Genomic DNA, 72,089 nt, shown 5'->3' on the forward strand with positions numbered 1-72,089 from the left:
ATTGGGGACAAATCTGGTACTCTGGCGTTGTTACATTGACAACATCATATTTATTTGGCAAAATACAGAGGATCATATAAATACCTTCCTAAAACAAATGCATATAAATGAGAGAAATTTTAATTTAACAGTTAACGCAAGCAGAACACAAATAAAGGTTTTGGATTTAACCATTAAGATTGCCAACCATAGATTGGTATGTAGCACTTACAAACCGGTCATGAAAAATAGTTATATTCTATACTCAAGCTGTCATCTCCCTAGATGGTTATTAAATATTCAAACCAGTCAATTCAGGAGAATTAAACTTAACTGTAATGAACAATTTGAAAATGAGGCCATGCAATTTTCAATTAAGCAATTTTCAATTAAGCAATATCCAGACAAGATATTGGAAACATCTTTAAATAAAGTTAGAGATATGAATAGGGATACATTCTTTACAATTAACAAAAGAAAAACAAACAAGATGATAACCTCCATATTATACTTCCATTTCATATACAATATAGAACAATTGAAAAAATTATCAAGAAACATTGGCACCATCTATTAAGAGACAAAGTTGTAGGACCTACATTAACAGCCATTCCTCAAATAACATATACCAAAGCACCTAACTTAGGCTTGATAATTGCACCAACCACAAAGAAAAAAGGCAATGGGGACTAAGTCTGGTTATTTTCGAAGGGTTTTCACCGCTGCGGGAGATGCAAAAATTGCAAAATAACAAATTTTTCCAAGAAAACTGTACAAGTGCACAAAATTCATTTCATTTCAAAATTAAGGATAGCTTAACTTGTGATACAACTGATGTAATATATATATTAGAGTGCCCATGACACAAACAATATATAGGAAGAACTAAAAGAACGTTAAAAAAGAGAGTAGCGGAACATATTACAAATATCAAAAATGGATTTGTAAATCACTCTGTTTCACAACATTTCAAAGAGTGTCACAATGAAGATCTCACCAAACTCACCTTTGTGGCCCTTGAAAAGATCAGGAGACCATGGAGAGGGGGCAATCATATTGCCAATATGTCCAGGGCTGAATCAAGAAGAATCTTTGAGTTTGATACAATAATTCCCGCTGGTCTAAATGCAAAGATGGAATTGTTTGGCTTTTTGTAGATATGGGACAGATGCCAATCGAGGATGGGACACCGAGGTCTGGCTGTTCTGTACCAGCACCTCGATCTCCCCTCCTTGGTAAGCCTCCATTCCCATTCACCTCCTACCTTTTGGGTATTGTACCTGTCAAGTAAATAGTAAAAACACATAAAAATTGAAATACAGATGTGATATATGAAAAAAGAAATCAGACACAAAAAAAAGAATTAAGACAGTAAATAGAAATAAGAAAAAATAAATAGTAAAGAGAAATAAGGAAAAACAAACAATAAGAAACTGTTGAAAACAGTAAAACAATAAAAATGTAAATATCATTACAGTATGCATGACATAGTATATCAACTATGTTGAAATAGAAAATAATAATATATATATTTGGGAAGATCCCATATGCCATTGATGCCAGTTATGCTGTCTCTTTAGATCTAGACAAAGTCCTAGACATTTCAATATACGAGCTGGGGCTTATTCAACCTATTTAGCAAAATATAGATATATAAAAATTTTATAACGCATCAATAACGACAGAAAGCGCAGGTGCGTTTTTTGTTGAATGAACTTGCCGCTTATGCACACTTTTTGTATAGTATGCTATTTTAATTTGAGACTTCCAGATAAAGATATAGAGCTATTAAGAGCAAGCAGTTATGCTGTTTCATGAGATAATAATATGTAACATTAGCGTTTGGTCTTGAAAGGAGGCAGTACACATGGGAGCATTTACAACCAACCGATGAATTATTGGAATTTGTACAACTAAGTTCTCTTATAGCAAACGAAGCGCTCCGCAACCTCTATTGAGCTGGTAACCAGTAGCAGGATGGACCGGCAACCCCGCAACACGTGGGACGCCGAAGGAGCGAAGCAATCAAGGCACAGCGGCTGAAGCGATATTCTGCATGCATAGCTCCCTGGTCATGGAAACAGACTGGAAAGGTAACCATTTATTTGAGCCATACTAACCATCAATCTGAAGATCGCAACAAGTAACACTCAGTAATAACATTGAAGGATTAACCATTAACTAATAGTGTTGAGCGCAAATTTTTATCTCAAATATCGCAACTTCGAGAATTTGCGAATATTTCGAATATAGTGCTATAAATTCGTTATAGCGAATATTCCTAATTTTTTCCCATCTGAACACATGATTCCTCCCTGCTTTTTGCTTGTGGGCAAATTAGTCATTGGCCCACAAGCAACTTAAGCAGGGAGGAATCATGACTTTAGATGGAAAAAATTATGAATATTCTAAAAAACTAATATATAGTGAGATTGTGAAAACTCAGATCCGATGGTATATTCTAACCCCCAGGCGTTCCCATGGTGATGGGGACGCTTGTCGGAGAGGAGTAAGCCGAAGTGGGACAACTGTACAGATTGAAAAAAAATATACGAATATTCTGAAAAAAAAATATATTCGATATAGTGCTATATATTAGTTTTTTAGAATATTCGTAATATTCTAAAACAAGAATATATAGGAATATAGCAAATATTTGAAAAAACCGAATGTAGAGCAATTTAGCTTAAATAGTGCTATAATATATTTTTTTTAATAGTCGTAATTTTTTTCAAATCTGAACTTCAGACAAAGATTATAGCACTATATTAGCTAAATTGCTCTACATTAGTTTTTTCGAATATATACGCTATATTGCTATATATTCTTGTTTTAGAATATTACAAATATTCTAAAAAACAAATATATAGCACTATATGGAATATATTAGTTTTTTAGAATATTCGACATTTTTTTCCATCTTAAGCCATGAATCCTCCCTGCCTTAGTTGCTTGACAAGCAACTTAAGCAGGGAGGAATCATAACTTCAGATGGAAAGAAATGACGAATATTCTAAAAAACTAATATATAGCACTATATTCTATAGTGCTATATATTAGTTTTTGATCCACGCCTATATTGATCATGTAATATTTGCATATTATGCAATCATTACCTTGCCAATTTTTCGAGTAAAAAAAAAAGTAGAATATAACGAATATTCAATGAATATTCTAAAAAAATGTTTGCGAAATATCGCAAATTTTAATATGACCCCTGCCACTCATCACTATTAACTAACTGTGTTAGTTTACCATTTCTGACACAGTATTGATACATGAAAGCCAGTCTAATTGAGAGAGATATAAGGACTATGTTTTAACATAAATTGGATATATATGAGCTATGTGATTGCAAGAAAGTATACAGCACATTGTTATCTATATACAGAGTACTGTTTATATTCAATCTATTCATAAAAAAAATATATACAGTACAGACCAAAAGTTTGGACACACCTTCTCATTCAAAGAGTTTTCTTTATTTTCATGACTATGAAAATTGTAGATTCACACTGAAGGCATCAAAACTATGAATTAACACATGTGGAATTATATACATAACAAACAAGTGTGAAACAACTGAAAATATGTCATATTCTAGGTTCTTCAAAGTAGCCACCTTTTGCTTTGATTACTGCTTTGAACACTCTTGGCATTCTCTTGATGAGCTTCAAGAGGTAGTCCCCTGAAATGGATTTCACTTCACAGGTGTGCCCTGCAGTGGCGTAGCTTGGGTAGCCAGCACCCGGGGCAAGCCAAGTATTGCGCCCCATCCCTATGACCACGCCCCTTTAAAAAAAAAATAATAATGTAGTAGATGTCACCTGCAGTCCTATGTAACACCACAGATAACACAGTGATAACTCTGATTACAGATAATGTAGTAGATGGGTGTGAGGCCCCAGAATTCAGAACACACAAAGTGTGACCTCAAGTCTGGGGCCAGGCTGAGGCAGTGCGGGACAAATTCTATATACCCCCTCCCCTCTACCCTATCGTGAAACAGATATTTGGATGGACATAACATACATTGCTATGAAATATACATTAGAATACAGCACCACATACCTGTTACATCCAGTGACATCTCCTGTGATATAGACTTTCCTCAACGTCTTCATTCGGAGATAGGACCGTCATGACACCTTCTTTCAGCCGCTTCTCGTCCCTGCAAAGTTTCACAGAAAATGTTTTAGATTCCTCACTTTACTATCATCCTCAGATAACAGACGTCCCTTTCCCCCGTAGTGCCCATAAGTATAATGCTCTCTGTATAATTATAATATATAATGGCCCCCTCTGTATTATTATTATTATTATAATGACCACCTCTGTAGTATTATAGTAATAATTATGGCCCCCTTCAGCTCCTCCAGCATACAGTCCCGTGTAAGATACATCACTCCCCCTGCCTTCAGTCCTTCTTGCAAACAGTCCCATGTAAAATACATCACTCCCCCTGCCTTCCGCTCCTCCAGCATACAGTCCCATGTAAGATACATCACAGTCCTGCCTTCAGCCCCTCCAACATACAGTCCCATGTAAAATACATCACTCTCCCTTCAGCTCCTCCAGCATATAGTCCCATGTAAGATACAACCCCCAGAGGATGCCATCTGCCCATCTCTGCTGTCCATATACCAGGCCTACCAGTATTACCCCTTCATATACCGCCTGGTCACCCCACACCTAACAGTCTGAGTCACTTGTCTCCCTGAGTGTTAGGTGGGGTGACCAGGCTGGCAGGTGGTATATCAAGGGGTAATGCTGGTAGACCTGGTATATGGACAGCAGAGATGGGCAGATGGCATCCTCTGGGCAGTACTGTCTCTCTGGTCATCCTTCACCAGCACCCTGACTGCCACGGTCCTGCTTGGCCTGGCTCTCATGGCACTTCACTGCCTGGTGCTCGGCTATCAGCACTGAGTGTCAGTCAGTGTCACAGGGGTACTGACACTCAGTGCTGATAGCCGAGCACCAGGCAGTGGAGTGCCATAAGAGCCAGGCCAAGCAGGACCGTGGCAGTCAGGGTGCTGGTGAAGTATGACCAGAGAGACAGTACTGCCCACAGGATGCCATCTGCCCATCTCTGCTGTCCATATACCAGGGTAGGCCTGGTATATAGACAGCAGAGATGGGCAGATGGCATCCCAGAGAGGCAGTACTCTCAGTGTCCCTGGTCATCCTTCACCAGCACCCTGACCGCAGTGCAGTGCCATGGTGCCATCTGCTTGGCAGCCTTGGCCTGGCTCTCATAGCACTGACTGGCACAGTGGCACTTCACTCATATTATCATATATTACCCCTAAAGCCTGCCTGCCCGCCCTCAGCCCATGCCAACACAGTACATTAGTCACTACTGACCTAATTACACACTCAGGGGGTGGGACTTTGGGACTCTGGGACAGTAACACTGACTGTCACTCACTCTGTCTCAGGGTCGCTTGAATCACTGTCTCTAGGCTGGACTACAGTCTACTACTGATTCAGCGACAGTGCAGCAGCCATCTTCTGCTTCTTCTTGCTCCGACTCCTGGCTCTGCACTGTCTTTCCTGCCTGGAAGGTGGGCGGAGCCTATCAGGAACTGCCGTGCATGCCCCGCCTCCCCTCCTTACTCTGCTCTGCAGCCGGGCGCTGTGTGAAAAAAAACAAAAACACAGCGTCGGCGATTTAACTTGTGCCAGCCCAGTGGACAGCGCACCCTTGCAGTGTGGCGCCCGGGGCAACGGCCCAATCCCCCACCCCCCCCCCCCCCCACGCTACGCCCCTGGTGCCCTGTCAGGTTTAATAAGTGGGATTTCTTTCCTTATAAATGGGGTTGGGACCATCAGTTGCGTTGAGGAGAAGTCAGGTGGATACACAGCTGATAGTCCTACTGAATAGACTGTTAGAATTTGTATTATGGCAAGAAAAAAACAGCTAAGTAAAGAAAAACGAGTGGCCATCATTACTTTAAGAAATTAAGGTCAGTCAGTCAGCCGAAAAATTGGGAAAACTTTGAAAGTAAGGGCTATTTGACCATGAAGGAGAGTCATGGGGTGCTGCGCCAGATGACCTGGCCTCCACAGTCACCGGACCTGAACCCAATCGAGATGGTTTGGGGTGAGCTGGACCGCAGAGTGAAGGCAAAAGGGCCAACAAGTGCTAAGCATCTCTGGGAACTCCTTCAAGACTGTTGGAAGACCATTTCAGGGGACTACCTCTTGAAGCTCATAAAGAGAATGCCAAGAGTGTGCAAAGCAGTAATCAAAGCAAAAGGTGGCTACTTTGAAGAACCTAGAATATGACATATTTTCAGTTGTTTCACACTTGTTTGTTATGTATATAATTCCACATGTGTTAATTCATAGTTTTGATGCCTTCATAGTCATGAAAATAAAGAAAACTCTTTGAATGAGAAGGTGTGTCCAAACTTTTGGTCTGTACTGTACGTCAAAATCATGTTAATTGCATGTTAAAAAATACACTGGATTAATGGATAATTTACTTAATGAAGCCAATGAAGCATGCCTGAGTCCTGGAAAAATGTATATTTTGTCTGCTTCATTTGCAGGGAGCCCCAGAAACATGCAACAAAATTATCAAGATGCTATGGCAATTGTAAGAAAATATGGAAAACCAGATCTTTTTATTGCAATGACATGCAATTCCAAATGGGAAGAGATTGTACATAATCTACAACATGGACAAACTGTTGATGGACAACCACATTTAGTTGCAAGAGTATTTTATCTAAAACTTAAAGCTCTAATTGATGACATCAGTAAAAAACATATTTTTAGAGTCCCAAAAGCAATAGCCTATGTGATAGAATTTCAACGTGGTGCAGAAAAAATTATTGGACGAATGTATTCTGTCAATTTAACATCAGATACAGAGGGTTACTGTCTGCGTCTACTATTGCTGCATGTGGCAGGTGCAGTATCCTTTGAAGATCTAAGGACGGTACATGGAAATGTCTATTTTTACTTTCCAAGAGGCTGCAAAAGCAAAAGGACTTATTAATGATGATGACGTGTGGGAAAACACTCTGGAAGATGCTGTCCACTTCACAATGCCTTAGGGAATTATTTGCATATATCTGTGTTTTTGCATCATTACAAAATATGAATGCCCTTTATCTAAAATATGAGCAATATCTCACTGAAGATTTAGTTCATAAACATAAACAACACAATGATGCTTTCACAATATGTCATAAGATCGCAATTACAGAAATAGCCAACATTCTGGTACTACATGGCAAAACCTGTGAAGATTTTGGATTGCCTTCTACAATGCCAAATACTGATCTACATTGGAATATATATGACAAGAAATTACAAAAATGCAGAATGAAGAAATGGAGAAAACGTTAAACAGAGAACAAAAAACTGCTTTAGAAAAAATATTGTTTTCAAGCAAAAATGACAACCTTTGCAACCATTGTATTTTTTAGATGGTCCAGGAGGTAGTGGTAAAACCTATCTTTACAAAACTCTTCTCAGCAAAGTTCGTGTAGAAGGTAACATTGCACTCCCTGTAGCCTCAACAGGTATAGCAGCCAATCTTCTTGAAGGTGGAAGAATATATCACTCTCAGTTCAAATTATCTGTTCCGATAGTGGAAAACTCAATATCAAATATGTGTCTTAATTCTGCTGATGCTGAAAATTTTAGATCATCTACAGTACTCATTTGGGATGAGTGTACAATGGCCCCGTCTATTGCTCTTACAGTGGTCGACAAACTGCTAAAAGAAATAATGGATAACCAAAAACCCTTTGGAGGAAAAGTGGTTCCTCATGGTGACCGGACAAAAATTGTAGCAGCATGTATAAAGTATAATAAACTGTGGCCAAACTTCCAAATACTTAACCTTACTAACAATATCTGTTCAGTTGACACTGAATGCAGCAATTAGTTGATCCATGTTGGCAATGTTCATACACCACACAATGACGGTTTGCCCGAAGACATAATTGAAATCCCTTCAAAAATTGTATGTACAGGAAATATTGTCAAAGAATTATTTGGAGAAAAAATCCCAGTTGATGATATCTCAAAGATAACAAAAAAATGTATTCTTTGCCCAAAGAACTCTGATGTTGATAGCATAAATGAAGAGGTGCTAAATATTTTAGAAGGAGATACTGTGACATTCCTCAGCTAAATCTCAATTGATGACTCAACTGAGGAAGATATACAGAACTATCCTATTGAGTTTCTTAATGAGCCAACTCCAACAGGAATTCCGAGGTATAAACTGAACCTTAGAAATGGAGCAATAATTATGCTCCTTAGGAATATAAACACCAAAAGAGGATTGTGCAATGGAATCCACCTATTTGTTAAAAACTTGAAAAGAAACCTCATTATTGCTCAAGTAATAACAGGTTCAGCTGAAGGGGACATGGTCTTTATTCCCTGTATTGATTTGGCTCCATCCTCTACTAATTTACCATTTACCTTAAGAAGGCAACAATTTCCAGTTACATTAGCTTTTGCCATGACAACTAATAAAGCTCAGGGGCAAACCTTAGAAAAAGTTGGCATTTACTTGCCAGAACCAGTATTCAGACATGGTCAGTTATATATTTAGCCTTATCAAGAGTTAGAACTTTTTAGGATGTCGTTGTAAAGGTTGTAGATGGTTTGTAACAAGGCAAACTGTTGCCAAATTCAGACAGAATATTTACAAGAAATGTTGTCTATAAAGAAATTTTATAGAAAATTTCAAGACGTAAAAAAATACATTTTTCCTGCATATCTGTTTAAGATATTGTATATTGCAGATTGTTACAAAGTTTTACACTAAGGCATTAATACATGTCATTATACTTACTGTATTGTGATATATACGTTTCCATTTTATTTTTATTATTTTTATTTTGACTTCTTGACAAAGTATTTTTGACAAAAACAAAAATAAAACAAGAAATACAATGTGGTCAAATTCCTTTGCTATTTAATATAGACTGTTCCTACTAATGTTTATGCATTACTGTTATTGTAAATGGCTTAATGTCTAGTATGTATATATTAGGATATTAAGTTGATGATTACATGGCTAATTCCCCTTTATTTATTCCAGTTGGATGTATGAAATGTATCAGATTTATTTTTAGCAGCATTTTTTTAATGATTTACATTCTTGTTTGAATATTTTATTTTATAGATATAACTTTTTCTAATTTAGTTAGCAGTAAACAACATGATTATTTATATTGCTACTAGTAAAGGATCAGAACTGAGAATAAGGGCTCATGCACACGACCATATGTATTTTGCGGTCCGCAAAAAATGGATCCTCAAAAAATACGGATGACGTCCGTGTGCATTGCATATTTTGTGGAACAGAACAGCTGGTCCCTAATAGAATAGTCCTATCCTTGTCCGTAATGCGGACAATAATAGGACATGTTCTATTTTTTGGCGGAACGAGCATACGGACATACGGAAACGGAATGCACAAGGATAAACTCCATTTTTTTTTTACAGAACCATTGTAATGAATGGTTCCACATACAGTCTGCAAAAAAACTGAACAGACGCAAAAAAGAAAATATGTTCGTGTGCATAAGCCCTAAGAGGGGCACAGTCGGAAATCAGTTGGGAAAAAGATCCAAAGCAATGTCAGAAATAGTAGTAGGTGCTTGAAACAAAATTTCAGCAGATGGTTGGGAAATCTACTGCAAGGGTCTCTACACACATGAATTTTATCTGGTGGTTCTTTTCCAGTAAAAAAAAATGCCAGAACAGGTACAGTTTTTTTTTGTGGCTTCTTCTGTTATTTGCACTGTTTTTTTGTGGGGTTTTATTAGGTGTTTTTTACAGTATGTTTTACCACTAGCGTTTTATGTTATTCCCCTATAGAGAAGGCGATGTGAAAATGCCTGAAAAGCGGCAAGGGCTACAACATGCTGCATTTCTTAAAAAGAAGCCAGAAAAATCTAAAAACGGCACCCAATGAACAAAAAACCCACAAAATACTTGTGAACTGTGTTTTATATTTCCCATAGACCTTCAGCTAACATCTGGAGCTGGTGTTTTACCTCAACAAAATGCAACAAAAATGAAGGTATAAAAAAAACTGCACCGAAAATATAAAAATGCAGGAAAATGCATGAGAATACCCTAAGTGAATTTACATACCTTGGGAAAACATATATCTATCCGAAGAGAGAACTAAAAAAGGAAACAATATAAGGGCAGAATGGATTGACCGTATTGCCTTTTCTAATTTCAGTTTTCTGTGTTTTATTTTATGAATTTTCCAGAGACCTGCACTCCAATTTGCTGGAAACTTTGATGGACACTATTTTGCCTAAAAAATTGCCACCTTTTGTAATATTTTTCCCACTCTTAGCACTTTTGAAACTTTTTTTCAAAAGGTCTCAATAATGGTGCAGTATCACTCCAGTTTTACAGATGCACCAAATTAATCAAATGTGCAAAGTTTGATAAATTTGGCACAAATTACGACAATGCAGACTCAAACAAAAATGACTTCAAAATCTGCTCTCATGAAAATCTCCCTCACTATATCTACTGTAGATAGATTATAGAAAGATACTAGTGAACCCAGAACCAATCACAGTGCATTGGTCCATTATGTCTAGCCATGTTGCTTTTCGTGCAGAGCTTAGTATTATTCCTTTAAAATCCACTTTTTACCTAGAATACCTTACTGTATAAGAAAACTATGTACCTCGATGGAGCGTCCTACATTGTCCCTCTAATCCAGCGTCCACCACATAGATCTTCATGTTTGGAAAACATTGCTAGTTCGCAACCCAAAGAGATTATGAGCAGATTACTCGATTGCCGCTAAATGCACACAGCCGGATTTATTACGATTATAGTTGTTTTGTCACTGTCTGCACACGTTATATAGGGAATCAATAAATTTATTAAATGAATACTGAATGTTTATGAGGAAAACTGATTGATATTACTCAGTACAAGCACCTGGCGTGTTACCCACGCATGTCATACATTTTAAACTCCCTATAGCAGAATCAACTTATATTGTACAACGATGTAGTAGCAGAAAAATAGCAAAGAAAATAGAATAAAAATAATATCATATTTAAAATCATAGAACAGGTAATTGATATCACTGCACGCCTAGTATTTAGTAGAAATTGACAGTATATTCACCTCATATCTATTGACTATCTATCTATAATATTCCTGGATGACGCAGCAGGGGCAGATTAACGAATCCCATAACTGGCATACTTAGACCTGCTGTCTAGACCTGCACCACATTTATTATAGGGGCTCAGGCTGGATGATAAATCTGGTGCAGGGAAAAAACACTTTTGTCTATCTCAATAATAATTATTGGTTGGCTTACATTGAGACAGAATTTTACGCCATATGAAAAGATTTGCTGAAAAGCTGTTCCATGTAAAATGCCCTCAAAAGATAAGGGGGCACTGCCTCCAATTGGAGAGGAAAAAGTTCAGTCTCCGGAAGCGTCAAAGCTTCTTTACTGTAAGAACTGTGAAGCTGTGGAATAGACTTCCTCAGGACAAGGTCACAGCAGGAACAGTGGACAGTATTAAAAAGAGTTTAGATGAATTCTTGAAAGTAAATGACATAAATGCTTATAAAACTGTGTAGAAATCTTAGTTTCATTTCCTTCTGGGATTTGCGTCCCCCACCTTTCCCTTGGTTGAACTTGATGGACTTATCTATTTTTTCAACCATATTAACTATGTAACTATGTAAGAACTGTGGCTCGGTTTTGGCATAAAACAGCACACCTTAGGTCATGCCCCCTTCCCTGTGAAAGCGCACCCCTTCTCCTTTTTGAGCGAGCCCCAATTTGCACCACTTTTCAGACTGATTCAGGCACAAACACTTTAGTAAATCTGTGTCAGTGTGTAAAGTCAGTCCATTTGCAAAATATATACAAAACATATACCCTATAATGGTGCTCTTATATTCTGGCATCTAAAAGATACAGTAACAATAATGTAAAGAATAGTCGCTGTCTGTCACAATGTGTTTCCCAATATGCAACAGAAGGTGGCAGTAAAAGCTTTGTGAAAAACCATATCCTCCCTGCCTCTGATCCAACTCGTTATGATATAGCCACAAAGGGCATTTTTCCTGTAACTTTTTTGCAAAAAAATAAAATAAAATATACAGAACGGGAAATAGAAAGTACAAAGCGCTGCCTGGTATAACAATGGCAGTATTTATAATTCTTTGTTCGTTTACTGACCTTTGTCATTTCAAATATTTGCAAAATGTACGTTTAAACTTGCACGGTACATGAATAATTTACCAGAAAGGACGGAGGTTCCTGATGCTATCAGATCAGACACAATTACATTAAACTGTTTAGATTTCATTTAGCTAAATGCTAATGCATGCGGAGCTTTACAAAGCAGAACAAATATTAATATCATTATTGTGATAAGCGTTCTTCGGGTTCCTTGACTTTTACACTGGAGCTTCATGGCATAAACCTGAGATCTTCTCCTTCTAAATGTGATGATTTTCTGATTAGCTAAATGCTCATCAGGGAAATAATTCAAACGGTCGCTGAAAGTACAGAGAATCACACATTCTCAACCTTCCTCTTTAAAAGGTTATCCTGAGTAATACCATCCTGTACCAAGACTTACTCCCTGGAGGAGATGAGGAGGTGGCGCGGCTCTTCAGTCAGGAGGTGTATAAGGGGGTTTTGTTATATATGCCTTTATATATATATATGCCCTTCTCTGGTGTAATTTCATTGGCAGAATGACTATTACCGAGGCCAGTCTTAGAGGGAATGGGTCATCAGAAAATGATCAATTGTTTAAAGCAGGTTTTTGGGTTAAACACATTTTTATTACAATTTTAAGTAATTTTAATTTCTAATTATAATTACAAATTTTAATTTTCCATGTCACTATCTATATTTAAAAACCAATACCTAAAATTGTGCAGTTTTTGCATTGGCCACTGGGTTTTATGTCACGACTTCCTGATCTGACCTAAACTTTTCAATAGCCATTTCATTATCACTACAGATATAACTTATATACGGTAGATATACACTACTCACAAAAAGTTAGGAATATTTGGCTTGTGGGTAAAATTTCTGAATGAACCTAAAATGTACTCTAACCTTTACAGATGAACTTAATGTGACCTTCTCTAAACTTTTGAATGTGCATGTTCAACTGTTCAGTCTTTCAGTACTTTTTGCACAACTTGCTGTTCTCTAACAAGGAGCTTAACTTCGAAATTCGCAACAGGCGTTTGATCCATGAATCGCCCAATAAATGTCCTGGTTCAATTAGAATTGGTATTTAAACAGTCCTCCTCATCATGCTGTTCACATTTTGACATCATGAAACCAAGATGACACCTAACAATTGATCAACAGTACCTTGCCATTGTGAGGCTCCAAGCAGGATGTTCTCAGATGGAAGTTGCCACCGAGCTTAGAGTGCCACAGACTGTCATCATCAGATTGCAACAGGGAGACTGGAAGAGTCACAGAAAGGCATAGAAGTGGACTTCCTTTGGCGACATCCCACACTGATTACCACTTCATTGTGAATAATGCCCTGCGGAACCAGATGATGAATGCCACACAACTCCAGGCACATTTAAGGGAGTGAGAGGCACCCAAGTGTCACGTCAGACCATTCAAAACAGTTTACATCATCGTGGTCTGTGTGCTAGATGACCTGCAAGGTGTAATCGTCTTGAATAGACCAGGGAGCATCTACGGTGAATGAGGGACCAAAGGGCCTCAGTGTTGTTCACTGCACAAAGTTGATTCACGCTGAGCAGAAATGATGGCCGCCAAAGATGTTGGAGACGTTAAGGAGATTGCCTCTGTCACCAGACAAGTCTTTGGTAGTGGTGGTGTTAGTGTGGGCAAGTGTGTCTAGTCAAAACAGAACTGCCCTACACTTTGTGAATGGTACAGTGACAAGCCCATACTACTTATGCATTTCTGACCCCTTACACTGAAGCAGATAGTGTTGGGCATTTTAAGGGTGCGATCACACAGTCAGGTTTCTTGATGCAGTTTTGGAAGCCAAACCCAGGAGTGAATTCAAAGAAGAGGTTACATAGTTACATAGTTAGTAATATGGTTGAAAAAAAGACATAAGTCCATCAAGTTCAAACAAAGGATAGGTAGGGATGTGAATTCCAGAAGGAAATGACATGGTGAAGTTGCATCTCTATTTTCTACATTTTCTCCTTTTATGAACCACTCCTGATTTTTGCTTCCTAAACTGCATGCAGAAACCTGACCATATGGCCATACATAATCAAAACAAGTCCAGCCGCCACTCGCTGTTTCCTGGCGTTGCAGCAGGAAGGAGTGTCACTCCACAAGGAACATCAAAAACTAAAGCCTAGCTCGGCCAATAACCTCACTTGTCCCAGATAATAAAACTTAACTTTTAATGTCTGTGTTTAATAATACTAATAAAGTAAATGTGAGCTAAGGAAGGTTAAAACTATCTAATGCCTTGTCAGTAGCGAGACTGGTATGTTATAATTGCAATGGCCAGCGGGGGTGCACTCCCCAAGTCACACACTTGGATTTTGTGTAAACAAACAGTGCTGCAAAGTCCTATATAGTTTGGTGATACTATGTATCCACCACTGTTCGCTCATAAACAGATATCGCTGACGCTGTGCTGCAAATTGACATGTTTTGCCAGCTAATCTGGCTTCATCAGGGGTTCTGGACAGCATGCTGTTATCTGGGACAAGTGAGGTTATTATCTGGGACAAGCGGCTTCATCAGGGGTTCCTGACAGCATGCTGTCCGGAACCCCTGATGAAGCCAGATTAGCTGGCGAAACATGTTGGGGGACAGAGTTTAGTGTTTTAGCCTTTGATGTACTTCTCAGTTTGAGTCAATAGTGCAGCACAGCGTCAGGGATATCTGTTTATGAGCTAACAGTGGTGGATACATGGTATCACCAAACTATATAGGATGTTGCAGCACTGTTCCAAGTGTGTGACTTGGGGAGTGCACCCCCGCTGGTCATTGCAATTATAACATACCAGTCTCGCTACTGACAAGGCATTAGATAGTTTTAACCTTCTTTAGCTCACATTTACTTTATTAGTATTCTTAAACACAGACATTAAAAGTTACGTTTTATTATCTGGGACAAGTGAGGTTTTTGGCCGAGCTAGGCTTTAGTTTTTGATGATTAATGGAAAACCTTCCCAGATAGGGTCGTATTTGTTTATTATAGCTCCACAAGGAACAGATAAGAAATCTCAGCAATCCGCCAATATGCTTCAAAAATATTATTCTTCTTTATTTCATATCTCAGGCAATGACAATTTTACGCGTTTCGGCATACAGCCTTTATCAATAGATACATAATGTGATTCAAACCAACTTTATATAAGATATGTCTGGTCAAACACAAGTGACATCACTGTGTTTGACCAGACATACTTTACATAAAGTTTGTTTGAATCACATTATGTATCTATTGATAAAGGCTGTATTCCAAAAATTGTCATTGACTGAGATATGAAATAAAAAAGAATAATATTTTTGAAGCATATTGGCGGATTGCTGGGATTTCTTATCTGTTCATATGGCCATACATGGCAGGACAGGGTGCACCATTTTTTTTTATTTTGTGGCCATGCTCCACACAATCCTCAAAATAAATAGATGCACTAGACAGACAATGCACAAACAGTATAGTAAAAGTACAACCACACAGCGCGATTATGATCCATTCGGGTTGCAGTTGGCTGCAGTCAAGAATAAAGCAGTAGCTGCTGGATATTTAAAGGGAACATGTCATGGATGTTATGCAGATCTCACCGAGGACAGCATAAAGTAGTGACAGACAAGCTGATTTCAGAGTGTGTGTCACTCATGGGCTAAAAGTAAGTGGTTGCCGAGAACCAGCATCATAATCATTGCAGCCCAGGCCTGGCAAAGAGTCAGATCTTCCTAAGAAGAGTCAGAGATTCATAAGATCCTGCTCTACCCACCCAAATGCTGATCATTGACAGTCTTCTCCTTACTTTTCTCCCTAGAAGAGAACTGAAATCAGCGCGACTGTCACTACTTTAATGCTGCTCTGAGTGAGGGCAGCATAAACATAGAGACATAGAAACATAGAATGTGTCGGCAGATAAGAACCATTTGGCCCATCTAGTCTGCCCAATATACTGAGTACTATGGATAGCCCCTGGCCCTATCTTATATGAAGGATAGCCTTATGCCTATCCCATGCATGCTTAAACCCCTTCACTGTATTTGCAGCTACCACTTCTGCAGGAAGGCTATTCCATGCATCCACTACTCTCTCAGTAAAGTAATACTTCCTTATATTACTTTTAAACCTTTGCCCCTCTAATTTAAAACTGTGTCCTCTTGTGGTAGTTTTTCTTCTTTTAAATATGCTCTCCTCCTTTACCGAGTTGATTCCCTTTATGTATTTAAAAGTTTCTATCATATCCCCTCTGTCTCTTCTTTCTTCCAAGCTATACATATTAAGGTCCTTTAACCTTTCCTGGTAAGTTTTATCCTGCAATCCATGTACTAGTTTAGTAGCTCTTCTCTGAACTCTCTCTAGAGTATCTATATCCTTCTGGAGATATGGCCTCCAGTACTGCGCACAATACTCCAAGTGAGGTCTCACCAGTGTTCTGTACAGTGGCATAAGCACTTCACTCTTTCTACTGCTTATACCTCTCCCTATACATCCAAGCATTCTGCTGGCATTTCGTGCTGCTCTATTACATTGTCTTCCCACCTTTAAGTCTTCTGAAATAATTACTCCTAAATCCCTTTCCTCAGATACTGAGGTCAGGACTGTGTCAAATATTCTATATTCTGCCCTTGGGTTTTTACGCCCCAGGTGCATTATCTTGCACTTATCCACATTAAATTTCAGTTTCCAGAGCTCTGACCATTCTTCTAGTTTTCCTAAATCCTTTTCCATTTGGCGTTTCCCTCCAGGGACATCAACCCTGTTACATATCTTTGTGTCATCAGCAAAAAGACAAACCTTACCATCGAGGCCTTTTGCAATATCACTTATGAAGATATTAAACAAAATCGGTCCCAGTACAGATCCCTGTGGAACCCCACTGGTAACATGACCTTGTTTTGAATGTTCTCCATTGACTACAACCCTCTGTTGTCTGTCACTCAGCCACTGGCTAATCCACTCAACAATATGGGAGTCTATGCTCAATGACTGCAGTTTATTGATAAGTCTTCTATGTGGGACAGTGTCAAAAGCCTTACTAAAATCTAGATATGCGATGTCTACTGCACCTCCACCGTCTATTATTTTATTCACCCAGTCAAAAAAATCTATACGATTTGTTTGACATGCTCTCCCTGTAGTAAACCCATGTTGTTTTTCATCTTGCAATCCATGGGATTTTAGATGTTCCACAATCCTATCCTTTAATAGGGTTTCCATTAATTTGCCTACTATTGATGTCAGACGCACTGGTCTATAGTTGCTCGATTCCTCCCTACTACCTTTCTGGTGAATGGGCACGACATTTGCCAATTTCTAATCTTCCGGGACGACTCCTGTTACTAATGATTGGTTAAATAAATCTGTTAACGTTTTTGCCAGCTCACCACTAAGCTCTTTTAATAATTTTGGGTGTATCTCATCAGGCCCCTGTGACTTATTTGTCTTCACCTTAGACAGCAAACTTAGAACATCTTCCTCTGTAAAGATACATGCATCAAACGATTTATTAGTCATTCTTTCTAGTGGAGGTCCTTCTCCTTTTTCTTTTGTAAAAACTGAACAGAAGTATTCATTAAGGCAGTCGGCTAGCCCTTTATTCTCTTCTACATACCTTCCGTCCTTTGTTTTTAATTTAGTTATTCCTTGTTTTAATTTCCTTTTTTCATTTATATATCTGAAGAATGTCTTATCCCCTTTTTTCATAGACTGAGCTAGTTTTTCTTCTGCCTGCGCTTTAGAAGTTCTTATAACTTGCTTGGCCTCTCTCTGCCTAATCTTGTAGATTTCCTTATCTTCATTGCTCTGGTTTTTTTTATAATTACAAAATGCTAGCTTTTTATTTTTAATGATTTGGGCCACTTCTGCTGAGTACCACAGTGGTCTCCTCCTTTTTTTGCTTTTACTGACAAGTCTAATGCAATTTTCTGTTGCCTTCAATAATGCACCTTTTAAGTAGTCCCATTTCTCCTGGACTCCATGTAATCCGTTCCAGTCTGATAAGGACTCATTTATGACTAATTTCATTTTTGAAAAGTCTGTTTTTCTAAAATCTAAAACTTTTGTTTTTGTGTGGTGGGACTCTTTCACGGTTCTTAAACCGTGATATTAAACCACACTGACTGGTGATCACTAGATCCCAAGGTTTCGCCTACAATGACATCATATACCAAATCCCCATTTGTGAATACCAAATCCAAAATGGCCTCCCTCCGGGTTGGCTCCTCAACCACTTGTTGTAGAGATAACCCCAGTAGGGAATTTAGAATATCTGTACTCCTGGTAGAACTTGCTATTTTGGTTTTCCAGTTTATATCTGGAAGATTGAAATCTCCCATAATGATAACTTCTCCTTTCATTGTCATTTTAGCTATTTCTTCAACTAGTAGATCATCTAGTTCTTTAACTTGACCAGGTGGTCTATATATCACACATACACGAGTTACTGCATGGTTAGCAAACTGCAATGTAACCCAAACTGACTCTATGTTGGCCTCACCAACTTGTATTAGGTTAGATTTAATGCTATCTTTCACATACAGGGCCACTCCTGCTCCTTTCTTGCCTTCTCTGTCTCTTCTGTATAAAGAGTACCCTGGTATGGTTATGTCCCAGTCATTTCTTTCATTAAACCATGTCTCCGTAACAGCCACTAAATCTACATTCTCAGATGCCATTATTGACCCAAGTTTATTGATTTTTTTACCTAAACTGCGAGCATTTGTAGACAGGACTCTGAGCTTATCATTTCTTAACCTCTGTGCTTCTGACCTGTTCTGGCATTGTTTCGGGGGGCAATTGGACTCTTTTATTTTCACTCTTTTGCCCCCCCCCCCCCCTTCCTAGTTTAAATACTCTTTCGCAAATTCTTGGAGTTGTTCACTAAGTACATTTGTTCCTTTGAGAGAAAGATGCAAACCATCTTTTTTGTACAGTTCCTTTCTATTCCAAGTAGAGCTATCATGAGAAACAAAGCCAAATCCTTGCTCTTGACACCATTTACCAAGCCATATGTTGAACTCCTTTATGCGCCTCTGCCTATCATTCTGAACATTATGCACAGGCAAAACTTCAGAAAATGAAATGGTGGATGCAAAATCCTGTACGTCATTACCAAGTGTGATAAAAGATTTTTTCACCTCATAAAGTTGATGACAATTTCCCTTTAAATAGGTGGCTGGTGGTGCTGGGTCCGGCTACCACCAAGCCTTCCTATTGGCCCGCATCGTCTGAGATGACACAACCCCTTTAAAAATTCAGACCGTCTATACAGTGCGGTCTTCTTTTGTTAAGCTCCTCTGACATGAGCATCGGAGGATTTCATGCTTTTTTGGAGATACGGTGATGTACTAGATCTCCAATGGGTAAAGCTAGGCCGACGTCACTAGCACTAATAGGTGGGCTTTAGCTCTGTCCTAGCCTGTAAAACAGTGACGTCACCGGCAACACTGCTAGGCGCAAGCCTCCGCCTTGCAGTGTTAAAAATACAAATAAATAGCCCTTGCCCTGCGGGATACAGTGCAGGACAAGGGAGAGCATTGGAGCATGAACTGCTCTGATGCTCATGTCACAGGGCCTGCCTGGGTGAAAATGGGGGTATGTCCAGGTTCATAGCTGGCCACGACTCGAATGGATCATGACTGAGCCGTGTTGCTGTACCCTAAAATAGTTGTGAATGGGAGCAACAATCGTACATGGACCCGAGAATAAGGATACTATTTAAGCCAGGGATGCTCAACCTGTGGCCCTCCAGCTGTTGTAAAACTACAACTCCTACCATGCCTTGCTGTAGGCTAATAGCTGTAGGCTGTCCGAGCATGCTGGGAGTTGTAGTTTTGAAACAGCTGGAGGGCCGCAGGTTGGGCATCCCTGATTTAAGCAATGCAAGAAATGGCATGGAGCAGATTGCTCAATAAATACGCGGTCTGTCACTTTGGCGCCATTAAAAAGCATAATTGGAAGTCAAAATCAGTAGACTTACACCTCATCTGATTTTAATGATGTGATTTATACAATAAAGGCCCCTTTTGTGGTGAGTGCTGCGGTTTTCTCTCATAGAAGGCACAAACAGTGCTTTACCCATAAAAGTGCTATACAGCGTGCAAATAAAACTCCCATCTTGTGCTCACACAATACAACTATACAGTTTAATTAAAGAGCATGCAGAATTTTTATATGCTGAGCCCCAATGTGAATGTAGACAGTCTCTGTACAGCACTGCATAATATGTTGGCGCTATATAAATGAATAAGATATGGTAAATAAATACCGTGCAGAGTGTAAAAGTCATTCCATGTCCAAATGGCACATGAATATTATTGCCATATAGACTGTAAATATCAGGGCTATACGAAGAACTTCAAGATGTACTGTATAGTAAATCAAGACATCGGTCTTATATAAACAGTGCCTCCCCTGTCCACAGGTTGTGTGTGGCATTGCAGCTTAGTCCTGTAGACAGGCACAGTATGGGGCTGTCTGTAGAAGAACGCTAAGCCTGTGAAGCCATCTGATCAACTATCTTATCAAGACAGCCAGGGCTGGACACTGACTAGATCATCTTGATGATGCTCAGGCCCAGGTGCATGCTTACTCACTTGGACACCCAGTGTCATACATATGTCTGCTTACATGCACCTGGATATCTACAAGAAGTAAATGTATTGCTGTAGATATACCCACACATAGTGACACTTAAGTGATGATGCCATACAGTGCCCACATAACAGCACCATTAAAATATTCCTATACAACACCCATATAAAGCACAGTTTTGTTTTTGCAAATGACACAAAAATTTTATTTCATCTCACCAGGAGTGGTGTGGGCTAAAACGTCTAGACAGATTTAAGAAAACTAAGGATTTTGGTGCCAATTTAAGCCTGCTTTTAATAAAAGTTGAACCCACAGTACATGAGTCCAAACTCAGATTTAGGCCTTATACACACGACCGCGGATCTGCAAAAAACGGAAGGCGCCAGTGTTGCCTTCCGCAAATTTGCGGAACGGAACGGGCGCCGGCAATATAAATGCCTATTCTTGTCCGCAAAGCGCGGACAAGAATAGGACATGTTATATATTTTTAGCGGGGCCGCGGAACGGAGCCACAGATGAGGACAGCACATTGCGGCCCCATTGAAATGAATGGGTCCGCATTCGAGCCGCCAAAACGGTGGCTCGGTTGCGGACCCAAACAACGGTCGTGTGCATGAGGCCTTACAGTATCATGATGCCATGAAAACACATACCAACATTGCATCAGACCCAGAGGCGGATTAAGTGCATGATAGGCCAGGGGCTGTCTACCAAACTTGCCCCCCCCTCCTCCATTTTAGTTTTGTTTTTTGTATGAAGAGGCTGCGGTGCTTCATCGGCGCCACAGTCTCTTCTTAGGCCATATGACATCTTCAGACTAAAAAAAAATACCCCAAATTGGGTCCTAAACTGAAAAATGTAGTCACCAAATTTAAAATACATATAATTGTAATAAAAAAGACATGGAGGAGAATACAGCACCACATACCTATTACATCCAGTGACATCTCCTGTCATGTAGACCTTCTCTTTCCTCTTCTCCTCCATTTGACCCAGACCACCATGACAAATTCTTTCAGCCACATCTCGTCTCTACAGTTTGTAACACAGACACGTTAGATTTCTCAATTTTTCCATCCACCTCCTCATCCTGGTGTCCCCACAGCGTCATTCTGCCACCCCCAATACTGTGCCCGTTGTGCCCCCCAATGCCCCAGGTACTATACTGCTGAAAAAATAGTGACCCTAATAGACATAATTGGGGTAATTTATCAAACTGGTGTAAAGTAGAACTGGATTTCCAAAAGAGCTGTCAAATATGAAAGGTGGAATCTGATTGGCTGCAATGGGCAACTAAACCAGTTCTGCGTTACACCAGTTTGATAAATTACCCCAAATGTTCCTATAGTGTCTACAGCAGCTATAATGTCCCTTAGAGTGCCCCGAGTAATAATAACACCCTCTATTGTGCTCCAGGCAATAATCCCTGTATAGTGTCCCCAGAAATAATATAATTGCCCCTACAGTGCCTCCCCAATAGCAACACCCCTATATAGTAATTCCCACCACACTGCCCCCACATAGTAATCCCCCCATAGTAATTTGCCCCCAAACTGCCCCCATATAGTAGTTTGCCCCCACACAGTAATTTGCTCTACACTGCCCCCACATAGTAATTTCCACCACACTGCCCCCACATAGTAATTTCCACCACACTGCCCCCACACAGTAATTTGCCCACACTGCCCCCACAAAGTAATTTGCCCACACTGCCCCCACACAGTAATTTGCCCCACACAGTAATTTGCCCCCACATAGAAATTACCCCACACTGCCCCCACATGGCAATTTCCCCCACACTGCCCCCACATGGCAAATTCCCCCACACTGCCCCCACATAGTAATTTGCCCCCACACTGCCCCATATAGTAATTTGTCCCCACATAGCAATTTCCCCACACACAATAGTTTCCCCCACACTGCCCCATATAGAAATTTGCCCCCACACCGCCCCCACATAGCAATTTGCCCCCACACTGCCCACATAGCAATTTGCCCCCACACTGCCCACATAGCAATTTGCCCCCACACTGCCCTCACATAGCAATTTGCCCCCACACTGCCCTCACATAGCAATTTGCCCCCACACTGCCCTCACATAGCAATTTTCCCCCACACTGCCCTCACATAGCAATTTGCCCCCACACTGCCCTCACATAGCAATTTGCCCCCACACTGCCCTCACATAGCAATTTGCCCCCACACTGCCCTCACATAGCAATTTGCCCCCACACTGCCCTCATAGCAATTTGCCCCCACACCGCCCCCACATAGCAATTTTCCCCCACACCGCCCCCACATAGCAATTTGCCCCCACACCGCCCCCACATTGCAATTTGCCCCCACACCGCCCCCACATTGCAATTTGCCCCCACACTGCCCTCACATTGCAATTTGCCCCCACACTGCCCTCACATTGCAATTTTCCCCCACACTGCCCTCACATTGCAATTTGCCCCCACACTGCCCTCACATTGCAATTTGCCCCCACATAGTAATTAGCCCCCACACTGCCCCCACATAGTAATTAGCCCCCACACTGCCCCCACATAGTAATTAGCCCCCACACTGCCCCCACATAGTAATTAGCCCCCACATAGTAATTAGCCCCCACACTGCCCCCACATAGCAATTAGCCCCCACATAGTAATTAGCCCCCACATAGTAATTAGCCCCCACATAGTAATTAGCCCCCACACAGCAATTTGCCCCCACATAGCATTCCCTCCCATAATAATTTGGCCCCATACAGCCCCCACATTCCCCCCCCCAATGTCCTCCTGTGTGACCCCCCCAGTTAGGCACATGAAATAAAATAAAAAATAAATGAACAAAAAAATTAAAAGATAAATACTCACCTACTGTATGTCCAGGGCCAGGCGCTTGCTCGCAGAGTCAGGCGCGTCACAGTGCTGCGTCCCGGCACAGGCGCGCGATGACGTCATCACGCACGCCTGCGCCGGGATTTCTCTACCGCATAGGCCTCAGGCCTTTAAGGCCTGAAGCCTATGGCGGTGATCGCGGACGGGACAGGGAGCTATGCGCTCCCGTGCCCCGCAGCAGTATGTGGGCGTTCGGGTCAGCGTTGGGCCCCCCGGCCCGGGGCTGCCGACCCGAACGTCCCTCTTGTAATCCGCCACTGATCAGACCCTGCAGCCGGGAATTCCCTGAAACCGGACAGGACTGCACATTTAGAGGTGAGACTTACATAAGCCCTGATAATTTTCACCCAGCACAGTGCAAATTTGCATGGACTGTCTCTGTCAATTAGGGACAGTCCCTGCAAATTCCGGACTGTTGGAAACTATAAAAACAGAAAATTGAATTCAGCAGCTTCCGAATATATTATTGTCGACATCGTCCACGGTGATCAACATGCTTCAGTCGTATGGCTCGAAATCCCATGACATTTGAATGTACTTTTCATTGATTTTTCTGTTTAATGCTATATATTTCAGCCTGTAGGAGAATTAGGATGCTGGTGGACAGCAGATGTGAATAGCTTGCAGACTGATTTCTATTCTCTAGCTGATTGCTGAGCAGAGTGATTGAGTAATATTTATAACCACATAGTAAGATGATAATGGGATGAGAGGGGAGAGTGCGCAGGAGGAGTGAGTGACTAATGAGTCAGGTCTACATCATTTTCATGTCATCTGCAATCAGCCGCGCACCGCTTTATACTTAATCATACAGAGTACGTTATATGGACAAAGAAGGGAGAGCAGCTCACCATCTCTGCTACGATGAAGGGTTTCCGGCCTCGAGCTTCACGCCATTCACCTCCCCATAACTATTGCATGTGCACAGGCTTCTGTTGGCTGCTACATATTAGTCATATTCGTGTGGACTTTCCAGTAAAGTTGTAGAATTGTACTCAGTGTAATTAATCTACATTAAATGTTGAGTAACTTTGTAACTTTATTTATCTTGTCGTGATGATGCTGAGTTACAGCCTGTGTTATATTTCAGAGCTGCATTCACAATTTTGCAGCCTCCAGAGCTGTAAACCCACACAGTTCCTTGCTTGTTAAAGTCAGTACAGTGATTTATATTTGGGGAAGTGTAGACCTATACAAAGTGCAACTCTGTGCAACATCTAATATATGAAAACTAACTTTTCCATTGTGTTATAGGGGCTATTAATACAGTATGTCCAACGACAAGCTTGCTGAAATTTCTAATTAAAATGATCAGAACTGTAAATGTAGATCAAGGTAGACATATGATGCATGCAGATTATTACTACCCAGTGGCATAACTTTAAATTTATCCCGATTGAACATTGCCTCAGAGTATCCAAGTCAGCTGGTAGTTTAAAGACATCTTCCATAGACTGTACAGTTCTACATAGCTTAGTGTCATCTGCAAAAATAGAAATGGTGCTATTAATCCCATTATCAATATCATTAATAAATACATTAAATAATATAGGATCCAGCACTAAACCTTGGGGTACACCACTTTTAGGGGGACATGTGACTGGTATAATCAGGGGACATTATGGCTGCAAATGTGAAGAGGCATTGTGGCTGGTATAGTAAGGGGTCATTGTGGCTGACACAGCCAGAAGGAACTGTCGCTGGCAATGTGATGCATGCTTGAGAAAGACTCTTTGAAGTCGAAGCGTTGCACAGTTGGTGAATAAAACTCCACATTATTTGAAGTGAGTGCTGCGATTATCCATTTTTTCTAAAGTACGACAGGGGCCCGCCGGGCTTGGGTTCAACACCGCTGCTGCCGCAACCATTGGACAAACTTCCGGAGAAATCCTGTAAGTAGTGCTGTCTTTCTACCACTATAAGTTGGCAATGTGATCAGCCATTGTGTCTGGCATAGTCAAGGTGCACTGTGGCTGACTGGCAATGTGATGAAGGACTGTGGCTGGCATTGTCATAAGGCATTATGGCTGGCATGGTTAGGGGGAACTGTGGCTATCAATGTAATAAGTTACTGTGGCCGGCATAGTCAGGGGACACTGTGACTGGCAATGTTATGAGTCTGTATAGTATCAACGGTATACCACCCATATCACCTGTGAGTGGCCGGAACAGAGGATGGGAGTGATAGTGGGTGTGGCTGCTATTGCTCCCTTTGGCCATGCAGTGAAAGGAGGGGAAACCTTTCTTCCCTCGGGTCACACTCTGGTTATGGTGCTCCTACCTGATGATATCTGGGGTGCCTGTGATGCTAGGTGTTTTGATGGATGCAAAGTAGAGCATGTGCAATGTGCAATGGCTGGCTTATTGTCAGTAACCTTAAAAAGGACCTTTTACCACTCCTGACATGCCTGTTTTTAATAGCTTCATGCATTCCCCATGTAATAACAATTCTGGAGCATCTATTCTTATGGCTGTATGTTGTGACATTCCTTTATTATTTCTACTAAAGTTATAAATGAATGGCTAGCAGTCTGCAGTAAGGGTACAGAGGGGTGGTAATCAGTTGGGGGTATGGACCTGTACCAATCAGTGCTGCCATTTTCAGACTGAGCAGGTACACCCCCCCAACTTGTTACCACCCCTCTATACCCTTACTGCAGACTGCTAGCAATTCATTCATAACTTCTAGTAGAATAAATAAAGGAATGGCACAACAGAGAGCCATAAGACTAGATGCTACAGAATTTTTATTACATGGGGAATGCATGAAGCTATTAAGACTGTCATGTCAGGAGTGGTGAAAGGTCCTATTTAAGTCACTCCATAAGTAATCCATCCTCAGCAGTAAAGTCTGTATTGCCCTCAATGATTGTTACATTACTGACTGACTCTTTTCACTCGGCCATGCAGATTCCAAGTTCTCCTTTCTCGCTTTCTCTTTCCTGCTATAGTTCTTGCAGAAATCACATAGAGATCAGTCTCTGGAACTTGAAGAAGCATAAGGCACATCTTAGAAAAAATGTGGGGGATTGAGTCAGCACAACCTGTATGTAGGTGCACATCACTATGGCGAAATACATATACAAACGGAAAATACAAATGTGATAGCACTCTGCATCCAGCATTCTGCCCTGCCTCCATGCTGGATGAGGCACTGGTGTACATTTTGGCCAAAGCGTAATAAGCCACTCACCACGTCAAGGTCGCCTCTATTGAGTGGTCCCTAACACTAGTTCCTACCTGTTTATGGGCCATGACAGCCACACAAAGTCCAGGGAATGCAGGTCAGCATGCACGCCAAGCACACTCTGCTTTTAACCCCGTCCGGTGCCATTACAGCTTTCATCGGTTCCAGGGATGCAAGTACCAACATGCACGCTGAGCCCACCATATACTTCTCCTAGAGCCAAATGGCTACTGGTAGGTTCTATATAAGCAGAATCAGTTTTATACTGACTTTAAAACCAGCCTCCAGGACAGATTGACTGGTCAGGTGTGCATGACTCCAAGGAGATCGCCACGCCTCCAATATATGCTACAAAGAAAAAATGTGGGGGATTGAGTCAGCACAACCTGTATGTAGGTGCACATCACTATGGCGAAATACATATACAAACGGAAAATACAAATGTGATAGCACTCTGCATTCAGCATTCTGCCCTGCCTCCATGCTGGATGAGGCACTGGTGTACATTTTGGCCAAAGCGTAATAAGCCACTCATTACGTCAAGGTCGCCTCTATTGAGCTGTAATGGCACCGGACGGGGTTAAAAGCAGAGTGTGCTTGGCGTGCATGCTGACCTGCATTCTCTGGACTTTGTGTGGCTGTCATGGCCCATAAACAGGTAGGAACTAGTGTTAGGGACCACTCAATAGAGGCGACCTTGACGTGGTGAGTGGCTTATTACGCTTTGGCCAAAATGTGCACCAGTGCCTCATCCAGCATGGAGACAGGGCAGAATGCTGGATGCAGAGTGCTATCACATTTGTATTTTCCATAAGGCACATCTTCCTTCCACTTTCAACTCCTCCCTGAGGCTCTCCTAGAGCACTCTAGAGCAAGCGTTGGAGTCAGCCACTAACTAGCAACCTCCTGCAAAGGCGCTGCATCAGGGTTAATTAACTCCATCATTACCATACAGAGCTATGCTGGGAGTATACAAGAGATTAACAATAAATAACAAACTATTTCATCTACCCCCTGGCCCCTGCTGCTATTTTCACTGATGAGACCAATGCCCCATCCATTAAGCCATTCCCCCACCAGCCACTTAGTTACAGTGCATAGTAGCAACCAGGAAAGGGTGATGGAGGGAATCACAATGAATACCTTCATCAACCTGCCTTATCTGACTCCTATTATCACCCTGCACTTTCACTGACTCTCTCCATTACCTCCATCACCCTTCCCTGACTGCAGTTATACTGTTAAGCCTCTACTGTAAATAGTCAGTCAGGGATGGTCTGAAAATCCGTGCTGCAATTGGTCAATCTAGGACATGTCCTTTACTGACCATTTACAGCAGGAGTGTTTAGACCATCCCTGACTGGTAACTTTGAAGCAAGGATTTTCAAACTGTACCCGGGGCAGTCTGTAAACCCCTGCCATAAGTGGTCAGTAAGGGACAGCATGAAAAACTGTGCTTTGGACTGGTCTAACCAAATTGATGGGCGTTAATGGTCATTAATGGGCACTATTGTCATAAAATTGATGTCACTTGAAATAAAAAAAAAAGATAAACGACATTATGCATTTTTTACAAGACGGCGATGGCTCTCCGTGGAATTGCAGTCGTCTCCACTATTCGACACAGTTAAAAAAAACAGAAACCCCACTCAATGGGGGTGATTGGAAGGACACAAACAAAAAAATAAACAGTTTAGTAAACAGATGTGAATAGATTCAAGTTTTGTCCTATCAGTCTGCACACAATACACCATAATGAGAAAGGGAACACCGAATTTTAGAAATTTCTGCTAATTTATTAAAAAGTAAAAACGAAAATATTGCATGGAAACAAGTATTCAGACTCTTTGCTATGACACATGAAATTTTGTTCTGGGCCTCCTAATTCTCTTGATTATCTTTGAGATGTTTCTACACCTTGGTTGGAGTCCACCTGTTGTGAATTCAGTTGATTAGACATGATTTGGAAAGACACAGCCCTGTATATATAAGGTCTCACAACATCAGAGCAAAAACCAAGCCATGAGGAGGAAAGAACTGTCTGTAGAGACAGGACTGTGTGGAAGCACACATCTGGAAAAGGGGGAAAAAAAATGCTCCACTGAAAGTTCCCAATAGCACAATGGTCTCTATAATTCTTATATGGAAGAAGTTTGGAAAAACCAGGAGTCTTTCTAGAGCTGGCCATCCCACCAAACTAAGTAAATTATGGGAGAAGAGCCTTGGCAAGAGAAGTGACTGAGAACCCAATGGTCAATGTGTCTGAGCTCCAAAGATCCTTTCTGCAGATGGGAGAATCTTCCAGAAAGTCAACCATCACTGCAGCACTCATCCAATCTGGGCTTTATGGCAAAGTGGCCAGAACGAAGCCTCTCCTGCAAAACAGCATCTAAAGGACTCTCAGACTGTGAAAAACAAGAATTTCCTGTCTCATGAAACCAAGATTGAACCTTTTGGCCTAAGTGTTATGTTTCGAGGAAACCAGGCACTACTCATCACCTGCCCAATACCATTGATACAGTAAAGCATGGTGGCGGCAGCATCATGCTGTGGGGATGTTTTTCAGCGGCTGGGACAGGGAGACTGGTCAGGGTTGAGGGAAAGCTGAATGGAGCAAAGTATAGAAATATTCTTAATGAAAATCTTATACAGAGTGGGCTGAAGTTTCACCTTCCAACAAGACAATGACCCTTTCTTAGTAAAATGTCTGAATACTTATGTCAATGCGATAGTTCAGTTTTTCCTTTTCAATAAATTGAAAAGCTTTGATCAGATATTTTTTATTGTTTTTTGTAAAAGGAATAACATATGCAAATCAAAAACATAGATGGCTCCCTCCCACCCCTCTGTGTGCAGTCCATTAATTCTCCAGAGTGTTCATGATGTTCCGTAGTCTTCTTTCCATAGGAGTTTCGGGTACTGTATTCATGTACATATAGTTATTGTGCCCAAGGATAAGGGTACACCTGCCTCCCATACATTGTTTAGTAAAACATTAGAAAAACCCAATAATCAATGTCATAATGTAAAGGGATATTACACAAGAAATTTATATACAGTTGCAAGAAAAATTATGTGGACCCTTTGGAATTATATGGATTTCTGCACAAATTGGTCATATAATGTGATCTGATCTTCATCTAAGTCACAACAATAGACAATCACAGTCTGCTTAAACTAATAACACACAAAGAATTAAATGTTACCATGTTTTTATCGAACACACCATGTAAACATTCACAGTACAGGTGGAAAAAGTATGTGAACCCCTAGACTAATGACATCTCCAAGAGCTAATTGGAGTGAGGTGTATGCCAACTGGAGTCCAATCAATGAGATGAGATTGCAGGTGTTGGTTACAGCTGCCCTGCCCTATAAAAAAACACACACCAGTTCTGGGTTTGCTTTTTACAAGAAGCATAACCTGATCTGAATGATGCCTTGCACAAAAGAGCTCTCAGAAGACCTACGATTAAGAATTGTTGACTTGTATAAAGCTGGAAAGGGTTATAAAAGTATCTCCAAAAGCCTTGCTGTTCATCAGTCCACGGTAAGAAAAATTGTCTATAAATGGAGAAAGTTCAGCACTGCTGCTACTCTCCCTAGGAGTGGCCGTCCTGTAAAGATGACTGCAAGAGCAGAGCACAGACTGCTCAATGAGGTGAAGAAGAATCCTAGAGTGTCAGCTAAAGACTTACAAAAGTCTCTGGCATATGCTAACATCCCTGTTAGCGAATCTATGATACGTAAAACACTAAACAAGAATGGATTTCATGGGAGGATACCACAAAGAAAGCCACTGCTGTCCGAAAAAACCATTGCTGCACGTTTACAGTTTGCACAAAAGCACCTAGATGTTCCACAGCAGTACTGGCAAAATATTCTGTGGACAGAGGAAACCAAAGTTGAGTTTGGAAGAAACACACAACACTATGTGTGGAGAAAAAGAGGCACAGCACACCAACATCAAAACCTCATCCCAACTGTGAAGTATGGTGGTGGGGGCATCATAGTTTGGGGCTGCTTTGCTGCATCAGGGCCTGGATGGATTGCTATCATCGAAGAAAAAAATAATTCCCAAGTTTATCAAGACATTTTGCAGGAGAACTTAAGGCCATCTGTCCACCAGCTGAAGCTCAACAGAAGATGGGTGTTGCAACAGGACAACGACCCAAAGCATAGAAGTAAATCAATAACAGAATGGCTTAAGCAGAAGAAAATTCGCATTCTGGAGTGTCCCAGCCAGTCCTGACCTCAAGCCGATTGAGATGCTGTGGCATGACCTCAAGAAAGCGATTCACACCAGACATCCCAAGAATATTGCTGAACTGAAACAGTTCTGTAAAGAGGAATGGTCAAGAATTACTCCTGACCGTTGTGCATGTCTGATCTGCAACTACAGGAAACGTTTGGTTGAAGTTATTGCTGCCAAAGGAGGTTCAACCAGTTATTAAATCCAAGGGTTCACATACTTTTTCCACCTGCACTGTGAATGTTTACAGGATGTGTTCAAAAAAAACATGGTAACAGTTAATTCTGTGTGTTATTAGTTTAAGCAGACTGTGATTGTCTATTGTTGTGACTTAGATGAAAGTCAGATCACATTTTATGACCAATTTGTGCAGAAATCCATATCGTTCCAAAGGGTTCACATACTTTTTCTTGCAACTGTATATATGTAATATACAAGATATATCACTAAGAAGGCATCCGCCATCCCCGTCCTTCAGAACATCACGAGTAGTATAGGGACCCATATCTCGTCAAACTCAAAGTGACAGTTGCCCCGTCCCTTTTTCACACCCTAACCCCGCCCAGACCCACCCATTTCTCTCCCCTCGCCCGTCCCAAAGCACGCCTAAATGCCGCCCACTTTGATATGCTTTTCATATAATTTTATACGGCTTAATATAAATTTTATATCAAATGATAAGCTTTTATTAACACTTTTTATCCCATTTATAACATTTTCATACGATTTTGTGCATTGATATCAAAATGATATCATTTTGATATGCCTTTTAAATACATGTTATATCATTTTGTGCTTTTATATCACTTTGATATCATTTTGATATGAATTTTATATACGCCCATGCTTTTTTCATATCACTTTATTTTATATGGCTTAATAGAAATTTTATATCAAATGATAAGCTTTTTATATCACTTTATAAGTCCTTATAAAATGATAAGCTTTTATTAACACTTTTTATCCCATTTATAACATTTTGATACGATTTTGTGCATTGATAACAAAATGATATCATTTTGATATGACTTTTATATACCTTTGATATCATTTTGTGCTTTGAAATCACTTTGATATATGCCCATGCTTTTTTCATATCACTTTATAAGCACTTATCAAATGATAAGCTTTTTTTTTTATAATCAATGCCTTACAGACAATGACATGTCTGGACAAGCCTTTTTGGTTTAGGACAACTGAGTCAACACACTGAATTTGAATTAAAAACCTGAAATGCCACATTCCCCCCCCCCCTCGCCCATCCCAAACCACTCCTAAATGCCGCCCACTTGCATATGCTTTTCATATCATTTTATACGGCTTAATATAAATTTTATATCAAATGATAAGCTTTTCATATCGCTTTATAAGTCCTTATGAAATGATAAGCTTTTATTAACAATTTTTATCCCATTTATAACATTTTGGTATGATTTTGTGTATTGATAGCACTTTGATATGACTTTATATACCTTTTATATCATTTTGTGCTTTGATATCACTTTGATATCTTTTTTATATATCCCCATGCTTTTTTCATATCACTTTATAAGTCCTTATCAAATGATAAGCTTTTCATATCACATTATAAGTCCTTATCAAATGAAAAGCTTTTATTAATAGGGATGAGCGAACCCGAACTGTATAGTTCGGGTTCGTACCGAATTTTGGGGTGTCCGTGACACGGACCCAAACCCGAACATTTTCGTAAAAGTCCGGGTTCGGGTTCGGTGTTCGGCGCTTTCTTGACGCTTTTTGAAAGGCTGCAAAGCAGCCAATCAACAAGCGTCATACTACTTGCCCCAAGAGGCTGTCACAGCCATGCCTACAATTGGCATGGCTGTGATTGGCCAGTGCAGCATGTGACCCAGCCTCTAAATAAGCTTGGGTCACGTAGCGCTGCACGTCACTCTGCTGATACAAGTGTAGGGAGAGGTTGCAGCTGCGACGTTAGGGCGAGATTAGGCAGATTAACTCCTCCAAAAGACTTCATTCAGTGATCGATCTACAGCTGTGGATCATTGAACTGCTGCTATTCAATTGCTCACTGTTTTTAGGCTGCCCAGAGCGTTTTTCATTCACTTTTTTCTGGGTTGATCGGCGGCCATTTTGTGTTTTGTGGTGCGCCAGCACAAGCTGCCACCAAGTACATTTAATCATCAATAGTGTGGTTATTTTTTGGCTATATCCTACATCAGGGTCAAGCTGAGCCTGTCACATAGTGCATTTAACCATCAATAGTGTGGCTATTTTTTGGCAATATACTACATCAGGGGCAAGCTGAGCCTGTCACCAAATGCATTTAACCATCAATAGTAAGGGTTTTATTTTGGCCATATACTACATCAGGGGCAAGCTGAGCCTGTCACATAGTGCATTTAACCATCAATAGTGTGGTTATTTTTTGGCCATATACTACATCAGGGGCAAGCTGAGCCTGTCACCAAGTGCATTTAACCATTAATAGTGTGGTTGTTTTTTGGCCATATACTACATTAGGGGCAAGCTGAGCCTGTCACCAAGGGCATTTAACCATCAATAGTGTGGTTATTTTTTGGCCATATACTACATCAGGGGCAAGCTGAGCCTGTCACAAAGTGCATTTAACCATCAATAGTGTGGTTGTTTTTTGGCCATATACTACATCAGGGGCAAGCTGAGCCTGTCACAAGTGCATTTAACCATCAATAGTGTGGTTGTTTTTTTGGCCATATACTACATCAGGGGCAAGCTGAGCCTGTCACCAAGTGCATTTAACCATCAATAGTGTGGTTATTTTTTGGCCATATACTACATCAGGGGCAGCTGAGCCTGTCACCAAGGGCATTTAACCATCAATAGTGTGGTTGCTTTTTGGCCATATACTACATCAGGGGCAAGCTGAGCCTGTCACAAGTGCATTTAACCATCAATAGTGTGGTTATTTTTTGGCCATATACTACATCAGGGGCACGCTGAGCCTGTCACCAAGTGCATTTAACCATCAATAGTGTGGTTATTTTTTGGCCATATACTACATCAGGGGCAAGCTGAGCCTGTCACAAAGTGCATTTAACCATCAATAGTGTGGTTGTTTTTTGGCTATATCCTACATCAGGGTCAAGCTGAGCCTGTCACAAAGTTATTCTGAATAACTTCACACACACACGCTACTGTGCAATTCCAAGTCTAATTCTGTGTGTAAACGTATACCTGTCACCCAGCGCCTAAAAAATAGGCCTCAAATTTATATTCATCCAAATCTGTCATTATTGCTTTAGCTGGTCAAGTTATTTAGTGTCCGTCAAAGCACAGTTTTTGTTCTGGGTTGAAATACAATTCCCAATTTTGCAATTCTCTAAATTAGTGGTTTCTGCTGTATCAGGCCTACTTTAAATCTATCCCTAAAAGGGTATATTAGATTCAAGGTGCTGATAGGGTAATTCTCAATAACTTCACACACACGCTACTGTGCAGATCCAAGTCTAATTCTGTCCGTAAACGTATACTTGTCATCCAGCGCCTAAATAATAGGCCTCAAATTTATATTCAGCTAAATCTGTCATTACTGCTGTGCCTGTATTAGTGTAATACGGTACCTAAATAGATAGCCAGATAGTGTTAGGTGTCTGTAAAAAAAGGCCTGAATTTGAATTCAATACATTGGGCCAAATAATATTTTTCTTATTGTGGTGAACGGTAACAATGAGGAAAACATCTAGTAAGGGACGCGGATGTGGACATGGTCGTGGTGGTGTTAGTGGACCCTCTGGTGCTGGGAGAGGACGTGGCCGTTCTGCCACAGCCACACGTCCTAGTGAACCAACTACCTCAGGTCCCAGTAGCCAGCAGAATTTACAGCGATATTTTGTGGGGCCCAATGCCGTTCTAAGGATGGTAAGGCCTGAGCAGGTACAGGCATTAGTCAATTGGGTGGCCGACAGTGGATCCAGCACGTTCACATCATCCCCCACCCAGTCTTCTGCAGAAAGCGCACAGATGGCGCATGAAAACCAAGCCCATCAGTCTGTCACATCACCCACATGCATATCAGGGAAACTGTCTGAGCCTCAAGTTATGCAGCAGTCTCTTATGCTGTTTGAAGACTCTGCTGGCAGGGTTTCCCAAGGGCATCCACCTAGCCCTTCCCCAGGGGTGGAAGAGATAGAATGCACTAACGCACAACCACTTATGTTTCCTGATGATGAGAACATGGGAATACCACCTCAGCACGTCTCTGATGATGACGAAACAGAGGTGCCAACTGCTGCGTCTTTCTGCAGTGTGCAGACTGAACACGAGGTCAGGGATCAAGACTGGGTGGAAGACGATGCAGGGGACGATGAGGTCCTAGACCCCACATGGAATGAAGGTTGTGCCACTGACTTTCACAGTTTGGAGGAAGAGGCAGGGGTGAGACCGAGCCAACAGCGTAGCAAAAGAGGGAGCAGTGGGCAAAAGCAGAACACCCGCCGCCAAGAGACTCCACCTGCTACTGATCGCCGCCATCTGGGACCGAGCCCCCCCAAGGCAGCTTCAAGGAGTTCCCTGGCATGGCACTTCTTCAAACAATGTGCTGACGACAAGACCCGAGTGGTTTGCACACTGTGCCATCAGAGCCTGAAGCGAGGCATTAACGTTCTGAACCTTAGCACAACCTGCATGACCAGGCACCTGCATGCAAAGCATGAACTGCAGTGGAGTAAACACCTTAAAAACAAGGAAGTCACTCAGGCTCCCCCTGCTACCTCTTCTGCTGCTGCCGCCTCGGCCTCTTCTGCTGCTGCCGCCGCCTCGGCCTCTTCCTCCGCCTCTGGAGGAACGTTGGCACCTGCCGCCCAGCAAACATGGGATGTACCACCAACACCACCACCTGCGTCACCAAGCATCTCAACCATGTCACACGGCAGCGTTCAGCTCTCCATCTCACAAACATTTGAGAGAAAGCGTAAATTCCTACCTAGCCACCCTCGATCCCTGGCCCTGAATGCCAGCATTTCTAAACTACTGGCCTATGAAATGCTGTCATTTAGGCTGGTGGACACAGACAGCTTCAAACAGCTCATGTCGCTTGCTGTCCCACAGTATGTTGTTCCCAGCCGGCACTACTTCTCCAAGAGAGCCGTGCCTTCCCTGCACAACCAAGTATCCGATAAAATCAAGTGTGCACTGCGCAACGCCATCTGTGGCAAGGTCCACCTAACCACAGATACGTGGACCAGTAAGCACGGCCAGGGACGCTATATCTCCCTAACTGCACACTGGGTAAATGTAGTGGCGGCTGGGCCCTAGACGGAGAGCTGTTTGGCGCACGTCTTTCCGCCGCCAAGGATCGCAGGGCAACATTCTTTGCCTCCTGTTGCCTCCTCCTCCTACTCAGCTTCCTCCTCCTCTTCTTCCACCTGCTCATCCAGTCAGCCACACACCTTCACCACCAACTTCAGCACAGCCCGGGGTAAACGTCAGCAGGCCATTCTGAAACTCATATGTTTGGGGGACAGGCCCCACACCGCACAGGATTTGTGGCGGGGTATAGAACAACAGACCGACGAGTGGTTGCTGCCGGTGAGCCTCAAGCCCGGCCTGGTGGTGTGCGATAATGGGCGAAATCTCGTTGCAGCTCTGGGACTAGCCGGTTTGACGCACATCCCTTGCCTGGCGCATGTGCTGAATTTGGTGGTGCAGAAGTTCATTTGCAACTACCCCGACATGTCAGAGCTGCTGCATAAAGTGCGGGCCGTCTGTTCGCGCTTCCGGCGTTCACATCCTGCCACTGCTCGCCTGTCTGCGCTACAGCGTAACTTCGGCCTTCCCGCTCACCGCCTCATATGCGACGTGCCCACCAGGTGGAACTCCACCTTGCACAGGCTGGACAGACTGTGCGAGCAGCAGCAGGACATAGTGGAGTTTCAGCTGCAGCACGCACGGGTCAGTCGCACTGCGAAACAACACCACTTCACCACCAATGACTGGGCCTCCATGCGAGACCTGTGTGCCCTGTTGCGCTGTTTCGAGTACTCCACCAACATGGCCAGTGGCGATGACGCCATTATCAGCATTTCAATACCACTTCTATGTCTCCTTGAGAAAACACTTAGGGCGATGATGGAAGAGGAGGTGGCCCAGGAGGAGGAGGAGGAAGAGGGGTCATTTTTAGCACTTTCAGGCCAGTCTCGTTGAAGTGACTCAGAGGGAGTTTTTTTGCAACAGCAGAGGCCAGGTAGAAATGTGGCCAGACAGGGCCCACTACTGGAGGATGAGGAGGATGAGGATGAGGAGGAGGTGGAGGAGGATGAGGATGAAGCATGTTCACAGCGGGGTGGCACCCAACGCAGCTCGGGCCGATCACTGGTGCGTGGCTGGGGGGAAATGCAGGACGATGACGATACGCCTCCCACAGAGGACAGCTTGTCCTTACCTCTGGGCAGCCTGGCACACATGAGCGACTACATGCTGCAGTGCCTGCGCAACGACAGCAGAGTTGCCCACATTTTAACGTGTGCGGACTACTGGGTTGCCACCCTGCTGGATCCCCGGTACAAAGACAATGTGCCCACCTTACTTCCTACACTGGAGCGTGATAGGAAGATGCGCGAGTACAAGCGCACGTTGGTAGACGCGCTACTGAGAGCATTCCCAAATGTCACAGGGGAACAAGTGGAAGCCCAAGGCGAAGGCAGAGGAGGAGCAAGAGGTCGCCAACGCAGCTGTGTCACGGCCAGCTCCTCTGAGGGCAGGGTTAGCATGGCAGAGATGTGGAAAAGTTTTGTCACCACGCCACAGCTAACTGCACCACCACCTGAACGTGTTAGCAGGAGGCAACATTTCACTAACATGGTGGAACAGTACCTGTGCACACCCCTCCACGTACTGACTGATGGTTCGGCCCCATTCAACTTCTGGGTCTCCAAATTGTCCACGTGGCCAGAGCTAGCCTTTTATGCCTTGGAGGTGCTGGCCTGCCCGGCGGCCAGCGTTTTGTCTGAACGTGTATTCAGCACGGCAGGGGGCGTCATTACAGACAAACGCAGCCGCCTGTCTACAGCCAATGTGGACAAGCTGACGTTCATAAAAATGAACCAGGCATGGATCCCACAGGACCTGTCCATCCCTTGTGAAGATTAGACATTAACTACCTCCCCTTAACCATATATTATTGTACTCCAGGGCACTTCCTCATTCAATCCTATTTTTATTTTCATTTTACCATTATATTGCGGGGCAACCCAAAGTTGAATGAACCTCTCCTCTGTCTGGGTGCCGGGGCCTAAAAATATCTGACAGTGGCCTGTTCCAGTGGTGGGTGACATGAAGCCTGATTCTCTGCTATGACATGAAGACAGATTCTCTGCTGACATGAAGCCAGATTCTCTGCTATGGGACCTCTCTCCTCTGCCTGGGTGCCTGGGCCTAAATATCTGACAATGGACTGTTCCAGTGGTGGGTGACGTGAAGCATGATTCTCTGCTATGACATAAAGACTGATTCTCTGCTGACATGAAGCCAGATTCTCTGCTATGGGACCTCTCTCCTCTGTCTGGGTGCCGGGGCCTAAAAATATCTGACAGTGGCCTGTTCCAGTGGTGGGTGACATGAAGCCTGATTCTCTGCTATGACATGAAGACTGATTCTCTGCTGACATGAAGCCAGATTCTCTGCTATGGGACCTCTTTCCTCTGCCTGGGTGCCTGGGCCTAAATATCTGACAATGGACTGTTCCAGTGGTGGGTGACGTGAAGCATGATTCTCTGCTATGACATAAAGACTGATTCTCTGCTGACATGAAGCCAGATTCTCTGCTATGGGACCTCTCTCCTCTGTCTGGGTGCCGGGACCTAAATATATGACAATGGACTGTTCCAGTGGTGGGTGACGTGAAGCCTGATTCTCTGCTATGACATGAAGCCTGATTCTCTGCTATGACATGAAGACTGATTCTCTGCTGACATGAAGCCAGATTCTCTGCTATGGGACCTCTCTCCTCTGCCTGGGTGCCGGGGCCTAAATATCTGACAATGGACTGTTCCAGTGGTGGGTGACGTGAAGCATGATTCTCTGCTATGACATGAAGACTGATTCTCTGCTGACATGAAGCCAGATTCTCTGCTATGGGACCTCTCTCATCTGTCTGGGTGCCGGGGCCTAAATATATGACAATGGACTGTTTCAGTGGTGGGTGACATGAAGCCTGATTCTCTGCTATGACATGAAGACTGATTCTCTGCTGAGTCGCTGACATGAAGCCTGAATCTCTGTTATGGGACCTCTCTCCTCTGTCTGGGTGCCGGGGCCTAAATTATATGACAATGGACTGTTCCTATGTTGGGTGACGTGAAGCATGATTCTCTGCTATGACATGAAGACTGATTCTCTGCTGACATGAAGCCAGATTCTATGTTATGGGACCTCTCTCCTCTGCCTGGGTGCCGGGGCCTAAATATCTGACAATGGACTGTTCCAGTGGTGGGTGACGTGAAGCATGATTCTCTGCTATGACATGAAGACTGATTCTCTGCTGACATGAAGCCAGATTCTCTGCTATGGGACCTCTCTCATCTGTCTGGGTGCCGGGGCCTAAATATATGACAATGGACTGTTTCAGTGGTGGGTGACATGAAGCCTGATTCTCTGCTATGACATGAAGACTGATTCTCTGCTGAGTCGCTGACATGAAGCCTGAATCTCTGTTATGGGACCTCTCTCCTCTGTCTGGGTGCCGGGGCCTAAATTATATGACAATGGACTGTTCCTATGTTGGGTGACGTGAAGCATGATTCTCTGCTATGACATGAAGACTGATTCTCTGCTGACATGAAGCCAGATTCTATGTTATGGGACCTCTCTCCTCTGCCTGGGTGCCGGGGCCTAAATATCTGACAATGGACTGTTCCAGTTTTGGGTGACATAAAGCCTGATTCTCTGCTATGGGACCTCTCTCCAATTGATATTGGTTAATTTTTATTTATTTTATTTTTATTCATTTCCCTATCCACATTTGTTTGCAGGGGATTTAACTACATTTTGCTGCCTTTTGCAGCCCTCTAGCCCTTTCCTGGGCTGTTTTACAGCCTTTTTAGTGCCGAAAAGTTCGGGTCCCCATTGACTACAATGGGGTTCGGGTTCGGGACGAAGTTCGGGTCGGGTTCGGATCCCAAACCCGAACATTTCCGTGAAGTTCGGCCGAACTTCTCGAACCCGAACATCCAGGTGTTCGCTCAACTCTATTCAGGACGAATAGAATTTCTTGGTGAATGCAAACCACCTGTGTTTTGTTGTCAGCACATTGCCTGAAGAACTGCCATGCCAGGGAACTAATTTGAGCCGCTTTTGGTGTGCTTTGTCCCTTGGTGCGGTGGGCAGTAGCAGTCGTACTGGCTAGGGCCCAGCCACTGTGGTTTTGCACCTTGCTCCCTCTTTTGCTGTGAGGCTGGAGCTGCATGACCACCACCATTTCCTCCAAACTACACATCACTCAGATGAACTTGATTCCATGTGGGGTCTAGGACCTCATCATCCTCCACATAATCCACTCCTCACCCCTGCCCTCCTTGTCGGTCTGCACACTGCAGAAAGCCACACAGCTTTGACAGGTGTGTTTTGTCATCATCATCATCACCATCAGAGACATGCTGCAGTGGTCCTCCCACGTCCGCCTCCACAAAAATGGTTAGGCATCAGTGCACTCAATCTCTTCCATTTCTGGAACAGAATCCGGTACACAGGCTTAGTTTGTGCTGTATTTAAGCAGAAGGGCGCACCATACGGTAATTCTGTTAAAACGGTAGTGCTGTTAAAACTTTGCTCTAGCTAAGATTAACTCTAATGATGTAGTAGTATAAAAGCATAGTGGTTTAAAAAGTGTACTTGAAGGCATCCTAAAAAGGGATTAATAGTTTTATTGTCTATTGTTTTAAGTAATCCCTTTTTAGAACACCTTCAATTACACTTTTTAAACCACTATGCTTTTATACTACTACATCTTTAGAGTTAATCTTAGCTAGAGCACAGTTTTAACAGCCCATATTCCCTTTTTAGAGCCAACTCCATTGGCCAGAACTCCTCCCCATGTAACACCCACCCAACCGTGGAAAGCACTCCGGTCTTAGTATGTTGCGACACCGCGCAGCATTCTGGACCGCTCTACTAACAGCCGCAGGCTCTAGCGTCCCATTGCGCGGCGATGAGACACCACGTGGGCCGGCTCCCCCCCTTCGAGCGTCCCCGTCGCACGGCAACGGCCATCACATGCGCCGGCCACCCCCACGTAATCGGAAGTCCGTTCACGTGATTTCATTGATCACAAGCGCTCCCGGTCCCAGGACTCTATTTCCCAAGTACATTATATTTTTTTTAAAGTCTCACTCCTCCCAACATGTCTATCCCTCATACGGAATCAATTACTAGTCATTTCATAATACAGTTTACATCTTTTCACTACTGAGGAGACATCAATCATCCCAGATGCCACTCCCCATTTTACCCCCTGACCCTCAACAGGCGGTCCTTTTCAGTATAAATGTTTGTAGTGTATGTCATTAATATGTGTGCAGCTATTTTTACCTGATGAAGGGGAGTGGTTCCCCGAAACGCGTTGTATCGCTGCAATAAATACTTTGAACCAAGATCCTGGTGACCTGCTGCTGATCTTTTGCGCCGTGGGACATTTTCTTCTGGAATTTCTGGAAGAGGGCCAAGTGGATGGCCCATGGAACCCCCGACCAGCAGAGTCATCAAAAAGCATAAGTGACTGCTTTATGACTTGAAGCTCAGACTGCTTGGCTGATTTGCTAGGGGTTGAGGTGGAAGACAGGTGCCCATGGGCCGCCGGTGCTTTCAGCAGGGGACCAGGCGGAAAACAATTTGCAGGAACTGGAGGCACTGTCAGCCATCCATTCTAATACTGCCTCACCATTCATACAGCGGTATTCGGGCCTAAAAGAATTACACAGAATGTCCTGTCGCCTGCGTGCACCAGAGGAAGATGTTTCATTTGGGCGCGTAGCTGGCACAATGTTCTCTCACTGCAGCAGGAGCTCCACTAAAACCAGCAGCCACATTCTTTATTTAATGCTTTCCTCATTCTTTGAGGGCACCCACAAAATTGACAGCCAGATTATTTTATTTCAGTGTCACAGATGCAAAGGAGGTGTTTAGTGTCCTTAAAAAAGATTTATGTCACCAACAGAATTAACAGACAGATTAACTATTTTATTTCGGTGTCATGGATGCAAAGGAGGTGTTTTGCACCCCCAAAAAAGGGTTTATGTCACCCACAGAATAAATTAGATTAACTATTGTATTTCTGTTTCATGGCTGTAAAGAATTAGTATTTCACCCCATAAAATGGCTATAAATTACCCACAGAATTAGGAACCAGATTAAATATTCTATTTCTGTGTCACTGGTGCAAAGGAGGTGTATTGCACTCACAAAAAATGGCTATAGGTCACCTGAAGAGTGAAGAGCTTGTCCCTCACTGCAGCTGCGTCCTGTCCTTACACTAATTAGAGCAGAATGGCGGTGCAATATGTGATCCAGCATTTATACAGGCCGAGCCATGTGATGCGCCGGCCGGCCAATCACAGCCATGCTTAAAAGCTTGTTGATTGGCTGCGCTGCAACTTTGAACCCAAACACAGACTTCCGAACACCGAACCCAAACACGGACTTCCATGGCAAAGTCCGTGTTCGGATGCCCGGATCCCACAATGTTCGGTACTAACCCGAACATTCCGGTTTGGGTTTGCTCATCCCTAGTCAAAAGAGAAACATTGGAGAACAAACACGCTGCAACCATTGCTGGAAGAACACAAACTGGTGGTGGCAGCGTTATAGTCTGGGGAATGTTTTCATGGAATTCTCTGGGCCCACTCATCCATGTAGAAGGCATTTGGGCATGAATCCATCCATGCAGATCACGTACACCCATACATGCTGATTGTCTTCCTTCGGGAGGATAGAATCTTTCAGCAAGACAATGCGACATGTCACATGGCTAGGAATGTTCGACATTGTTTGACCGAGCATGAATAAGACTACGCTGCCCCTTAATTCCCCAGACTTGAACCCAATTGAGCATCTGTGGAACCACCTCAATCATCGTGCTCGCTCTATAGATCCTCCCCCATGTACCCTCCAGCAGCTGTGGGATGCACTGTAGTCAGCATGGCTCCAGATACCTGTGACAACCTACCAGGACCTTATTGAGTCACCCCCAGCTAGTCTAGCTGCTGTCCATGCTGCACACAGCGGTGTAATTGCTGTTGGTCATAATAAGGTGACACGACTGTGGAACAGAAGAATGGAGCAACTCTTTGGATTAAAAAGTGGCTACAGTAACAGAGGAAGCAGAGAAACAAAAGGTAGTATGGTATTTTAAACTTTTTTGGGTAGAGATAGGTCTTATTTAAGTCAATACACATTTATCTGCCTTGAGTTATAAAACTTTTCTGTAACTCATGTTCTATAATAATAGACAGTTAATTACATGAACTTGCTGGCGTAAATATATATGCACAACTCATACCTGTTATTTGGAAGTAATATATTTTCCCATTATTTCACATTGTATTAGTGGTGTTTATAGCTCATTGAAAAGACCTTAATTGCAGTGAAATGTCTTGGGGGATTTTTTAAATATACAGTAATCAAGAGTGATGATCAGACAAGCACAGATAACAGCATTCACACCTAATAAGGGAACTATGGAACCATGGGCTGATTGGTGCTTAAACATCATCTTCAGATATAATCTTACAAGAATTACATACAACCACAATGGCGCTTGAAAGTTTATGAACCCATCAGATTTTTCTATATTTCTGCATAAATTTGACCTAAAACTACATTAGATTTTCACAGAAGTCCTAAAATTAGATACAGATTACCAAATCAAACAAATAAGTCAAAAATATTAAACTTAATGAGAAAAATGATCCAAATTCACATGTCTGTGTAGTAACCCGGAGTAGAGCACTACCACTTACACATCTAGCTACTGGTTTCTAATGTCTAGCTATCTAGAGAAATACATATTTATCTGCCTTGAGTTATAAAACTTTTCTGTAACTCATGTTCTATAATAATAGACAGTTAATTACATGAACTTGGTGGCGTAAATATATATGAACTATAAATTGGCGTGGTATTAAAAAGCAGGAAGTGCTCAACCCTATATGCAGTGGTGCATCTATACCGGGAAGGGGGGGGGGGGGGCAGATCCTGCACTTGTGGTCCACTGCTAATGGCGATCCCCAGCAAAAATTGATACAATGGAGGATGCCTGCAGCGGACAACAAGTAGGATGTCTATTGTGGTACTAGTGATCCGCTGCAGGCATCCTCCATTGTATGCATTTTTGCTGGGGATCGCCATTAGCACGGACCACAAGTGCAGGATCTGCCGCCCCCCCTGTATAGATGCACCACTGCACATGCGGTTGAGCACTTCCTGCTTTTTAACTTATAGTTTGTATATAGAATTGTTTGGAGGTGTAAAAACTCCTAGTCTGAATGTGCCTTTATTTCCATCCACAGGCAACATTCTGGTGCACATATGAGGCCCGGGCTATATCAGCCAGTCTTGGGTGGGGCTCAGAGCTCTCCCTCCTCCCATTGTAAGCATGGCTGCATGCTGGAGGTAACTGGGAGTTTGCTGTGAGTCAGACCTTGCGCTCCTGTAATTTGCCCACTGACTCCTGGTATTGCCCATACGGCACAGGTAGGTTTAGTGTTAGGTCCCGAGCTACTTCCCACCAAGGGAAGGGTTGCAGAGGAAGAAGTTATTGGCATTAGACTGAGAAAGAGACCAGACAACATGGTGCAGTGAGGGAGCGTTTCCCCTCCTGCAGCAGAAGTCTTCCAGGGGAAGCAGCTTGGAAAGTTCCCTGACTCCTTGAATTTTATAGACTGAGTAATACGAGGGGATCAATGGCCAAAGGTACCCCACTCAAGGGTAACAGAACCTTTAGAAAGTCTAGTAAAAAGCCTAGAGCCTAAGATTAGCACAGCAGAAAGAGCAGAGAGCCTACCTTTATATTGCATCCTGCTGGAACCAAGTAAAGGAGAATTTCACTAAACCCTTTGAAACCGATTGTATTGTCAAGTTCAAGTTATTCAAGTAAACATTATTGAAACATTTCCAAGTCTGGACTTTACTTTATTCTTCAACTCAATCTCTGCAATTGAGCCTGTCCCCCAGAAAGCGAAATCCTGAAGTTAGGAGCACCGAGACACTAACATTAGGCCACAGTATACTACTCTCATCCTACACACTGGACTACTCCCCTGGGGGCAGCAAAGTATATGAATCTTTGCTTTCAGTATCTAATGTTACTCCTTTGTGCAGCAATAACTGCACGTTAACTAAACTAAATATTTCTATTAATTATTGATCAGTGTTAGCCCAGCGGTCTCTGCCGGCACTGCTGCTCCTGCCAGCGGGCATGAGTGCTGGGCCCCCTCTTTCCCTCCTGCTGTCATGTGCCATGTTGACAAGTGTGGGCATTTAGCTTAAAGGGGTTATGCGAGTTATGGGAAAAAAAATTAAAACCTCATAAAATTCATCAGGACATACATATACATTGGTTAAGCTTGATTTCTTAAGAGAGAAACCCATACGTACACCTTTACATGGTTCTGTTATTGCTGTGTTTACATGCTGAGGGGGCGTATAACAACAATGCCTGAGCTCTCCCTCATGAATATTTGTGGGCGTGAACAACCTGACCTTCCCCTCACCCTGCTCTGCACAACCTAAGTTTGCATTTAAAAAAACAGTCACATGATCATCTCCTAGCTCACACAGGCAGATCTTCCTGTCACATTGCAGATACAGCTACGGCTCAGATACAGCTACGGCTCAGATACAGCTACGGCTCAGATACAGCTACGGCTAGGATGCAGCTACGACTCAGATACAGCTACGGCTCAGATACAGCTACGGCTCAGATACAGCTACGGCTAGGATGCAGCTACGGCTCAGATACAGCTACGGCTAGGATGCAGCTACGGCTCTATCTATAAGATGGACATATAGCTGTATCTTAGCTATTTCTGTATCTAAGCTATCACTGATTCTAAGCTACAGCTGTATCTAAGCTACAGCTGTATCTAAGCTACAGCTGTATCTAAGCTATCGCTGTATCTAAGCTATCGCTGTATCTAAGCTATTGCTGATTCTAAGCTACCGCTGATTCTAAGCTATCGCTGTATCTAAGCTATTACTGTATCTAAGCTATTGCTGTATCTAAGCTATCGCTGTATCTAAGCTATCGCTGTATCTAAGCTATCGCTGTATCTAAGCTACAGCGGTATCTAAGCTACAGCTGTATCTAAGCTATTACTGTATCTAAGCTATAGATTAGATAAAGATATATCTTGGATGCAGATATAGATATAGCTATAGCTATATCTAAGCTATATGATGGACACTTATTTCCTTTTTTTCCCCAGGGGGGGTATTAACAGTATAATGGGGACTTGTTGAGGGGGCCAGGGCTGTAATAACAATCCCCATAAGCGGGAGGGGAACGTGTAAACTGGCCCAAGTGAGGGAAGGAGCCAGACACATACCCTGCTGCTGGTGCTGCTGCTGGAGAAAATCTATCACCTCGGCTCTGGTAAGTATCGCACATGAGCGATCGCTTACCATCACCGAGGCTGTGTGAGGAGAGGGAGAGAGGGGCGGGCACCAAAGGCTCTGACGTCTCGTTTACAGAGCCGGGCCACTCCCTCAAGCAGGGAGACGGCTGTAAACGAAACGTCATCAGCAGAGCAGAGCCGAGGCAGTGTGAGGAGAGCTGGAGGGAGGAGGGGGGAGGGCACCAGAGGCTCTGACGTCTCGTTTACAGAGCCGGGCCACTCCCTCAAGCAGGGAGAAGCTTGTAAACGAAACGTCAGTGCCTGAGCAGGGTTGATGACGTCGGGGGTCACATGACCCAAATGTGAACTGGCTAAACAGAGCAAAATAGCTAATGTAAGTGATTTACAAAATAGTTTCATATAATACATAAAGGGAATCAACAAGGTAAAAGAGGAGAGAATATTTAAAAGAAGAAAAACTGCTACAAGAGGACATAGTTTTAAATTAGAGGGGCAAAGGTTTAAAAGCAATATCAGGAAGTATTACTTTACTGAGAGAGTAGTGGATGCATGGAATAGCCTTCCTGCAGAAGTGGTAGCTGCAAATACAGTGAAGGAGTTTAAGCATGCATGGGATAGGCATAAGGCCATTCTTCATATAAGATAGGGCCAGGGGCTATCCATAGTATTTAGTATATTGGGCAGACTAGATGGGCCAAATGGTTCTTATCTGCCGACACATTCTATGTTTCTATGTTTCTATGTTAATACTATAAGAGTTATTAGCATACATGTATTTAACTCGGATAACCCCTTTAACTGTTGTATCTGTGCTCCATGCCAGAGCTTACTTCCTGCTTAAGTCCTGTACTGTTTGTTAGGGCTTGCATGGGTGTCTTTCCTCACTTGTGAGGCAGCACATACACGCCCTCTATCTCCCCAGCTTATGGTTGGATTGCAGGAAGTATTTAAAGGTGCTTCCTGCCCCTGGAAGGCGCCTGAACAACTCTTGGTCACTAGCTTGTTTAGTTCTTAGTGTGACAGTGTTTTTGGAGTTTCTGCTTTTCTGTGTACCAGACCCTGCTTTTGGATTTATCAGATTTTGCTTGCTTGCCATCTGCCTCTGAACTTGGACTTCGTTTACGGACTTTGCTTGATCACTGCCTGCCCTGACTTCAGACTTCCTGAACAAGTACTTCCCCTCGGTGCTTGCAGCTATATCTCTGACTCCCTGGTCAGCTGCTACTGATTCGGGGACTGCTCTGAAGTGGCACCTGGCAACTAAACCAACGGCAAAGCCTATGCAACGTCCGACAGCTGCAAAAGTTCCCTTTAATAAATATTCATAACGCCAGTTGCAGTGAAGCACCAACGGGACAGAGTCCCTTTAAGAAATGATGTTGGTGGTGGTTCCCAGGTGTAGGAATGGGTGAGTGGTATAGGGTGGCCTACAATGTTCCTTACTGTTTAATATGTGTCACGGTGCTCCTACCTGAATATGCTGGACCCCAGGCGTTGTCTTCCGAAGCAGAAAATAAGAGAAGTAGTTAACTTGGGGATGAAGAATAAATTGAGTACAGACCTTGTGATGAAGTTCAATAACAGCTTTATTTGGCATAAACGTTTCTCCAAATGGGTTACAGACTTTGTCTTGATTCCAGCAGGCTTTAGCATTAAAACTCTGGCAGGTAAACTGATCTCTGCTGTTTCTCTCTGGCTCTGCTGTACTAACAGGATAGCTGTATAACTTAGCTTCCTCTGGATGCTGCAACTTCTCTCGGTAGTCTGTCTCTTAAGTAGTACCAGGGAGCTCTACTTCCTGGCTTCTGAGGCTTAAGGCTGTGGCGTCCATATCAAGCAGAGCTGAAGGTGCTCTAGCTGGCTTGGGCACGTCCAGCAGGGATGTGGCCCCGCACAACCTCCCTTAGCAGGGGATAAGCTGGAACTGACGCTAACTAGAACTCCACCCTTTCTGCAGTAAGTGGGACACGTCCACCACACCACAGAGGGGGATTAGAATGGAAAAGAAGGTTCCACTCTATGTAACTATAGCTCTGCCTTGTTTGCTGCCACCTACTGGTGAACCTGGCACATTACATTTGAACATAGCAGTTACATTAGAAATAGGAATGCACAGTGTTTGGACCTGGAATAAATACACATGATGACATGAGGTTAACCAATAAAGACAGTAGCGGGGTGCAGAAGTGGTATTGCCACTCTGGGGCGTTACACCTATCCTCACCATCAGAGGCTCTAGTGAAGACCAGGTAGTTGCTTAGCCATGCCCCTCCAGGGTATAGTGAGTCAGTGGCGCAGTGGGTCCACACCCGCTTGCATAACAATTAGTCTTGCTTACTGACTTGGAGGAAGTCAGTTAGTGGGTTTCCTCCCATGGACTTCTCATGTCCTTCCACAACATTTCTGTTGGATTAAGGTCAGGACTTTGACCTGGTCATTTGAAAACTTTAACTTTATTCTTCATAACAATGTTTAGGTAGAATGACTTGTGTGCTTAGGGTCGTTGCCATTCTGCATGACCCATATTATCTTGAGATCCAGGTCACAGACAGGTGTCCTGACATTTTCCCTTAGAATTTGATGGTATAATTCAGAATTCATTGTTTCATCAATGATGACAAGCCATCCTGGCCCAGATACAGCAAAACAGGCCCAAACTTTGATACTACCACGACTCTATTTCACAGATTGAATGAGGTTTTTATTGTTGGAATGCAATGTTTTCCATTCTCCAAACATAATACTTGTCATCTAAACCAACAAATTTAGTCCCATTCATCCACAAAACATTGTAAAAATAGCTTTCTGGCTTGTCCAGGCGATCTTTGCAAACCCCTGCTGTTCAGTGTTCTCCTATGGGTGGACTTATTAATAGTGTTGAGCGAATCGAAGTCCACAAAACCAAATTTCCTTGTGCTTCGTGGTAGTGAATTGATTTTCCCTATAATAGTGTAAAAAACAAAACAAATCATACTTACCTCATCTATTTGCTCACGACGGGCCGGCTACCCCCACCTTGATTGAAAATCTCGTCCGAAATCCCATGCGCGGTGACTAGCATATTTTGAAATTCATTCACACTTCGTTTGGTGGTAAAAGGTGAATTGCGTTATGGATTGCGTTACCACGGACCATAACGCAATTCCATGACGGAATGCATTACGGAATGCCTTTAGAGAAGGGATGCTCAACCTGTGGCCCTCCAGATGTAAAACTACAACTCCCATAATGCCCTCCTGTAGGCTGATAGCTGTAGGCTGTCTGGGCATGCTGGGAGTTGTAGTTTTGCAACAGCTGGAGGGCCACAGGTTGGGCATCCATGCTTTAGAGGCATTCCGTTATTCATTCCACCATAATAGAAGTCTATGGGCTGCAAAACGGATCCGTCCCGTTTACGTTATGCAGGCGAGGACTCCACCTTTTACCACCAAATGAAGTGTGAAGGAATTTCATAAGCGGAAATTCGCTCATCTCTAGTGGTGACTGTCATCACAGGTCGTACGAGATTTTGCACTAGATCTTCAATCAAGATGGCGGCAGCTGGATAAGGTAGGTATGATTGAATTTTTAATTATTTTTTATTTTACACTATAATATTGCTGTATCTGAGGGGTACAGTGATGGAAAGCGGCACAATCGCCGCTCCCTGTCATTGCACCCACTACTTACAAAGAAATGCGATTCATGACAAAGTAATTTATCACAAAGTGAGTTTTTGGTAAAATTGGCGAAGCAGCCTAATCAAATTTTTGAATACTTCATTCATCTCTGCTCATGATCATTAAAGGGGTTCTCCGGGAATTAAGAAAATGAAAATACTTAAATATTACTCTATTATAAATATATTCTCAAATACTTGTCATGGCTGTGTGTTGTTGTGCGCCGTGACACGTTAGCCGTGCATGCCGGTTGCTAGGGGTAATGTGTTGTTTTGCAGCTTGTGTGTGCTTTTCTCCTTTCTCCTGGTTCCTTCTCTGTCTGGTGTGTGTGTGGGGTTAACTACCTGGCTGGGTGTGGTCACTAGGTGCTTATATTGCCTGTGGCTGGTAGCAGGAGTTTAGTTGTACTCCAGCCTTGGTGTGTGCTGGGGCCTTGCTTCTGTCCTGGGTGTTCCATCTGCCCAGTCCTTGAGGGCCACCTAGTGGGACATCAATGTCACCTTCCCTTCCTTCCCCTATTCTAGGTGTGGTGTGGTATGTACGGGTTGGTGTTGTATGTCTAGTTGTTGTTCCATGTCTGGTCTGTCTTTAGTTTGTATAGTCCTGCATGGATACTAGACATGTTCCCTGTCTGTTTTGTGCCTTTGGGGAGAGGGCTACTGGGTTCCCCTGAGGGGGAACAACAAGTCAATGAGCAGCTCTGCCAGGGGCCGCAATGCACCCTGTCCGCATGGGAGTCCAGGCCATTATTGGTTTGCTGGATTCCGTGTTTGTTGTTTTATGCTGCCTCCTGTTTGGTGTTCGGGTTCCAGTACAGATGCATGGGTTTCAGTCATTGTTGCTTCGGCAGGTAAGTGCTTGTTGCGCTGGGCTCTTACCTGCCGATCCAGTGGCTGTTCTCTGTCTTTCCCTGGCCGGTGGAGACTCCTGTTCTTCCATGTCTTGGAATAACTGGTCATCTCAGCCCTGTCTCTACTCCAGGGATTATAAGGGCGACTCAGGGTCCGAGGTTCCTGTGTATAAGCCCTCCTACCATCTCAGTTCACTCATACGGTTAGGAGTCAGGGCGAGGGTTAGGGATGCAATAGGAGGTCTCCTGCTCTCTGTCCCCTGTGTCCTTGCCCAGTTGCTCTTCCCTTTTCCCATCGGTGCTCGGTGGGGAGGTTCCCCTACTCGCCTCCGTGACAGTATGTCCACACCTTAACCCCAAAACCACCAGACTGGGGAGAGACCAGGAGAAAGGAAGAAAGCACACACATGCTGCAAAACAACACGTTGCGCCTGGAAACCGACATGCATGGCTAACGTGTCACGATGCACAACAAGACAAAGACACAGCCATGACACTCCTCCCCCTCAAAGCCCTCCCAAACTGAAAAGGGGAAACTAGGTGGAACACCCAAAGCAACGGGAAAAAAGCAAAAGATCAGTGGCAGCAAGTCACCCCAAAACTGGCGCCAGCACGCCAGAACCACCAACTAGGAAACAGGCAGCCAGCCAACAAACAGCCAGGGGAGACTGCACTGAACACTGTGTCCAAACTCAGACCCAGTACACACCAGGTCGCTGCCAGCATGCATCCCCAACCAGAAAACACTAAAGCCAATACAACAAAGAATACAGCCAGCCACCACGACACAAGTGACAGCACCACTGAGAAATGGACGAGGGAAGACACAAACACAAGTAACGGTACACCTAAACTGCAACCACTGTCACAGAGAACCGCACTGTTAACTGCATCTCACCTTTCACCCTCCCTCCAGAGTACAAGCATGCGCACCAGAAAACAGAAGGCGAAACATGGTGACACCCTCTTCCGAAGGCTACACAGAACAAGGGAAAAAACAAGTAACTTTAGTGGGACATACAGTCATGGTGGGGAGTAGGGGAAACTCCCCACCGAACACCGATGGGAAAATGGAAGAGAAAATAGGCAAGGACACCGGGGACAGAGAGTAGGAGACCTCCTAAAGCATCCCTAATCCTTGCCCTGACTCCTAACCGTGTGCGAACCCAGATGGTAGGAGGGCCCATACACAGGAACCTTGTACCCTGAGTCACCCTGATAATCCCTGGAGTAGAGACAGGGCTGAGACGACCAGTTCTTCCGGAAGAACAGGAATCTCTACCGGCCTAGATGCGAGGAAAGGGAAAGACAGAGAACAGCCACTGGATCGGCAGGTAAGAGCCCAGAACAACAAGCACTTACCTGCCTCAGTAACAATGACTGGAACCCATGCATCTGTACTGGAACCCGAACACCAAACATGAGGCAGCACAAAACAACAAACATGGAATCCAGCAAACCAGTAACTGCCTGGATCCCCATGCGGACAGCGTGCATGTCGGCCCGCAGCAGAGCTGCTCACTGGCTTGTTGTTCCCCCTCAGGGGAACCCAGGACACTCTCACCGAAGGCACAAAACAGACAGTGCACATGTCTAGTATCCATGCAGGACTATACAAATAAAAAAACAGACCAGGCATACAACACCAACACGTACATACCACACCACACCTAGAATAGGGGAAGGAAGGGAAGGTGACATCAAGACGACATCGATGTCCCACTAGGTGGCCCTCAAGTACTGGGCAGATGGAACACCCAGGACAGGAGCAAAGCTCCAGCACACACCAAGGCTGGAGTACAACTAAACTCCTGCTACCAGCCACAGGCAATATAAGCACCTAGTGACCACACCCAGCCAGGTAGTTAACCCCACACACACCAGACAGAGAAGGAACCAGGAGAAAGGAGAAAAGCAAACACATGCAGCAAAACAACACGTTGCCCCTGGCAACCGGCATGCACGGCTAACGTGTCATGGCACACAACAACAAGACCGAGGCACAGCCGTGACAATACCTTTCATTATTTATAATGGCTCGTTTTGTCTGGGGAGCAATCATCAGGGAAACAAAATGGCCGCTGTCCCATTAGTTCACACAAAACCTGTCCTGTTTACACAGCAGGACGAGTTACTTCAGAGCACTGAGCTAGAGCCATCCCCATCCTTCTCTCTACTTGTCAGGGATTATGATCCTGAATACAGATGATAAGAACTTTAGCTGAATCTCTGGGGAATTTAGTTTATGAGGAGACATAAAGTACAGAGAGGACAGACAGGACAATGTGGGGTAATGTGGGGCTGTGGAAATGGAGACTGCATACAAGTACTGCTGCTGATTACCCCCACTATCCTCTTATGTCTCCTCATCATCTCCATTCCCAAAGAGATTCACCTGTAATCAGGATTATGATTCCTGACAAGCAGAGCAGAGAGGAGGATGAGGCAGCACTATAGAGCAGTGTTGTGAAGTAACTTGTCCTATTGTGTGATTAGGAGAGGTTTTATGTGTACTTATAGCGGCCATTTTATTTCTCCTAGTGATTGCTCCCCAGAAAAAACTAGCCATTCTAAATAATGAACGGTATTTGGGAATATATTTATTATAATAATTCCTGGAGAACCCTTTTAATATTAGCTAATGTGAGAAAGTTGTTTAGTTGCTTATAGTAAACTTTGGGTTCTCTTTGAGACCTTGCAGACTAATTACATGGCTTGAAGAAAATCACAGAAATAAGGTAATAACGCACTTAATAAAGTAGATGCAAGCATTATATATGGACAAAGTCAGCCAATATATTTTCATCAAAACACATCTGTGCCCGCCTACCAAGCACCAAGGTGGTCTCGGGTCAGGAAGGGTCCTATGCTAAACCTACCTAAGCCATTGGGCTTCTAAGTTCAGAAGCGCAGACCCCGCACATATGGTGTGCTGCTCCTAGTCACCTCCATGTGCATCAAGCAACCAATTGGAGGAGGAGCAAGCACACCTATATGTACCACCTAATCAAGGTGGTCTATGAGATAGGAAGGGCAAAAGTGCAGATGAATGCTACTCCCAAGATAAAATAGGAGCGCATTCACACTTGAAGGTGCCACTCCCTCAAGCATATACTATATCAACAAAAAAATCACAGAAAAAACTAAGATAAAAACATCCTGCACGGTATGATATATAAATGTGCGGATCTCTGGTGAATATGCTGGCCATGCAAGAACTGGGATATTTTCAGCTTCCAGGAATTGTGTACAGATCCTTGCAATATGGGGCCGTGCATTATCATGCTGCAACATGAGGTGATGGTCGTGGATGAATGGCTCAATAATGGGCCTCAGGATCTCGTCACGGTATCTCTGTGCATTCAAAATGCCATCAATAAAATGCACCTGTATTCGTTGTCCATAACATACGCCTGCCCATACCATAACCCCACCGCCACCATGGGCCACTCGATCCACAACGTTAACATCAGCAAACCACTCACCCACACAACGCCACAAACGCTGTTTGCCATCTGCCCTGAACAGTAAAAACTGGGACTCATCCGTAAACAGAATGCCTCTCCAACGTGCCAGACGCCATCAAATGTGAGCATTTGCCCACTCAAGTCAGTTGCGACGACGAACTACAGTCAGATCCAGACCCCGATGAGGACGACGAGCATGCAGATGAGCTTCCCTGAGACGGTTTCTGACAGTTTGTGCAGAAATTCTTTGGTTATGCAAACCGATTGTTGCTGCAGCTGTCCAGGTGGCTGGTCTCAGACGATCATGGAGGTGAACATGTTGGATATGGAGGTAGAGGGCTGCAAATGCCATCAAAATGTGGTTAAGAATATGATGGCAAGTGCTCAGCAAACAAATGTGGATAGGGAAATGACTTTAAATAACATAAAATACGTGAAAATAAAAAATAATAATCTTGATAAAGGAGGACGAGATCAATATGAAGCTGGAAGTTGAGGAGGCAGTGGATGTGGCGCTGTAGGTGGAAGCGGCGGTGGTGGAGGAGGAGATAGCCTACACTGGTTTTAAATTTTATTTTTTATTTTTTATTTAGGGTACACCCCAAAACATTGGGAAATATAACCTGTGATAACCCCCTCCAGTCGTGCTAAACACACGTTCAGACAATACACTGGCTGCAGGGCAGGCCAGCACCTCCAAGGGGTAAAAGGCAAGCTCAGGCCATGTGCCCAATTCAGAGACCCAGAATTTGAAGGGGGAAGACCCATTAGTTAGTTAGTGTAGGCATGTGCACACATATTACCCCACCATGTCGCACGTCCCTGTGATGTTCACGATCCAATTGGATATCTGCTCTATCAACTTTCGATGTTCTTTTCTGCGCCTACCATGTTGATCACGGTTAGCGGCGAATCAGGGTTCCACGCCGGAGAGGGAGTGTGAGAAAGGGATAGCACATCCAATGGAGATCAATGGATGAAATTTAATTGTGATCGAGCGGGAATGTAGGAGAAGCTATTAAAACGGAAGAAGAATGGAAGGAATTACCCCCGACTAGGGGAGGTAGTGACGATAAATAACAATACACGACTCTTAAGATGCCCTGTTATTGGAATAATTAATAAAAAAATTTAGGGAATGTCACTGTGGTATTTTGGATTTGGAAACGGTAGACAGGAGAGGCACTGCTGCCGCTTTGTTGACTCTAGATAACTTCTGCCTGATCGCACGTCCCCGTGACGTCCAGGATCCATTTGGATATCTTCTCTATCAACTTTTGATGTTCTTTTCTGAGCCTACCATGTTGATCACGGTTATCGGCGAATCAGGGTTCCACGCCGGAGAGGGAGCGTGAGAAAGAGATACCACATCCAAGGAAGGTCAATGGATGAAATTAAATGCTGATCGAGTGGAAAAATGGGATAAATTATTAAAGCCGAAGCTTACAAGTAAAGGAGGTGGCGCGCGTCAATTAAAGAAGAATTTTAGAAATTTAATTCCCTGTCATCTATGCAGAGCAGGGGTTTGTCGGCAAAATTGGTAAAATGTCACCTGACAATGTAACGGACGATTTTTTTGTAATTTATGTCCCTATCACCTATCACAGCAAAAATGGTCAAATGTCACCCAAGAATGTAGCAGACAAATTAGTGAAATGTTTTTACCTGTCTACTAGGTATAGCAGGGGTATATCACAGCCAAAAATTGGTGAATTTCAACGGAGAATGTAACAGACAAATTAGTGAAATTTGTTTACCTGTCTAATAGGTATAGCAGGGGTATATCACAGCCCAAAATTTGTAAATTTCACACGAGAATGTAACAGACAAATTAGTGAAATTTGTTTACCTGTCTACTAGGTACAGCAGGGGTATAAAACACCCAAAAATTGGTTAATTTCACCCGAAAATGCAACAGAGAAATTTGTGACATTTTTATACCTGTCTACTAGGTATAGCAGTGGTATATCGCACCCAAAAATTGGTGAATTACACCCGAAAATGTAACAGACAAATTAGTGGAATTTTTTTTACCTGTCTACTAGGTACAACAGGGGTATATCACAACCAAACATTGGTGAATTTCACCCGAATATGTAACAGAAAAATTTGTGAAATGTTACCTGTCTACCAGGTAGAGCAGGGGTATATCACACCCAAAAATTCGTGAATTTCACCCGAATATGTAACAAACAAATTAATGAATTTTTTTATCTGTTTACTAGGTATAGCAGTGGAATATATCACACCTAAAAATTGGTCAATTTCACCAGAAAATGTAACAGACAAATTAGTGAAATGTTTTTACCTGTCTACTAGGTATAGCAGTGGTATATCACACCCAAAAATTGGGGAATTTCATCCTAAAATGTAACAGACAAATCAGTGAAATGACATAAAATAAAATACATACAAATTTTAAAAAATAAACTTGATTTATGAGGTGGAGGTCCATATGGAGTAGGAGGTTGAGGAGGCGGTGGACATAGCAGTGTAATTGGAAGCGGTAGAGGAGGATGAGGTAGCCAACACTGGTTTTTGGTTTTAATTTTTTAATTAAATTTTTTTTTTAAATTAGGGTACACTCCAAAAGAGTGGGAAAAATACATTAATGAGCAATTGTGCTGTAGTATAACAATGGCTGGTTAAGGCCGGTATACATGTCTATTCTGCACAAGGTACAGACAAGTCCTGTGGGATCCATGCCTGGTTCATTTTAATGAACGTGAGCTTGTCCATATTGGCTGTGGACAGGCGGCTGCGCTTGTCTGTGATGATGCCCCCTGCCATGCTAAACACACGTTCAGACAATACACTGGTGCAGGGCAGGCCAACACCTCCTAGGCGTAAAGGGCAAGCTCAGGCCATGTGCCCAATTTGGAGACCCAGAAGTTGAAGGGTGCAGACCCGTCATTCGGTACGTGTAGGCGTGTGTACACATACTGCTCCGCCATGTTGCTGAAATGCTGCCTCCTGCTAAGACGTTCCATATCAGCTAGTGGTGCTGGTTGTTGTGGCGTGCTGACAAAGCTTTTCCACATTTCGGTCATGCTAACCCTGCCTTCTGAGGTGCTGATGGTGCCCCAGCTGCATTGGCGACCTCTTCCTCCTCCTCTGCTATCACCTTGTGCTTCCACTGTGCCCACGCTGTCAGGTGGGAATGCCACCAGCAGCGCGTCTACCAGCGTGCGCTTGTACTCATGCATCTTACGATCACGCTCCAGTGACGGAATTAAGGACGGTACGTTGTCCTTGTAACATGGATCCAGTAGCGTGGCCACCCAGTAATCAGCACAAGTTAGAATGTGGGCAACTCGGCGGTCGTTGCGGAGACACTGCAGCATGTAATCACTCATGTGTGCCAGTCTGACCAGAGGCAATGAAAAGCCGTCCTCTGTGGGAGGTGTATCGTCTGTGTCCTCTGTATCCCCCCAGCCACGCACCAGTGATGGCCATGAGCTGGTTTGGGTGCAACCCTGCTGTGAACATGGTTCCTCCTCCTCCTCCATCTCCTCCTCCTCATCCTCCACCTCCTCATCCTCCAGAACTGTGCCCTGACTGGACAAATGTGTACCTGGTGTTTGTGGGTGCAGGATCCCACCCTCGGAGCCACTTGTGAATGACTGGCCGGAAACCCTATGACAGGGGCGTTGCTAGGGTCTCAAAAGATCCGGGGCACAAGCCCCAATAAATATGCTCCCCCCCTGCACTTTGCTGTACTTGCTATACAGCAGCACTTACCTGTCACATCCAGGGCCTCCAGGTGACGTCTCCTCTCTGTCATCATCTTCTCTGTAGATCTTCTCTCTCATCATCTTCTCCACTCGGTCTGGACAACTTCTCTCAGCCGCCTCGTCTCTGCAGAGTGTGACACACAGACATCTTAGCTTCCTCACATTCCATCATTATCCCCCAACTGGTATTATCCCCCAGTATTATCCTGCTGCTTCTGGTTCCCCCCCCCCAATACCCCCAAATACTATCCTGAAGAAACATTACTGCCCCCCATAGTAATAATGCTCCTCATAGTCCCACCAATAGTAATTCCCTTCTAGAATGCCCTCATTAGTAACACTGTCCCAACCGTGATAATGCTCCTCAACAATTCCCCCATTATTAGAAGAGCACTCCCATATTAATAATACCCTCCCAGAGTCCCCAGTAGAAATAAGGCCCCCTATTGTTCCCCCAGTGGTAATAAAGCTCCCTACAGACCACTCAGTAGTAATAAGGCCCCCATAGTGCGCTTAGTAGAAAAAAGGCGGATCTATAAGACCCTCCTACAGAGCCCCCAGTAGTAATAAGACCGTCTATAATGTCCCCTGGATCTGCAGTGCCCCCTGCCGTTATAATCCTCCCTCCACCATACACTCCTATGTAAATAACATCACCTCCTCCCCAGCCGCCTCCAACGCACAATCCCATGTAAACATCACCCCCTAAGGCTACTTTCACACTTGCGTTCGTGCGGATCTGTCCTGTACTTGTACAGGACGGATCCGCACCGATAATACAAATGAATGCATCCGTTCAGGACCGATTCGTTTGTATTAGATTTTAATTTCTAAGTCCCAATACGGATCCGTCCTGACTTACATTGAAAGTCAATGGTGGACGGATCAGTTTACAATTGCACCATTTTGTGTCAATGCAAAGGGTGCACTGGTCACATGATGGTGACATCATCCAGGTCATCCTATCACAGACTGTTTTGCTGATCACATGACCTGTGATGTCACCACAGGTCCTTCATCTCTTCCCAGTGTATTAGATTCAATTGTATTGCCGTTCTGTGTACGGCAATACAGTTGTATCTAGCAGGCAGGCAGGACATTCGGGGCATGGAACAAAACATCCGGGGCCCAGGCCCCGAATGTTTTAACCTAGCGACGCCCCTGCCCTATGAAATGATCCCTCTTCCTCCTCCTGTGCCACATCCTCTTCCATCATCTCCAGCAGCGTGTTTTTAAGGAGGCATAGAAGTGGGATAGTAACGATGAGAACGGCGTTATCGGCACTGGCCATGTTGGTGGAGTACTCGAAACAGCGCAACAAGGAACACAGGTCTCGCATGGAGGCCCAGTCATTGGTGGTGAAGTGGTGCTGTTCCGCAGAGCGACTCACCCGTGCATGCTGCAGCTGAAACTCCACTATCGCCTGCTGCTGCTCGCACAGTCTGGCCAGCATGGGCAAGGTGGAGTTCCACCTTGTGGGCACGTCGCATATGAGGTGGTGAGCGGGAAGGCCGAAGTTATGCTGCAGCGCTGACAGGCGATTAGCAGCAGGGTGAGAACGTCAAAAGCGCGCACAGACGGCCCGCACTTTCTGCAGCAGCTCTGACATATTGGGGTAATTTTTAAGGAACCTCTGTACCACCAAATTCAGCACATGCGCCAGGCAAGGGATGTGCGTAAAACCGCCTAGTCCCAGAGCTGCTACGAGATTTCGCCCATTATCACACACCACCAGGCTGGGCTTGAGGCTCACTGGCACCAACCACTCATTGGTCTGTTGTTCAAGGCCCGTCCACAGCTCCTGCGCGGTGTGAGGTTTGTCCCCCAAACAGATACGTTTTAAAACTGCCTGCTGTCGTTTACCCCTGGCTATGCTGAAGTTGGTGGTGAAGGTGTTACGCTGACCGGATGAGGACCCGATAGAGGATGAGGAAGCGGAATAGGAGGAGGAAGCAACAGGAGGCAAACTGAAGCGCCCTGCAATCCTCAGTGGTGGAAGGACATGCGCCAAACTGCTATCCGCCTCAGGCCCAGCCGCCACTGCATTTACCCAGTGTGCTGTTAGGGAGATATAAAATCCCTGACCGTACTGGTCCACGTATCCATAGTTAGGTGCATCTTGCCACTGATGGCGTTGCGCAGTGCACACCTGATTTTGTCCCCCACTTGGTTGTGCAGAAAAGGGATGGCACGCCTGGAAAAGTAGTGGTGGCTGGGCACGACGTACTGTGGGACAGCCACCGCCATAAGGCTTTTAAAACTCTCCGGTTCCACCAAACTGAATTACAGCATTTCAAAGGACAGTAATTTTGAAATGCTGGCATTCAGGGCCAGGGATCACGGGTGGGTAGGAGGGTACTTCCTCTTCCGCTCCAGTGTTTGGGAGATGGAGAGCTGAACACTTTTGTGGGACATTGTGGAGATGCTTGTTGACTCAGGTGGTGGTGTTGCTGGCAGATCCTCTGTTTGCGTGGTGGCAGGTGGCACTGTCACTCCAGAGGTGGATGAAGAGGCCGAGACTGCAGCAGAAGAGGAAGCAGGAGGAGCCAGGTTTTTGAGGTGTCTACTCCACTGCAGCTGGTGCTTTGCACTTAGATGCCTGGTCATGCAGGTTGTGCTCAGGTTGAGAACGTTTATGCCTCGCTTCAGGCTCTGATTGCACTTCTGTCTTGTCGTCAGCACATTGTCTGAAGAACTGCCACGCCAGGGAACTCCTTGGAGCTGGCTTTGGTGTGCTCGGTCCCTTGTTGTGATGGGCAGTAGCAGGCGTACTGTCTAGGAGACGGCCGCTCCACTTTTGCACCCTGCTTCCTCTTCTGCTGTGCTGGTGGCTCTGTGCGACCCCCGCCTCTTCCTCCGAACTACACAGGTCACTCGCATGACCTTGATTCCATGTGGGGTCGAGGACCTCATCGTCCTCCACATCATCTTCCATCCAGTCTTCACCCCTGCCCTCCTTGTCGGTCTGCACACTTTCGAAAGCCCCAGCAGTTGGCACCTGTGTTTTGTCATCATCCGAGACGTGCTGCGGTGGTCCTCCCATGTACTCATCTTGAAACATAAGTGGTTGGGCATCGGCGCACTCAATCTCTTCCACCTCTGGGGCAGGGCTAGGTGGATGGCCCTGGAAAACCCTGCTAGCAGTCATCAAAAAGCAGAATAGACAGCTGCATGACTTGGGGCTCAGACTGCTTGGCTGATTTGCAAGGGGGTGAGGTGAGAGACTGATGGACATCGGCTGCAGGTGCCAACTCTGATCTTTCAGCAGGAGACTGGGTGGGAGACAATGTAAAGGAACTGGAGGCACTGTCAGCAACCCAATCTACAATTGCCTGTACTTGTTCTGGCCTCACCATTCGTAGAGCCGCATTAGGCCCGACCAAATACCGCTGAAGGTTCTATCGCCTACTCGCACCTGAGGAAGGTGTTTCACTTGTGCGTGTAGCTGGGACAGATCGACCACATCCTGTCCCTGCAACAGGAGCTCCACCAGCAGCACCACGACCGGGGCCACGTCCCTTATTTGACGCGCTCCTCATTTTTCTCAAATTTAGGATCTTGCCCGAAATGGGTGTTATTTTAATAACAGAATAGAACAACAGTATCTAATGCGTGTATCTCACACTGATAGATGCAGCAAAGGCTGCAATATTAAGTACTTTGCCTAAAATGGGAGTTTTCTTAAACCCAGAATATTATTGCCTTATTTTAAGCTTGTATCTCACACTGACAGATGCAGAAAAGGCTGCAAATTTTGTATTTGGGCCAAAATTTGTGTTTTTTTAATAACAGAATAGAACAGCAGTATCTAACGCATGTATCTCACACTGACAGATGCAGCAAAGGCTGCAAATTTAGTTTTTTTGCCCAAAATGGGTGTTTTTTTTAATAACAGAATAGAACAGCAGTATCTAACGTGTGTATCTCACAATTACAGATGCAGCAAAGGCTGCAATATTAAGTATTTTGCCCAAAATGGGTGTTTTTTAAAAAAAAACCTGAATATTATTGCTGTATTTCAAGCTTGTATCTCACACTGACAGATGCAGCAAAGGCTGCAAAATTAAGTTTTTTGCCCAAAATAGGTGTTTTTTTTATAACAGAATAGAACACCAGTATCTAACGCATGTATCTCACAATGACAGATGCAGCAAAGGCTTCAAAATTTAGTATTTTGCCCAAAATTAGTGTTTTTTAATAACAGAATATGACAGCAGTATCTAACGCTTGTATCTCACAATGACAGATATAGCAAACACCGCAAAATTAGGATTTTGCCAAAAATGGGTGTTTTTTTTTTTATAACAGAATATGACAGCAGTATCTAACGCTTGTATTTCATACTGACAAATGCAGCAAGGGCTGTAAAATTTAGTATTTTGCCCAAAAAGGGTGTTTTTTAAAACCCAGAAAATTATTGCTGTATTTCTAGCTTAAATTGTACACTGACTAATGCGGCATAGGCCCCAGATGGAGGGTATTGCCAAAAATGGGTGTTTTTTAAAATCAGAAAATTATTGCTGTATTTTACCCCACACCCCATACCGTACCGTCAATTCACTAGACAGGTACAACTCTCCTCAGATGGCCAATACCCCATTCCTCATACACCACACACATACAATTTAAATTCAATGTATTGTTCTAACGGTAACCTAAAATCAAACATTTTACATTAATAGTACTAATTTTTTGTTTATTTTGGTGACATGATCACATTAATTACTAATACTTGTATTTAAAAAAAATTGGATTACATGTATGCATGTTGTACAAGGTCTATGATCTGAGCTGGTCCCGTCACGCATGCTGCTAAGAGCGCCACAGTCCGCAGTATTTGGTTTGAATTGTGGCACACACATGACCACTGGCACAAGAAAATAGTCATAGTGAAGAATTGGTACGACCGTATGCTGGACTATGTCAATGGATCACGTAGATCCGAGACAAAAAAATGTCCCGGTACAATGCTGACATAACATCGCCAACACTCAGTAATGTATATGTTCTCTTATGCAGGTCATTATTTCTATCAGTTTCGAAATGTTTACTTTGTACATGGTTAGAAACTTAGCAAATCACTCCTTTTACATACATATATATATATATATATATATATATATATATATACACTGCTCAAAAAAATTAAGGGAACACAAAAATAACACATCCTAGATCTGAGTTAATTAAATATTCTTCTGAAATACTTTGTTATTTACATAGTTGAATGTGCTGACAACAAAATCACACAAAAATTAAAAAAGGGAAATCAAATTTTTCAACCCATGGAGGTCTGGATTTGGAGTCACACTCAAAATTAAAGTGGAAAAACACACTACAGGCTGATCCAACTTTGATGTAATGTCCTTAAAACAAGTCAAAATGAGGCTCAGTAGTGTGTGTGGCCTCCACGTGCCTGTATGACCTCCCTACAACGCCTGTGCATGCTCCTGATGAGGTGTCCTGAGGGATCTCCTCCCAGACCTGGACTAAACCATCTGCCAACTCCTGGACAGTCTGTGGTGCAACGTGACGTTGGTGGATAGAGCGAGACATGATGTCCCAGATGTGCTCAATTGGATCAATGCCTTTGTCTTGCAGGAACTGCTGACACACTCCAGCCACATGAAGTCTAGCATTGTCTTGCATTAGGAGGAACCCAGGGCCAACCGCACCAGCATATGGTCTCACAAGGGGTCTGAGGATCTCATCTCGGTACCTAATGGCAGTCAGGCTACCTCTGGCGAGCACATGGAGGGCTGTGCGGCCCTCCAAAGAAATGCCACCCCACATTATTACTGACCCAATGCCAAACCGGTCATGCTGGAGGATGTTGCAGGCAGCAGAACATTCTCCACGGCGTCTCCAGACTCTGTCACGTTTGTCACGTGCTCGGTGTGAACCTGCTTTCATCTGTGAAGAGCACAGGGCGCCAGTGGCGAATTTGCCAATCTTGGTGTTCTCTGGCAAATGCCAAACGTCCTGCACGGTGTTGGGCTGTAAGCACAACCCCCACCTGTGGACGTCGGGCCCTCATATCACCCTCATGGAGTCTGTTTCTGACCGTTTGAGCAGACACATGCACATTTGTGGCCTGCTGGAGGTCATTTTGCAGGGCTCTGGCAGTGCTCCTCCTGTTCCTCCTTGCACAAAGGCGGAGGTAGCGGTCCTGCTGCTGAGTTGTTGCCCTCCTACGGCCTCCTCCATGTCTCCTGATGTACTGGCCTGTCTCCTAGTAGCGCCTCCATGCTCTGGACACTACGCTGACAGACACAGCAAACCTTCCTGCCACAGCTCGCATTGATGTGCCATCCTGGATAAGCTGCACTACCTGAGCCACTTGTGTGGGTTGTAGACTCCGTCTCATGCTACCACTAGAGTGAAAGCACCGCCAGCATTCAAAAGTGACCAAAACATCAGCCAGGAAGCATAGGAACTGAGAAGTGATCTGTGGTCACCACCTGCAGAACCACTCCTTTATTGGGGGTGTCTTGCTAATTGCCTATAATTTCCACCTGTTGTCTATCCCATTTGCACAACAGCATGTGAAATTGATTGTCACTCAGTGTTGCTTCCTAAGTGGACAGTTTGATTTCACAGAAGTGTGATTGACTTGGAGTTACATTGTGTTGTTTAAGTGTTCCCTTTATTTTTTTGAGCAGTGTATATACAGTACAGACCAAAAGTTTTGACACACCTTCTCATTCAAAGAGTTTTCTTTATTTTCATGACTATGAAGGCATCAAAACTATGAATTAACACATGTGGAATTATATACATAACAAACAAGTGTGAAACAACTGAAAATATGTCATATTCTAGGTTCTTCAAAGTAGCTACCTTTTGCTTTGATTACTGCTTTGCACACTCTTGGCATTCTCTTGATGAGCTTCAAGAGGTAGTCCCCTGAAATGGTCTTCCAACAGTCTTGAAGGAGTTCCCAGAGATGCTTAGCACTTGTTGGCCATTTTGCCTTCACTCTGCGGTCCAGCTCACCCCAAACCATCTCTATTGGGTTCAGGTCCGGTGACTGTGGAGGCCAGGTCATCTGGCGCAGCACCCCATCACTCTCCTTCATTGTCAAATAGCCTTTACTTTCAAAGTTTTCCCAATTTTTCGGCTGACTGACTGACCTTCATTTCTTAAAGTAACGATGGCCACTCGTTTTTCTTTACTTAGCTGCTTTTTTCTTGCCATAATACAAATTCTAACAGTCTATTCAGTAGGACTACCAGCTGTGTATCCACCTGACTTCTCCTCAACGCAACTGATGGTCCCAACCCCATTTATAAGGCAAGAAATCCCACTTATTAAACCTGACAGGGCACACCAGTGAAGTGAAAACCATTTCAGGGGACTACCTCTTGAAGCTCATCAAGAGAATGCCAAGAGTGTGCAAAGCAGTAATCAAAGCAAAAGGTGGCTACTTTGAAGAACCTAGAATATGACATATTTTCAGTTGTTTCACACTTGTTTGTTATGTATATAATTCCACATGTGTTAATTCATAGTTTTGATGCCTTCAGTGTGAATCTACAATATTTATAGTCATGAAAATAAAGAAAACTCTTTGAATGAGAAGGTGTGTCCAAACTTTTGGTCTGTACTGTATATATATATATATATATATATATATATATATCAAATGTACCGTATGTATGTATGTCCCTCAAAAACTCCAAAAAGCAGCCATTGATTTCAATGAAACTTGCAACACAGATCCCTTGCTACCAGGAAAGAATTGTTGCGGTGTTCTATGCTCTCTTGGACGTACTATGCTGATACATACCCAAAAAAATAACAGTATGATAGCCAATACAAGCCTAATAGCCATACACATGGTCAAGTTGTCTTATCAGTTAATAGAAGCTTGCTGGTCCTATCCCCGGTTGCCAGAAGCACTGTTCACAAGTTTTGACTACTTTTCAGCTTCTGAAATATTCAGTCATATGACGGATGATGGCACAACTACACAGCGATATGCTATGAGGTAGTTCTTACGCAATGTCACGTCCCTATCCGGATCTTATTCATAAATTTTTTTAGGAGTATAATCCGGGTAACTGTTAGTGTAAAATAAAAATATTAAGCCAGGAAGCAGGACGTCAATATGGCTGTTCCTGTAGCCTCTGAAGACAACAGACCCTAATCACCACCTGCTGAGATCAACTCACACCTCAGGCAGCTTCATAAGGAAATATCAGACCGTAGGTCTCCTGGTGCTATTGTTAGGCACCCAAGCTAAACACATGCTATTGCCCCTACCTTTATGCCTGGTTAATTTACACCTCAGACATGCAGAGATCTGGGAGGGAGGATTAGCATAGTGAGACATGTAGGGCCAATCTCTTAGCCACCCAGGAAAATAAATTTTTCAATAACTCAGGCCGGAATTATGGTACCGGTATGAGTGCCCCCCCAAAATGAAGCCTGTATCGAGGGTAGAAGATAGAACCCAGACATGACAAAGCTGGGGCCTCACTCCCACGAGAAATGGGGTGACGGTCTCCTGTAAGGCAGAGGGGTGGCGTGTAATTGTTCATAAATTCATGGTGGACCCAGCACAAGCGCAGGATTTTCAATAACTATTGCACAGTCAAAGTTATGGGCCATTTTTGTCAAATTATTGAAAATTAGCCTGATCGCAATTCACTATTAATAGGATACTGTTGATTTCATTTTATGACCCATGGAAACATGAAAAAAAATACATGAAATATACCTGTGCGAAGCATGGTCCTTCTGCCAGAGTAAATATATATCTATATATATATATATATCATATATATATAAAAAAAAAATGGCGGCACTGGCTATAAACAGAAAAAGTTGGGTGCACGTTCCTAGGGAATCGACTTCTTACCCCACAAGTAAATCCAGAAAATGGACGGCACTCCAGTCAGATGAAGAAATAGTGATTCCTTTATTCAACCATCCGGTGCACCGGATGGTTGAATTAAGGCATCACTATTTTTTCATCTGACTGCAGTGCCGTCCATTTTCTGGATATATATATATATATATATATATATATATATATATAATTATTTTTTTCATATTTATTTCTATATATACACTCACATCAAGTTGAAGATATATGATTTAACCTCTTATCAAATATCCTTTTTTTTGTATTTCTAAATTTCAATCATCCAGTACCAGCAATAGTACCTTCCAAAAAAAATCCCCTATTACCTAATTTGAGATATTAAGTTAGTCAATTTTAAACCATCTTTAACCCTTGTTTGGTAGTTTGTTTGAACTCCAAAACAAGCTAAATAAAACATTGTGATAATAATTATCCTATCCTGAATAGAAATGTCCCGAACTATTCCTGGTGGAATAGTTCCCGGCGAACATCGCTTGTTCGCGTTTGCCGCGGCGGGCGAACATATGCGATGTTCGGTCCGCCCCCATACCCTCCCTCCCAGACCCTCCCACCTCCTTGACAGCATCCATTTTAGATTCATTCGGAAGCTGCAGTGTCACAAATTTGACTAAGTTGTAATCGCAATGCGATTAATACAGGTTATATTAATCGCATTGCGAATTCAACTTTGCTGGGTTCCTAATGGTTGGCGTTGCTATGGCTGGTGTCACCCGGTGCGGTAGAAAATGGTGTCACCCCTGCCCCCCCCCCCCCTGAAACCATAATAAAGAGATAAAGAGAAAAAAAAAGAAGTCACTAAGTCAGCTCCAATCAGATATCTGCATAGACCCAGAGTCTTGGTCTATGTGCAGATATCTGATTGGAGCTGACTTCTTATTTTCTCTTTTGCACATAAACGTTTAAACTATATTCCTTAGTAAAAATGACCAGTCCACACCATGTGGGTCTATATTCATGAGGGCCCCCCTGAGCAAAGATTAGTAAATGTGGCCGGGTGGCCCCAGCCCAAAGTTCAACCCAGCCCCTTATGTCTCCTGGCCTGGGGCCGTCTCTATAATAATCCACCAGTAATTTATGAATGGGGTTAGGTTATTAACTTATTATTATTGGGGTATTATTAAAATAATTTGGTCTATAAAGTCAGAGACGCTCTACCTACCTCCTCCTCCCGGCACCAGAGCCTCCTGCAGGGCAGCTGCCGCGGCGCCCCACCACTCACCAGGCTGCAGTGAGTCACACCCCCGTCGCCCTTTACCACGTGACGGCGCGACGTGCTTGCTTGCTTGCGAAGTTTAGAAGTTGAACTTGTGAGTGAGAACTCCTGCGCTGGCGGGCCGCAGGTGACACCCCATCAGACTGGTGTCACGCGGTGCGGCCCGCACCCACCGCACCCCCCTCGCAATGCCACTGGATCTAAGTTGTAATCGCAATGCGATTAATACAGGTTATATTAATCGCATTGCGATTACAACTTAGATCTGAGTTCATAATGGTTGTATTGCTAGAATATAACGAAGATTGAGAATATAGTGTTATATTCGTCAATTCTAGCAATACAACCTTTAGGAACTCAGATCTAAGTTGTAATCGCAATGCGATTAATATAACCTGTATTATGCTAGAATTGAAGAATATAGCACTATATTCTCAATCTTCGTTATATCCTAGCAATACAACCATTAGGAACCCAGCTCTAAGTTGTAATCGCAATGCGATTAATACAGGTTATATTAATCGCATTGCGAATTTAACTTCCACACTCTGCGTCAACTACGTAATTTTCCATGGGAGTTTTGCCGAAGCAGAGTAACTATACAGTAGTATCTATCCACTCTTAACGGTCTTCCAGATACCAATTTTCAACTGTCAGCCTGTTCAGCTTTCCTATCTCATGACCACATTTCATAAGCACAGCTGTGATATTCTCTTCCTTTTTAACTATACCATTTTAGACCAAAGATATTTTGTATAAACCAAAAAAATAAAAATTACTTTGATTTTGGTTGTTTATTGAACTGTAATACATTTTTTATTCCAAACTATGGCACATCAGTCAAGTAGTGTAAAAACGGAATAGTGCCAAGTACAAATTACATTTTAAAATTATGATTATTTGCAAAAAAAATATATAACTATGTGTGTGAACAAAATTCCGCTAGATCATTAATTTCTCAATATAAAAAAACTATAATAAAATTAATATTTGAAAATGTAATACATACAGTGTAGAGATTAATAACTACTAAAACTGTATGTGCATTTATTTTTTTCATGTCATTTAAAAATGACATTTATCTACTAAAAAAATTATCAGATGCAATAAAAAAAAAAAGAAAAAACCAGCATGGATTAGAAATTTTTTTGCGATTACGCAAATTTATTTGTTGGAGCATTGCATCCTCATTAACAAAAGAAAACCGTGATGAATTTAGTGGAATCTCTCAAAAAATGGTGACATGACTTCTATAATATTTTTTGGATAATCAAAAGACAGCAAATATTTTGTTTTTGTTTTCTGTTTTTGACATACATATGTATATTATGAATATGTACCAATAATCAATGATGTAATTGACCCAAAATGAATTGTCACTAAAATTGCCCTATTGTAATTTCCATAGTGCCTGACGAAGGCCAGATACGGCCGAAAACGTTTGCACAAAAAAATCTCTTGCCGCATATCCATTGAAAAATAAAATCCTTAAAAGAAACCCATTGCTGTGATTTATGTTTTTGATGACTTCTATAATAATCATGTGATCATTTTCATTAAATATATTCTTTAACAAATTAATAATGTATATCGCTACATCAAAATGTGCCAATAATTCTACATTCACAAAACCGGATTACCACATGGCTGCATATGACGCCAGTCACACAAAACCATGTAGAGAGAGGTCAACACAAAAGTCAGCCATACAGTACCTTCCAGGACGACTGACTACACCATGTTCGAACCTCGATTCTTATATAAAAAAATAATATAACTAATAAAATAATAAACTTTTTTCGTGTTCATCAATCAGTCCTGTACAGTTTTAACTGCACAACAACTGCTGACAATGGAAGGCCAGGTGCAGTCCCCACCTTTAACAGTGACAACCACAACAGGGCTCCCCCAAACACAATTTTTTCAAAATAACAAACTAAAATAAAGAAAATAAAAATAAAAATTGTGAATGTTGATTATTAACACTTAAAATAAATAATATTTTTTTAAAATATTATTTTAATCATTGATTATACATAATGAGCATAGCACATGTCAGAATAGCAAACATGCACACCAATTTCTGAGAATTCCAATACTATATACTAGAGAAACTACTATGGCAAATAAGTGGTCCATGCCGGTTGTCTCCAAACAATCTTGACAGACTGCTTCAACACGTATTTTGTTGTAATGTAATACAAGTAGGGATGAGCGAACCCGAACTGTAACATTTTCGTAAAAGTCCGGGTTCGGGTTCGGTGTTCGGCGCTTTCTTGGCACTTTTTGAAAGGCTGCAAAGCAGCCAATCAACAAGCGTCATTCTACTTGCCCCAAGAGGCCATCACAGCCTTGCCTACTATTGGCATGGCTGTGATTGGCCAGTGCAGCATGTGACCCAGCCTCTATATAAGCTTGGGTCACGTAGCGCTGCACGTCACTCTGCTGATTCAAGCATAGGGAGAGGTTGCTGCTGCGACGTTAGGGCGAGATTAGGCAGATTAACTCCTCCAAAAGACTTAATTCAGTGATCGATCTCCAGCTGTGGATCATTGAAGTGCTGATATTGAATTGCTCACTTTTTTTAGGCTGCCCAGAGCGTTTTTATATCACTTTTTTCTGGGGTGATCAACGGCCATTTTGTGGCTTGTCGTGCGCCAGCACAAGCTACCACCAAGTGCATTTAACCATCAATAGTGTGGTTATTTTTTGCTATATCCTACATCAGGTGCAGGCTGAGCCTGTGTCACCCAAGTGCATTTAACCATCAACAGTGTGGTTATTTTTTGGCCATATACTATATCAGGTGCAGGCTGAGCCTGTGTCACCCAAGTGCATTTAACCATCAACAGTCTGGTTATTTTTTGGCCATATACTACATCAGGTGCAGGCTGAGCCTGTGTCACCCAAGTGCATTTAACCATCAATAGTGTGGTTAATTTTTGGCCATATACTACATCAGGGGCAAGTTGAGCATGTCATCCAGCGCCTAAAAAATAGACCTGACATTTATATTCCTCCAAATCAGTACTGTTTTAGCTGGTCAAGTTATTTGTAGTGACCGTAAAAGCACAGTTTTTGTTCTGGGTTGAAAAACTATTCCCAAATTTGCCATTCTCAAAATTAGTAGTTTCTGCTATATCAGGCCTACTTTAAATCTATCCCAAAAAGGGTATATTAGATTCAAGGTGCTGATAGTGTCATTCTGAAAAACTTAACACACACGCTACAGTGCAGATACAAGTCTAATTCTGTGATTAAAGGTATATCTGTCACACAGCGCGTAAAAAATAGCCCTGACATTTATATTCCTCCAAATCAGTACTGTTTTAGCTGGTCAAGTTATTTGTAGTGACCGTAAAAGCACAGTTTTTGTTCTGGGTTGAAAAAGTATTCCCAAATTTGCCATTTTCAAAATTGTGGTGAACGGGAACAATGAGGAAAACATCTAGTAAGGGACGCGGACGTGGACATGGTCGTGGTGGTGTTAGTGGACCCTCTGGTGCTGGGAGAGGACGTGGCCGTTCTGCCACAGCCACACGTCCTAGTGTACCAACTACCTCAGGTCCCAGTAGCCGCCAGAATTTACAG

The sequence above is a fragment of the Bufo bufo genome, chromosome 3 (assembly GCF_905171765.1).
Source record: "Bufo bufo chromosome 3, aBufBuf1.1, whole genome shotgun sequence".
NCBI classification, from domain to species: domain Eukaryota; kingdom Metazoa; phylum Chordata; class Amphibia; order Anura; family Bufonidae; genus Bufo; species Bufo bufo.